The sequence below is a fragment of the Schistosoma haematobium genome, chromosome 1 (genome assembly GCF_000699445.3).
Source record: "Schistosoma haematobium chromosome 1, whole genome shotgun sequence".
Taxonomy (NCBI): domain Eukaryota; kingdom Metazoa; phylum Platyhelminthes; class Trematoda; order Strigeidida; family Schistosomatidae; genus Schistosoma; species Schistosoma haematobium.
Genome location: NC_067196.1, coordinates 22,847,601 through 22,919,689, shown reverse-complemented (window position 1 = coordinate 22,919,689; position 72,089 = coordinate 22,847,601). Strand labels below are relative to the sequence as shown.

Genomic DNA, 72,089 nt, shown 5'->3' with positions numbered 1-72,089 from the left:
CACAAAAAGTAAACGAAATTCTGATCCGCTGCACAAGCGCGTACTATCTAGACTCAGAAGCTTATTAAATAACGCGTTCAGAGTTCAGAACACAATCTCAGCTTCTACTGCATAAGATATTTCAGACATACGTAACTCATATACAAACAAACCAGACCGCATCACACAATAAAATAAAAAGATAACATGTATACAAGATCAGACCAAAAGTGTGAGAGACTGTAATTAATAGATAGGGAATAACTTGAGAATAGTAAATCGTATAATAATAACCAATGGGTCAATTGCAAGCATAGGATAAAATATAAATATATGTAATCTAGTTATTTAAGTTATACAATAAAAATATATATATAATAAGGGTCTATAAATAGTTCCCGGAAGTTACCCATAATTTATACATTAAACGAAAGCTTATGGTTCATTGAATAAAATAGGCACAAAACTATAACTTAGTACATTACAGAATTCAATTTAAACAAAACAATGTCGTAAAGAGAAAAGCCTCCGTTGTTTGTCATTACTTAATTATTTTGCTCATCATAATAACTAAACACTCCAGAAATAAAAAAATTACAAGTACTGTAATCAATGGTTAAGATAAGCTAGAAAGATTATCTATAGATTTTAAGATTATTCATCGCTTACTATTTTGTGTGCATAATCTGCGAATGATTAAATTTACAAAATTTATCAAATAATGACTAACTGACTACCGGATGACAAAAATCATAGTTAGAGATCACCCATTCAGATCTAGAGATTTTACTAGTCAGTTAGTGTATTACCTGTTTGAGGTCATGATCATTAGTTTCGAGACCTGATTTATTCAAATCACTGTATTCTAGCAAATTGACAAGAATAATCCGAAGTTCGATTATGTGTCAAAATAATGTAATTTCTAATGAAGATGAGAAGTTTGAAAAATAAATCCGAAGGTAGTGAGTCACACACAATGTCAAGATTATATTTTAAATTACGTCCAATTATAGGTGAGCTATAACAAATTGCAGGATCATATACATGACCAAAATCAGAGCCTACATTTTTCACTGACTGAATCATTGTGGATCCACACTAGATACAAGTATCGTTCATTTTGAAAATATTACCTCCCACGCAATCTGTCTCCTTCTTCCTCTTTTACATATGTGAGAACCAAGAGCTAGGAACGTGCTTTGATGAATGAATTAGACAGATGATTATCGGATATCACAAAACTAAGAATTTATGACTCCTGAATGTAAAAAGAAAACATTCTGCTATCAAATGACATAATCACTAGCTGCATACCGGTAATTTTGTTCTATAGATTTTTCTAACTAGGCTATTATTAACCAAATACAAAACACTTGATTCTCTTTTTTAATAGTCAAGTAAAATATGATATTCTTTAAATTTCTAGGTTCTAAAAAAGTGAGACCAGTTTTTTCAGTTTGCAGGTAAGCTACTTTTCAAATAATCACATGACTAAAAAACAAACCAATTTCTATAGACAAGTTCGTCACATGAATCCCTATCGATTCAGATGGATGGAACATGTATTACGTACGTCTATCCACTGCCTACTACTATACACTGTGATGCTTGGTGCAGGGGTAGGTTGTCTAAATCAAGACATGACATCAGTTCATGGAAACATTGAGTCATGTTAATTAGATTCAAACTACATTGTTTAGGTCTACACACTTATCGTAATCAGTAATTAGAGACATTGAATAACATGGCTCAAAACCATTCACAATGACATAAGTGCATTCACACTTTTTCCTCTCTTACAAATTCCTTAAAAACTTTTATTTCACTAATTCATATCTCTTTCTCAAATCATATCTTTAATGTCTACCTTTTACTGTAAACAATATTACTTTTGCTATGTTTACTACTATGATATTTGTCTTGATAGTTTAATTTCTCGATGTTAATGAGATGTGACAACATGAATTGATCTAAACACCTATGAGACTTCATACTACATATAACTAACTGAAACTTTAGTCCAAAAATTATTCATCAATTTTAAGTGTAATATACGTATATGCTTTATATGAGGTTTATCGATTTTTATCTTATATAAACACAAATTAAAGGGTTAAAATAATAATATTTTAGTAAACTATCTCATTTTCTATTGATTATTCATTAAAACAACAATATTAGACCATTATTATGTAAGAAGTTTGATTGACTCTATGAGTAGTTTCTTTCTAGAAACTAAGCCATCATTATTAATTAGTTAGTTAGTCGATATTTATATAATTTGTAACCACATGATATAAAATGATACTATAATAGTAATAGTGATTGTCTACTTTTATAAATAAAAAGAATAATAAAATACATTTGTATAATTCAGAAAAGCATATTCTATTAGAAATAACAACATGGAAAAATGAACATTTAAGTAAGAGGATTAAAAAAGACGATTGAGTAGTAAATAATCTCGATTTTTACCCGTTAAAACGAAGGTAGAAAACTTTATTTACTTGTTTTGTAGGGTATAAACACTAATGGTTTACTTCATGATATTCACGAAGTTCAATTAGGAAGTCGTGATTAGGAGAGTTTAAATGTGTATTAAGTGAAATAACTTTTACCAATGACGTCGGACAATCGTCACGCTAAATATCAAATTGATTGAATCTAGAATTGTATCATTGGATAATTGTACAATGGTTTTGATGGTTAAGCGCTCATTGAGAGGCCTAGATGTCTTGCACTCGATGTTTCAACAGGTCGTTGATGTGCACTACTAAAGCATCCCATCCTACAGTGAAACAACTGCCAAAGTGGTGCTTTAACTGAGATCATTATTTGACGCATGCAACCTAAAGAAACACTAATTAAATGATTAAATATATTATGTAAAAACTAAAACCTTCATTTATCAAGAGAATGTTTGATTTAGGTAATGTTTCATCGGATAATAGATAAGTGACGAAGACATGAACGAACATTCATATGTGCCGTATGTAGTCTTGGAAATCTCTAGAGTCGAAGCGATAGCATGAAGCTATAAATTCATGTTTGTTTAAGACAGATTATCCTATTCATATTTATATGATTACTGAAGACTTGTCTAGTGAGAATATAATATTGTGGGATATAGATATTTACTTTTCTATAAAAAGTAACATTATTTGTGTTATTGGTGATGTTTCAGTTATGTTGTTCAGTGTCCGAGTCTAAAATACAAGCTTCCTACAAGCAAACCATGATAGCTACTTGCGTGAGAAAACCGAGATGACTAAAACCGAATCAAGAATACATATACTCATCCGCAAACACACCATTTTCGGCTAGATAATACAAGCATATTACCAACCATTGGTGTCTTTCCTACGAAATGAAGCTTAATCTTGACCAATAGCATTCATTTATGTCTTGGCCTACATCAGATTGACCCAGCCTATCAGTTTCATAATCTTGGTATTAAATTAAGTAGTCATCCTCATTTTGAACAGTAACCATATATCCTGATTTATGTATGGGGTTCGAAAAACGAACGATTATATGTTCTGATTAGTTTGAAGAAGAAATTCGATATGAATGACATACAGAGATACTTTGGATTTTATTTATTATGGTTTAATCCTTTGAGCATCCGGCTCTAACTAGTAGAGCTAAATAAATTTTTAGTCGGAATAGTTCAATTTATTTTAAGTGTAACTGAATTGGCTGGTGTATACCATTTATTAAATGGACTTGCTATCAATCATCTGCCTACCAGTCGACAGAAATTGAACTCTTGAAAAATGTATTGTAGTGCAATATCTTCGAGATAATCCTTATGCTTCGTATATCACTCGTCTTGATAACCCTCAGTAGATAAATCCCAAAGGTCTATAAATTTAACAAGAAAATACAAAGCCAATGAACAAGGTTTATTCTTGCACAGCACTCACTATAAATATCGACAGATAAAGACGTTCTGGTTAGGAGCCACGGCTGAACAGGTTGAATGATATTACATAAAATAAGGAAAACTGGTTTATTTGCATTCTGTATTCTCTGTTTTCCTAAAACTTACCTGCTCAATATTGTTCTTCACTCCTCATTCTTCCCTTTCATATGCTCCTTTAGAAACACAATACTCATATTCAGATTCTCATTGTTTTCTTGATCTTGTGCTTCTCACGCTGTTGATGAGTGCTGGACAGAAGCATATTTGCATCACGCTCCAAGTTGATGATCAATAACTGAGAAAATCACTTATCACATCTAGAAAACTGGTTAGTGAGACATTCGGAATGATTCAACGAGAGTATCCTTTTTTTAGCAAAGTAGAGGTTTTGCTAACTACTGTCAATTAACTCAATCAAATCAACTGTTTACAACATCATAAAAGGAGCTGAGTTTATTCAAACCATTCACACCACTATTTTCTCTTCTCTCATTTGTTTAGTCTTCAAAAACGAATTTTATATGACTCGTGATACATGCTCTTTTTTAGAGTTATCAATAAAATCAATCGATAAATCCTACCTTAAAAACAAATAGCAATATAAAGATGTTGAAAAGAACTACTAACCTATAAAATGACCATAAGCAATAACACTGTATCTCATAACCAAAGTCAAGTGATAAATTAACTCGACTAATCAACTCGAAATATTTCTATAGTGAAAATATCATGAGAGTATCAAATTACAAATATAAATAGTATGAATCATTTCTTACTATCACTGGAATACAATAGTTATATGAAACGAAATCAACAGCCAATAAATAACAAAGCTGGAGAAGTTTGTCAACTGTATCCATCCACTAGATTATTGCAATTTGATCAGGTAGTTCGATCATAACGCACATAATAGCGTGAAGAACTTTTAAATTTAATATGAATAGAAAAATCAAACTCGTCTATATAAAAACCATCGTAATCAAGAATCGATCCAGTCAATCATTGTTATTGATAATCTACAAAGCGATACAAATTGGCTAGGTAATTTCCCTGTTTCAGAATATGTGTATTTGATTATAACGGACATGAATATACGTAATAAACGGAGATAAAAGCTGATAATTTTAAGAAACACTTAACTCAATCGTAGCTATTACCTTTACATGGTAATCCGAATTAGTTGTGGCGATGACTTAATTGAGCTACACTGTCTGGAATACTTGTTATTTGACGTTTTAACTTGACAGGATGATCGTTTGGATAGAAATAACACCAGAATCAGCGAAACCTAGATCCAAGGGTGATTATACTATTATTGCGGTGCATGCTACTTATGTTGACAGACATAAGTAGTATGTAACACTAATTAGAAGTGGAATATCTGGCAGCAGAAGATTGAATTGAAGAGAACAGGGATGTACAGTGAGCAATTGTAATAACAACAGAGTTGAAAGAATCATGGAGCACATAAAAGACAACTGAAGGAAGGCGTGCAAATAATGTATTTAATGTTTGGTTTTATTATTCTATGAACACATTGCGATTTTGAACTGAATCATAAGCTGGTTGTCAACACAATCTTCGTTCACTACACTATTGTATTTGGGGGGTATTGATAGTAAGGTATCCCTTACAGATAACCAATACCCACTCCACTTCCACTATGAATTCTTTCCATCTGTCTTCCACACGTACCATCAGTGTTCACGATTCTGGATCAAGAAATATCACTTTGTCCACTGAGACAGCTATCCAAACTACACTTGAGAGCCTTATGTTTGAGTCCTATTTTAAATCAAACAACAGGTTTCTTTAGCTGAGATTCTGAGTCGACGTTTGCTTCGCTCCATATATCCAAATGCAGGATATAACCTTCTTCGATTCACTAAATGTTCTTAACACTGAGCCAGCAATACAAATAGCATGGTGGTAAGATTGATTCACCGTAGGATACTGGGTAAGTCTTTTCCACAAGTATTAAATCTGCATTCGAGTTTCATGATGAAAGTCGACCATCTATCATCAAAGTCACATTGTGTTAGGAATTACCAAGGATGTATTACATAGTATAGGGACAAATAAAATTATCAGTTCTAGATTACAAGAAAACAATCAAAATCCTCTATTGTTCTATTGACTGAGAGATGGCTAAATGTAAGATGTTTAATCCCCACTTTTTCTGTTACCCAAAATATTTTATCGAATGATCCAACTATTGACACCAATAGTAAAATATCGACGCGTTCATTTTCTGGGTAACAAACTTAATAACAATTGTTTGGACAGTGTGTTACGATTTAATTAGTGACCACACTATCGATTACGGTAGTTGAAATATATTTTAAATTAACTCGTTTGGTGGCTTCTAAAACCATACAATGTATGTTAACACCAATTAAAATGATTATTTTTATTAATTAGGAACGTTGGTTATATCCCAACAATGAAATATTTACGTTATAATTCAGATTATCACAGGATTATAATGAGCATATGACTGATTGAGTATGAGTAACTCAGATTTAGCCGAAACAATTTTGAGGCAACTGATATACAAAGTAAAACTTGGACAGTAATATAAAATAATAAGATGCTTAATTTACAATATTTGACAATTTATATATTAGTTGGACATCCTAACAAAGGACAAATCAGTGTATTCGAGTCGAACATTGGACGAAGCCTGATAAGAAAACTAATCAAATGCGTAACCAAAAAAATACTGCGTGGAGTGAAGTTATAAGTTTACTACCACCATTTTGTTCAAATCATTTCTACAGTTGTCCTGTGAACAGCACAATTCACTATGTTATCTGTTCATATATAAGGTAAGCTACAACAAAAATTCACACAGTAGTGGTTTAAACATTAACTAGTTACCACAAGGACTGATGGTCCTGGACTCGAAACTCTGTGGGATATCCAGAGTTGGAAAGTCGCACAGTAAGATAAAACGATTATTCAGTACTTCATGGTTTTCAATGGATATCTAACTAAGATCACTTCATGATGTAAACCATGATGACCAATAGTCTCCATAGATCTTCTACACTAATAATAGTTATACAGCTTAGTGGTAATTTCAAGAAGTAAGTCCCAACGTTCTAATGAAAAAACGTGACCAGTAGAGTTGAAGCACGTCAGTTACCCATCGATGACAACGGAGAACAATTACACAATATTGTGAGTTGATTGCAGTTAGAAACCTAAAACATTGAATGCCGACTCACTGGTCTTAACGTTAAGTCCTTCACACGAGGATTAAATATCCTGGGTTCAACTCCCGAAGGCTTTGTGAGTGCGCATTGTTGAGAAGTTCGATACAAAGACGAAACCAGTGTACAGCATCTGTTGGTTTCCAACAGTTGTTTAACTAGGGTGTAGACTGTAAGTCAGTAGAAACTGTTGAACAAAAATCAATTACAGAAAGAAAACAACGGATAATATTTATAATTACTATCAAAGAACTAACTAGTAAACAAACAAACGAACAAAAAAACGCAACTAACCAAAGGAATAAAAAGGAACTATTCATGTACATATACATAGTTTGTAAATGGTCAGAAATAAGGTTACTTAAGTATTATTAGTGACAGTGGCCGTCATAAGTTTTGCTTTTTCACTGATAAACTTCAGAAACAAGAAAGTGACACAGAGAAAAAGGAAGAAATTGAAGTAATCTGACAACGGACAATAAAACAAATATACATACAGTTCGAACAAAGAAAGGTAGGAGAGTAACTATTAGAAAAAAATATCCCGGAGAAAAACGAATATCACCAACTAAATTAACAAATGAGAATGCGTTACAGACAAGATTTATTAACAAACAAGTGGTGTGAGAAATGTATTAAAGTGTACGTTTTTGTTTATCATTAAGTATGACGTCCGAAGGGATTATTAAGGTTGTTATAGTAGGATAACAAAGTAAATTATACATACATTTTCATTTGCACTGATGCGAATAAGTCTAGCAAGTGTATTATTGATCACATAATACTAATAATTCAGTACCGGTTCAAGACATAAGAACTGGTTATTTTGGTCAATATGAATGAGATCACATCACTTCATTTTGTGTGTTACTTACCGCTACTCTTTTTATTATACCTGCTACGACTATACTTGATTTAAAACAGCAGTTACTAGTAAGTTAGTTGATGTGGAGGAGGCTAGACATAGGAAAAAGGCATTCATAGTAGAGAGAGTATGCTTAAATGGATAACAAAGTTCCAATGATTTCTTAAGAAGATATAATAGAAACGAATAAAAACTGAAAAGAAAAAAATAAGAGACGTAGATTAATACGTTCAAAACACTAAAAACTGGTTTTCATATGTGCATGTTCGGCAGTAGCAGTAGTATTAGTGGTAAAGGAAAAATTGTAGGAGTTAGAAACTAACGACAAGTGTGTGTGGAGGTGGGAGGGAAATGCTAAGCCACAGAAACTGATTTTCAAAAATTATGAAATATAGCACAGCATATTGTGAATGAACAGGTACTTCAAAATGACGGTAAAATTAAAACCTATGTAACGTTTTGGATATTTATCTTGTTATTTGTTCAACTATTGACTCATATCATTATCATCATTTGGTAAGATGCAGTACAAAGCACAGAACTAAGGGTATGCAGTATAGTATCCCGTATATCAAATGTGATTGCGGCAGGAGTGGGTAGGTGTATGTACGGAGAAATGTAAACAAAAATTTTTATTATCATCAGTTAATAAGTATCGTGTTGTTTATCATACACGAAAGAAAAAAACGACCTAGGAGGAATCGAAAGGTTACATTTCTTTACAAGTAGTTTAGTTTACGACATGTGTGTTTATAGTGAAAATATGTCAACCAGGACAAAACTGATCGAAAGACAAGTAGAAACTATTTTATAGACAAAATACAGTTCCCAATTGTTGTATCGTCTCGCTGAATGCGTTAATTATAATAAAACAATGAAGAAGCATATGATACACCCACACACAAAACACATGAGGAGAGTAGTTGTTATTTGAGCAGTGGACGCATTCATTAATATGGACAAGAAAATATCTCAAAAAACAGAAACCTCATCAGGTATTGAGTAAATATTTGTAACCATAATCTTTTTATTCTCAGAAGATTTGTGCATATAATTGAAGTAGTGTTTAAACTCGTTGTAAGTAATATGTGCCTGTGCCGTCTATACACAAACAGTAAACGTAATAAGCAACCAAATAGTAAATACATGTGCTTGAGTTAATTTTAATTTATCAATGAAAATATTGTGTGCATTATTTGTGTAAAAGAAAATTAAGGAACAATAGTTATATATATATATAAGCATAAAAGTTTGAAATTGTATTGAAATATGATGAAATACCATTTGTTAGTAAGTTTGTTATTTATCGTTCTTTCCTCCAGACAGTTCTATGCTACGCACATACTATGATAAGCATTTATGGAAGCATGTATTATTATTGACAACGAACATAGTGATCATGGTATACGAGCAGGCAATCTGGCTTGATTGCCAGCAGTGTTTACACCTTGATATTGATATTTAGCCTTCTTTTCAGATGGTTTAAGTATCTAAAGTAAATAGATAGCCATAAGGCAAGCAAAAGAAAAACAGAGAATAGTAAACTAATCAGTCAGTCCCATCGAAACGATAATAATATACATTATGCTTTACACTAAAGGTGAAGCTTAATTAGACAGCCGTTAAAACCGGTGAGTACTGAACATTTATTTCCTGCTAGCCTAGTACTAGGACGAGACTACTTAGCAGTGTGCAACCACGACCTAATTAAGGATCAATCTCAGTAGTTACCTTCAGATCACAAAGTTAGCATCCGATTGTTTACCCTCTTTACTGCTGCTAATAATAATGAACTGACCACTGACTAATCCCGAGATGTATTTCCCGGAGTACTAGTGATGAGCTGTGACTAGTGTTCAGCCATATCAAGTGCGAAGTAGTTGCCTACTAATATCATGAATCAACTGGAGTTAGGAATGTTAATCAGTGGATACCGGTTCAGTGGTCCAAATGTAAAGCCTCATCAGAAAGAATCGAAGTTCCCAGTTTCGAACTCAAGCAAGGTTGTGTCTCTTGGTTTTTAATATATATATATATATATAATGAAAACTCGATTTCTAGAATATAAAAGAAAATAACTGTTAATCAGAATATTATTTGTAGCCTTAAGGTCAGAAATAACTACATAATAAATAATCAATTAACATTACTGTGGTAAGTTTCATATCACTTCATATTGAATAATACAATAACTAATATTTATCTCATGTTAACGAAGCTATCCTAGAAAGGCCAACTTTCTTCATATATCTAAAGTCAGTCGTACATGGAATGATAAAGTCACGGACTGGTTGATCAAGCTTTATGTGGGGAAGGCTCCCAGTGAACTCAAGAAAGTTCTGGAATAACCGAAGGCATTCCATCCAATCATCGTTTGGAAGGACATTCAAGAATTTCGACGTGTAGCCTCCAGACTGGATACATGCTACAAACCACTACTTGAGGGTTGGGTGACTGTAATGATGGTTTCGCCTTCACTAAAAACTATAGATACCCGAGTGTTTTGCACCATATTTGACACTGGTTGGAATAAGATTTCTTTCCACTCATCTTTTGTCTTCTAACTTGACACTCGTAGGGTCCAAGCGTTCGAGTGATTAGGTTGTACATGGCATATCAAGACTTCAAGTTAGAGATATAACACTTGATTATAATTAATTGTTACTTCAGAATTTTATAACGGGATATTTGGCGATTTACGGGTGATGCGATGATCATGTTTCAATAGGTGGATTTCACAGCCTCAGTGACTAACTTATACACACATAGGTTGGACAGGACAAAACGAGTCCCTATGATCACTGAAGAGATCTCATCAGTAATTAAACTATCGAGGCTAATATCGGTGAAGTGTTACAGATTTTCTTAACTACACCTGTATAATTGAGATAGCACATCATACAGTTACCAGAACCTACACTATACGAAATCCGACCAGGACATCTTATCTTAATTTTCTAATCGATAAAACTTAATGAAATATTATAATTTCTACAAATTATCTTTTATATGAAAATTTCGAAACCATTTTATTTTTTAAATGTTAATTAGGTAGTAAGTTCGATAACTTACTGGTCAGTGTATGAATATAAACTTTTGGTGACTAAATTCAGTATACAATTTATTCAACAACTTACAGATTTATAAACTCGACTTTGAGAGGTTAATTTCAGAAAATAATAACTTACGATATGATTTTGTGTCCAAACCAAAAAAGAGTGGTAGGGCTTTAACATTTGAACCTTCAATTAATTGGTTTAAAGTCAAGTTTTTTTTGTTTAACCACCTAAGTAGTCAACGTGAAGGGCACTACCACACTTACCAAAGCAATTTTTGCAGCAGCTCATACAAACTTTAATTGATAACACGTAGATAAAAAACCAAACGATGTTGCTATCCGAATATCTACTAATGCTACTATCTTTATAATATGGGGTTTAAGCTGAATTTGGACAAGATCAGTATTCTCTTGATAAGTAACATTAAAGTATAAGTACATAGAGATACATCTTATTCATTATGGATTGAGAAAGTCCACAGGATAAGTTAACATATATTATTATTATAAGTTTATATTATCATAATGTGAATAATCAATAAGGCACTATATATAACACGTGTCCACGAACGAAACATCCACTTGTAATACTAATTGCAGCAAACAAATATATTTATCATCATCTTGCCCATTTGAAAAAAAAACAACAAAATATTAAACAAACGATTATTGTTTTGCTAAACAGAGATCAATAGCACACATAAGCGCGTATGTATACACCAGAGGCACTGCACTACAATCAGATGACTGAATGCAAAATTAGTGTGATATATATAAAGTATGCACATATTAGTGCCACGTAAGGAATAAGATGAAAGATTTTCTACAAACCTTTAAGATTAGTAATCTATGTTGGAACAAAAATCCACACACAAATTGACTATGTCCTAGTTTCGTAATCAGGCAGAGGAATAAAGAAAAAACATACCTATTTACATATATAAGTATTGATTGAGTAAGGAGAAATGGATATATAAACGAAATGATGGTGAAAAATAAGAACATTTATACTGGTGGTTAACATGGTGATATTTTAGTTAAGAGTATACTATCTTCATACCTATATTTTCAGTATAATCGGCTAACAAATAAATGTACAAGTATAATAAGTCCATTACATGAAATTAAATTGATATTATGAATGATTGAGTCAGTCAATCAATCATAATCAACGCAGAATCTAGCACAGATGTGAAATGCTTCAACTCGACATACCACACTAGAAAGATGACATGAAACTAACAAGATAAATTACAAAATAGTCGGAATAATGGAATAGCAATGATAATAAGAAAAACTAAGTATTCAGAATATATAGTTCTCGGGAAGACAGGATAAAAAGGTGTGATATGAAGGAATACTGGAACTAAAGACGTAGAGGGAATGGATCTGGTTCATTATGATCGATTCTCAGATACGTTAACCAAAGTCTTCAACCATTGGTTACAATAACCACGCAGACACCAATTAAGTGGTTTGGTATCAACGAACATAGCTCAGACCAACAGTCGATGACTTCATGGATTAATGCCATGTTTTGACTTGCTTGCCCTTAGCTTCCAACTTACTCCTAAAGTAGCATATTTGCCTATCATCAAAAATATGTACACGGTACACCAGTTTGTTTTATATTGGCTTCAAAGTTATAAAAGGTACATGAGATATATGTAGGTTAACCCATTATATTCAAACACAGATGAAATTGCTTCTAGGCACTGGTCTAGTGTGATAAATCTATTGAGTGAGATTAAGAGTATATGTAGAATATTATTAAACAAAGTTGATAAATCGGTTAGTGAGACCGTACATCTCCAGATTTAATAGGTTATTATATGAGATACACCACCGATCGATGACAGAAAAGTGCTGCGCTGCTAAATTCAGAATGAAACGGGAAAATGCTACAGGAGGCAACATAACAAATAGCATTCCTTATCATTTGGTTTCTTTTCTGCGGATTATTACCAATTCTATGTGTCAAGGTATTAATAATACAATGACAGATTTTAAGGATTGGTTTACCATCCAATAAAAATCATATGCTTATATTCTTTTCAATTTTCCTAAAAAGGCTGAACTGAATAAAATAAACTCATTAGTCAGGCACGTTGGTGTGTATGAGGCATACTCTAAAAGTGAAGGCTAATGATACTACCCGGTTGCCCAGACCGCATTAAATGGAGTGGAGTTCATACCTAGGACTTAGTGGCCGAAAGTCGAATATCTTGATCACTAAGCCACCACTTCACAATCTGCCTTAGTTGTAAACTTAACAAGTAACTTAGATAGTAAGAAATATGAACATCTATTCTATATCTTATATTTAACGAGTGACAGAATCAGTACCTAGTATGTGAGTCTATTTCTTATGTAAGTATAATGTGGACTAACCAAGTTGACTGTATAGTATGTTCATTCAGTAGCATACCATCGGGATTACTTATGAAACTTCTAAGATTTGCCGGATATTCTAAAAGATGGGTTCTTCACAATTGTATTTACATTACTTGCCATCTGTATAAGGCTCATTTGAGTTACCTTTATGTAACATTATTTGAAACTATTTCTTTATTGTAAATGATTCAGAATATATATATTAGTCGAGGTTAGGTGACAAAACACTCATTTTTCCAGTTAAACAGAATTCAAAAACAAGACAAATTATTACTTTTACGATTATGAGATACTATCAGAGTAGTAGTATATGAACAAAAAGATAAAGATACTTACCTGAAATGAACATGTTAAATTCTCATCTACAGACATCATACCACCGGCATTATCAAATTCACCGCAATAATTTGGTGCAGAAAATAAGGTTACTAACTGACGACGACAGAAAAATTCAAAACCATCTTCAACTACTTGATGCGCTCGACAAATTAAATCCATATCATGTCGGTTGAGAAACTTAGTAACTACATCTGGACCGAATGTGAAACTCACACCACGATCATTTTCAGCCCAACCATTAACATCTTTATCAGGATCTGACCATAAAATATCGCATAAAAGTCCTAAAAAAAGTGCGTAGTACAAAAATTAGAATTAATTAGTTAATGAGTGAAATATGACAGATTAATACATTTCAACAAGATAAATCTTAAAACATTGCTACAGTATGTTAGGACTATCGAGTGATGTTGGAGTTATATGCAGGATACTAGGTATGGATAAGAAACTGGTTGATAAGGCTATGAATCTTTATCAACTGAGGTAGTTAAGAAATGTATCAGGTTTGCTTAACCACAGCCAACCTTAACGTCGGATGCCAGTAGGTGTAGGAGTACGTTGAGAGAGGTGACCAATCCAAGGCGTGGTACCAAACTCACTGTTGAACTGAAACTTTAAGTAAGTGTAGACTACTTCAGTAGGGTTCTCGCGATTATCGTAACAAATGTTAGAGATGTGTTGGTGGCATTGCTTAGAACCAGTCACAATAAAATAGACATACTTAAGCTGTCTTAAAATACGTACAATTTCGATTCCGTGAATTCATTTTCTCCTCTGAAATTGTATACTATTTTCTATTATCACTAATACAGTTACTATTTCTACTATTCAGGTGCACATCTTGATGATTTCATCTTTCTACACAAACGTGATGTGGCAACTTGAACCGATGCAAATATATTGCTCATGATTGACATAAAGACAAAAACATCATCGCTATTAGCACAAAGCGCTAAAATATCATTTTTAAGTAAACGTTAAAAACTTTATCGAAATATTTCGAACCACTAACTAAAGTCGAACTAAAGTACCAAAAATTCATTTAAGCGTTGTATTATAACTACCAAAAAAGGTATTGGATAATGCAGTTATAAAAAGTAGGAAAAAATCCAAATAGAATGATTTAATAAATCAATAAAGTGCTAAGGAAAATAATTGCTTCACTTATTTAATTCTGTCAATCATAAAAAAGCAGAACTTGGGCACGTACGTGGATCGCCTGAAGTTCTTACACGATATCACCAGAGAAATATGAATACGAAATTAGTAGAAATAGGAGTATTGGTGATAGTAGAAAACACTATGCATGATTCGAGAACAAAGGTTGAATTCTCTGAATAAAAAGCATAAAAATCTTGAAACTTGAGATCTAGGTATAAACAAAGGAGTGGATTTGTGTCATTCTGACAGATTCTGAACTATGTCGTAAAGCTTGTCCAACCATTGGTCACAAAAATCATATGGATTCAAACCAGGTAGCCTACACCTACCCTATATAGATCAGAAGAACAGTTAATGACTTTATGGACTGACGCCATGCTTCGTTTAGGCAGTTCATAGCTTTCTTACAACCTTTTAATGACAGCATTAAGGTAGGCCATAGTTGGGCATATGTAACCCGTATCCCAACTACCCTGGTCTGTTTCATAAAAACTTTCCAACAGTTGGGTGATTATGTGTACCCGGAGGTTTAACGGCTGAGCGAAGATGTAAATCAACCAAAACTAAAGATAACATAATATTATCTTTTTAGTTCCAGAGATTACATTTAGGTTATTTCATGAGTTTTATTTGTCTATCAGTAAGGATTATTTATGAAAACCAGTAATGAAAACAATAATTATTTAGACTGGCTTCAAAACATTTGTTCATTAGAAATCGAACTTTTTCAGTATACAGGTGTGATAAAGAAAAGTATGAGCAAATACTTGACAAAACAAACATCGAAAATAAGTTATATTTGCAAAACTCAACAGGTTAAGCTGAAACATCTAATTGATACTTTGATGTATGGTGATATGTTAAACAGATATGCATTGTTTTTAAATACACTTTGTATTATCAATATTGTAGAACTGTTAGCAGGATATAGATTGGATTAATGCAGGTTCCATGAAGAATAGTGTTGAATCACGCTAACTGGCCATTTCTTAGCCAATCAGCCGTAGCAGATAAATGGAAAACTCTAGAATCTTCTCGTGTAGAATAATAAATATACTAACGTTTTTGGTGCTGTGATTGTTACTCCCATTAAACTAGGGTTATTTGAAATATAATTTCTCCTCTGATCAAATTTATTCGGATTTGGCGACTAGTCAAGTGAAGTAGTGTCCGAAGGAAGCTAAGCAATAAGACTAGCTAGGTTGTATGAAAAGAGATATTAACAAGAATTATTGAAAACTTCAATTTACAAAAAAAGATAACTAGTCTGTTTCAAAAACAAAATAATGTTCATCTGCACCTGACTTATAGCACCGCTAACACTCATATAATCAAGTGGAAAAAATCAACAACAAATCAGTAATGGTTCTACCACTACTACTCTACATGCATAACACATAATAACAAACCTGTATCAGGAATATCTGACGGTCTCATGATACGTCGTATTTGATCCATATTTTGCAAATCTGGAGATAATCCTGACACCATGCAGTGTGATGTAAGGGAGACAAAGATGAAGAAATATATATATAACGTATTAACTAAACAGAATCAGTTAGATAAAAAACAAACTAACGAATTGAATAAACTATAAAAAGAATAGATAATATTTAAAAAGGTGAACTTATCGGGTTAATAAAACAATATCTCAAGTGTCTGAGAATTTCGATATAGAGGACAACCAGTCGTCTATGAATACCTTTGTAAATTTTCATAGACGCTGAGAAACACTTAAGTTATATTTGGTCAACGAATACTTATGGTAAAATTCTGAAAGGAAGTACTCTGAGTTCTTACTTAATCTAACTTAAAAATTATCACTACATCCAGCATAATTTTTAATTATCAATAGAGTTATGGAGATTGTCAAACTCTATCGATATCACAAACCGATCAAACTTAAGTAACCACTGAAAACCCGAAAGTACTGAGGGGTCGTTTCGTACTGATAGGGGAAATCTCAGCAGTACGCATGCACACCATAGTAGTCGAATTTCTTCGAGATAATTCTTATGCCTCGTATATCACTCGTCTTGATAACCCTCAGTAGATAACTCCTAAAGGTCTAAAAAATTTAACAAGACAACACAGAGCCATGAACACGTTTATTCTTGCACAGCACCCACTACTAACTGCCTTCTCGCGGCAGGGATGTGGTTTACGAAATTGAGAGGACGGAAAGCGAATGTCCGGCGCTTTAGCCAGGTCGATGGACACGGAGGGTTCACCTAGGGGAGTTGGAAATTCCTGATTCCAAACCAATGGTACACATGGGCTCCAGGATCCTGAGGAAACGTATGGCATACGAACCAATTATTGGTTACCGGCTACCATGGAACTGAATCACCTGACGTTGCTCCACTGCCTTGTGGATCAGACCTTTAAGTCGAAGGCTCCGGGTGTAGCTCCCTAAGAAAACCACCTGCTTCGGTCTGGGCACCCGGGCAGTATTGCAGCCCACATACAAACCAAGTGACTTGTGTGGCGCATATGTATTCGGTGCTCCTTTGTACCAATGTTTGTGTGTTCAAATAAATAATTCTTGCAAAGCACACATCACAAAGCTACAAACACACAAAACCAATACGAACAGAAATGTTAACGTGAATTAATGCGGACGAACGAATGAGTGCAACTTAAGGGCCACATATCTATCAGCAAGCGAATGAGACACGAGTGATTTGATCAGCTAACATTCAAGCTGGTAAGATGGATGAATATGTGTGTAGGCTGTAACATGTGATCAAGCATACATGACCGCGTAAACATAACGATAACAATAATAATAATAAAGCAAAGATATCAACGTACTGTCACTGACTGAATGATACTGTTTGCTAAATGAGTTAATTGAAAGCCTTAATAATACTCAATATATAAAATTTAACTATAAGTGAAATACCATACTACCCGACCCTAGTTAAATGGTCTAGAGGTTAAGCGGTTGAGAGAAGGACCGAAGGTCCTGGGTTCGGTTCTCGGTGGTAGTTTCGTGAATGCACACTGCAGAGGAGTCCCGTATTAGGGAAACGAGCAATCAGTGTTTCCAGCTTGTGAATGATTACCCAACTTACACTGGATGATGATATCAATGATTATTATTTTACGGCTTGCAAGGTCATCCACAAGATCTTGAAGTAGACCCCTAATTTTATAGCTGCTGTTTCGTTTATTTGGCAGTCCAGGTTTGCCAGACCAGTGAGTGTGTTTTCTGACAATGACCCTTGCTCTCATCTAATTCCCTTATTTACCTTATATTCAGTTATTTTGTTGCACAGTCGATAGAAATGGTTGACCAAATTCACAACATATATGCCGATTCAGTTTATTCCGTTGAACTTTTTCCCTATTCTCAGTCTTTTCGCCCAATTAGCTGGTTTGGTTCACGTATAGGATGATTGGGTATCACTGTCAGACTCGGACAATGTACGCCATAATATAAAATTTTAGATCCAATCTAAACAATTTACAAAAAAGAACCTACCACCATGGCAACAAAATATTTTTGAATCTACAATTGCAGCGATTGGTAAACAGTTAAAACAATCAGTGAACGTTTTCCATAATCGAACACTGAAACGCCGTTTACCTGGAAAGTTAGAAAAAACGTTTATGTTAGTCGAAATATGCAACATATTGTATCATAATCTTAAAATAGTGTTTACTGTGCTAATATATCATTTGAACCATGGATTCCACTAATTTGGAGTTTGGATAACAGGATAGTTGCATAATCAGCCATTATGCATAACAGCGTGGCACAAAGTCGAGTGGGACGAATTCTTAGAGGGCAAGCTTTTTCAAGAATTAGATTGAAAAAAGGATTAAACTACGCTTATATATATGATTTGAGGATGTTTGCATCGAGAATCTTCAAATGAATCATTAATAGTAACTGGTGATCCGTACTTAATTTTCTCCAGCCTAATTAATTGTCATTAATGATTGTCTTTACGATCAACTGTTTGCTACCTCTGACAACACAATGAAATTGAGCCTAATGATCGTGTATAACCTACATTTTTGGACTTAAGATCCTCAGACAAAAATAATAGCGATGGCTTATTTTACAACAGCTTTCGATCTCCCGCTCTCTCCTCCTACGACTACTTAAGTTTAAGCAACCAAGTAGTACCATTGGTGCTGAGGTGTTCCAATGTATTCTTCCGAAAAGTTTACAGGGAGCCATAAGACGCTAGGAAACATTTTATCCAATCAGAGTTGAATAGGAGCCTCTCAGAAACATCTAGGAGGCGAAGAGTCATGTGCCATATTTCTGATTGGATATTTACCTGTCGCTACTATATTTAGGATGGTTCCAGTGGCTTCCACAAGCCCAAGGTCGGCTGTAATACGACATACCCTCTTTTTTCTGTACATAAACTAACCTTGGAGTAAAGCGTCCTTTACACACTTCGCACCTTTTTTCTTGCGTTCAAGTTGCCTTGCAGATTTAGTTACTATTACACTTTTATTACAGAAGGACTTAAGCATTAATGGTCTAACAAATGGACACTACGAACAAAATTTAATGTAATGACCATAATGAAGAGAACTATAACTGAATAGTAGCGGTTCTATTTCTATGTACGTTTTCCATCTATTGTTAAAATAAGTAACGATAAAATCTGTGTAACTTTAAACCATCTGGAGCATATACAAGATATTATAAAGTTATAAGTTCAAAGCAATGACAGGAGAATTATAGAAAAGCTGTCTATCCGACCAGTTCACTGTTGATGGCACACAATTGTCATAGCTATCTCTAAACATTCTACTAGTTACTTTAGAAACGAATTTCTTTCGCACATACTAAATTACTGGATCACAATATGTAAAAGAATCGGAAGATATTTCGAGTTCTGAAATTGATTGATTATAAATTCCTAACTGTTTAAGCTAATGCAGATGAACGGTCAATACAAAAAAGCATATAAAAAGGTTTTAGGTGCCGGGAATTACCATTCGTTTATGCAAAAAAGCCGATCTAGATACATCAAACCTTTGGTTATGTACATGAGCGATCTGTAAACTATATACCGGAATGTATATCGGATTCCAAAAAAACGTATATCCTCAGTGTTCTATTGATTAGTGATGCATTTCTGACTGCTTTCACACTCTAGTAGAGGGATCACTAAAATCCTTATGAGACGCTTCCTTTTCTCAACTTAACGGTGAACAACGAATAGTATTTGAGACTTGAGTAAACAGAAGATCTGCAGTTTTTGTGCTTGTCTACTAAGTTGCGACAGTCTTCAGTTGACAGTATACCAGTTAACGAAAACTAACGAAGTATAACTACTATCTATGATCACTTAGTTGAAATCCCAATTTTTAATCTATTAGTTGATAACGTCGTGAATAAAAGCCATCATATTAGACAAACCTTATTTATAGATGGTGAGTAATGTTTGATGTCTTAGTCGACCTAAATTCGGCAATAAAAATCACAGCATTTACTAACATCAAGTTAAAAAGTTTACCTGAATAATAACGTTGTACGAAATTATAAACGCGAGACTGACTTGTGAAAGATTAGCGGAAATCAGACTATGAATGATTGTAAGATGTTACAGTTTATGTTAAGCAAAAATATCTACCCAACCTAATAACAAGTGACAGATAGTAAAGACAACGTAACGACTAGAAAAATGAAAATACTGTGCGAGTACTCATTTTCGAATGTAATGAAATATATATGAACATTCTACATCAAGTAACCATTAAGAATAATATACAAATGAAAAATGTCACTAGTCTGAAACATGACCGTAAACAGTATAACTTGACAGAAACCCCTTTAAACTCTATTGCTATCAACTTAGCGGTACTGCCAAGTTTTTCAGGGCTAAACGGAATAATGTTTTGAAGAAATTTGTTTGAAATGCCAGTAAAATCCAACTATCGATAGTCAATGAGAATAAACATTTCATGTACTATGAAAAAACTTTGGTCCTTAAACCCATAAATTGCTGCAGTTACAACATATATAAACGCTATGAAATGAGATATAACATAAATAATGCATTAAACGTCAAGGAATACAAAGTACTTATTGATCATTGTCACTTACATTCATCATAAAATCCATATATCCGATTAATAGCAGCACATTCATGATTCCCACGAAGAAGGAAAAAGTTTTCTGGATGCTTAATTTTATACGCAAGTAGAAGGCAAATAGTTTCTAAGCTCTGCTTGCCTCTGTCCACATAATCTCCAAGAAACAGGTAGTTAGATTCTGGAGGAAAACCACCGTATTCGAAAAGACGTAATAAGTCTGTGTATTGGCCGTGAATATCACCTGCAGAAATGCGCATAGACATTAATTTACAACAAACAGGTAAAACAAAAGATGTATGAATTTGTGCGTAATGAAACAAGCCAGAAATATTGTTTGCATACATGTTTACAACTGCATTTGAGAAAATTGTATCCCTGTTCCGCTTACTACGAATTAAAGTTGCAATAGTATTAATAGCTTTTCATATCTTAAAATCAACCACTTGATTGGCGTCGCACAAAGTTACGAGAGCGAGACGGAATTTACCGGATGGGGATGCAGCTTCCGAACTTTATATTGCTCTGACAACCCAGGACTACCATTACCGAATATTAATGCATAAAATCTACCATGATCTGCTGCTTCACTAAGATCATAGCTCGTACCTTGACTTAGTGGTCAAGCTTGTACAGATATTAGAAATCTGAGTTAGTGAAAATATTTTTGAAAAATATGAGACAATGATCCAATCTCAACCCAGGAGACTAGAATGATGGGTAGACTACTTTGAAGGACAGTTTAGCTGCTGTATAGCTACCCTTGAATCGGATATCCGCATAGGCCCTCCAACTCCTAAAGTAAAAAAGGCATAGCTAGTCTAAAGCGAGGAATAGCAATAAGCAATGATGGACTAGCCTCAGAGATCTTTAAGAATAGTGGTCCAGTTCTGGCTACTAGATTTACTGATATCGTAGATAGTCTGGGAACTGGACGTAATCCTACTTGGCTGACCTCGGTCGCTGGTCGTCCCAGTCCCAGATGATATAGTTGTTTGGTGAGGATGCGGAGAAAACGTGGTTTTCTAATTGCCGACAGCAACAATGGAAATATGTTTGGTATGCATTTCTCTCGCTCTAAAGGTAAAACGTTGCTTTATGACTAGTCTGCGTTAACGCTTGAATTATTTATTTATTATTATTTATTTGAACACATAAATATTGGCACAAGAGGGCACCAAATATATATGCGCCACACAAAACAATGAGAATTCGAAGAGAAAAAAACAATAACGAACAGACTAGTGTATGGTAGTGTAATAATAATAATAATAATAATAATAATAATAATAATAATAATAATAATGGGGGAAACGGAAAGGTACAATCGCAAGAAGTCTTTCAGTTAAGGAAGAAACAACCACTTTTTTATGAAGAAAGCAAAAGAAGGTTACAGCACGATCGCCACTGGCTTCTATTCTGAGCCACATCTGATAACGCCTCTAGCCACTGTGTTGCACCATCTCTAGGACCCCAGCCAGGGAGTCGTGAAGGACGAACAGAAGCCAGCTCTTTGCAGCTTTCCTTCATACCACTATACCATGTCATACACTGATCCCTCCTACGCTTTTTCCAACCAGTCCCAGAGTCGGCAAATAATGCAAGACGTGGAATTCTCTGGGACGACATTCATAGAACATGTCCAAGCCACCAAAGTCTGTTTCAAGATGGCGGCACCAATTGCACTATCATCTCTGTGCCCGAACACACGATGCCGAACCTCTGCATTACTAACATGGTGTTGCCACTGAATGTCAGCAATCCTTCGGAGACAGCGATGATAAAACACAGTCGTCTAATATCCTCAACTCGGAGAGGCCAGGTTTTACAAGCATAAAGCAGAACTGCTCTCACCGACGCTTTGTAGATCCGACCTTTTACAACCAGACTAACATCACGAAAGCGCCAAAGATGGCCCAGATGGGCATAAGCCGTTCTGGCTTTCACTATACGTGCATTGATCTCATCACCCACGCCACCACCAGCACTTATGCAGCTACCCAGAGACACGAACTTCTCGACTACTTCTATCTGCTCACCATCCAGGGTGAGTACAGGATTAGAATCCTGCCAGTCTTGTAGAAGTACTTTGCACTTCGAAGGTGCGAAGCACATACTTATTGACACTGATTGCCAACTGATTAAGTGCAAATTGTATGGCTTGGGCATTATCACACGGTAAGACAATATCATCCGCATACTCAAGGTCGAGAAGTCTTTCACCAGGCAACAGATCCACACCGCCATTACTTACACCCATCAGAGCTGTTTCCAGAATGTCATCGATGGCAAAGTTGAGGAGGAATGGCGAGATTGGGCAACCCTGGTCTAACCCAACTGCTTGAATGGAACAATGGAGAAAGGTGGTTGTATACCCTCACTCTACCCGAGGTGTTTATGTATAGGGCCTTTAAGATGTTAATAAACTTCTCAGGCACACCCTTCCTCAATAGACAATCCCAGAGAACAGTCCTATCCAACGAATCGAAGGCAGCCCTGATGTCAAGAAACACTACGATTGTTGGCCTGTGATAAGTATGACGGTGTTCTATCATTTGGTGGAGGGTGAAGATATGATCAATACATCCTCGACCTGAACGAAAACCATCCTGCTCCTCGCGAGTCAATCTTTCTAGGGTTTTGAACAACCTACGAAGTATGACGGAAGCCAATAGCTTGAACGCAATCGGCAGTAGACTTATCCCCCGATAGTTGTTACAGGAACGACGTGAACACTTTTTAAAGATAGGGACAACTATCGACTCATTCCATGACGTTGGTACTCTCTCTAGCTCCCAGACCTTTGTAAACAACGTCGTCAGTTCATTAGCTAAAAAGTCACCACCATCTTTAAAAAGGACCGGAGGTAAGTCATCTGGGCCCGGTGATTTGCAGCGTTTCAAGAGTTGGAGTTCCTTGCGGACTTCCGCTCATTAGCACGCTTCGACCACCAGGCTTCTCGGTCCTTACGCAAGCTTTGCCCGATTTCATTACGTAACAACCTTCGTTTATGGTCAAACTCACGGTCACCCGGAGTAGACCGACGGGCTTCAATGAGTTGTAAGGAACCAGAAGAAACCCAGTGCTTAAAAGCGGGACGTTTCGCAAACCCACAACTGACTGTTCCCGCCATTTTCATGGCGTCATGCAATTGTAACCAATGCTCATCTATACTTTTCGGTGGAATGGTAGCTAGCCTAGAGGCTAGCTCGGTTCGATACTTACTTGCAACAGAAGTTGCAACCAGCTTGCTAATATCAATCCGTTGATGGCGGTCACTTCGTTGGCCACCGAGAAGGTAAGATTGGCGCAGACCAAGGCATGATCAGAGTCCAGATAGGTACTCCGAAAGGAGCGGCAGTCTTGTACCCAACCACGCCAGCGGTAGCTGATCGCAATGTGATCAATCTGAGTCCAGGCTTGAGATGCAGATGGAGGACGTCAGGTGGTACATTGGCTATGACTGTACCGAAAGTCAGTGCTAGCCAGAAACAGGTTGTGGTCTGTGCACAGTTGCAGTAGACGGTCCCCGTTATCTGTCGTGCGACCAACAAGTCTCCATCGGCCACCTAAACAACTCTCTTCTGTGCCTAGACGCCCGACCAGAGCACTCAAGTCTCCGGCTAGTCCTACAATATCTGTCGAAAGCACTTTCTGGAGAACAGTTAACTGGTGGTAGAATTTATCCTTGATTGCGTCCGGGCTGCAATCTGTTGGGGCATAGGTGGAGATGACGAAAAGACATTGTTTCTCACGCCGATTTCTTCTTACTTTGATGGAGCTTTCTAATCTAACAACACATAACCGACTGTTAATGGGGATCCAATCGATTAGTGCTGCTTCAGCTCAAGCGCTTAGTGCGACACCAACGCCAGCAAGACCAGACGAAGTTTCCACAGGGTCCCCGGATAAACGCGCGTAAAACGAGCTTTTTGAAGCGACAGATGGAGAGCGAATTCGTAGTACTTCATCAGAGTCTTGAATACGGGTCTCGGATAGACAACAAACATCGATATTAAGACTTTCCAAAGACATAGCCAGCCCTATCTGTTGTCCGACCTGCATAAATGTGCGAACGTTGAAGGCAGTCAGTTTGAATGGTGTACGTTGTTTCAGAAAAGCTGCTTCAGTATTCGTATTTGGTGGTAGCATACAATTTTCAACCAGGCAGTGACTCGAGGACGTTTAGATAGAACCGAGTTTCCACCATAGTCGAGCTGCTGTATAAGTCGAAAAATAAGGATACATAAAGTGGGAATAAAAGGGATTGAATAAATGACGTAGTAAATAATAATAATAATAATAATAATAATAATAATATGAATTGTTTGACTGTAAATCGAAGCGGAAATAGAGTTTTCAGTGAATACCATCATTTTCATTATCATTATATTTGTGTGTGGACTGTGATACTGCCCGGGTGCCCAAACCGAACCAAGTGGTTTTCTTAGGGGGCCTCACCCGGAGCCTTTGACCTAAAGGTCTGACCCACAAGGCAGTGGAGCATCGTGAGTAGATGCAACTCCATGGTAGCCGGTGACCAACGATTGGTTCATACGCCATTTGTTCCCTCAGGATACTGGAGCCCATGTGCACTATTGGTTTGCGATCCAGTTAAAGCACCGGACATTCGCTTTTCATCCTCTCATTTTCGTAAACAACACCCCTGCCACGAGAAGGCAGTGAGTAGGAATTCCCTGGCAGAGGCTGCATACGCGTGGCCGTGTGAGAGCATTTCGAGAGGAATTAATGAGCCATAACAACCTAATGGACTGGTGTCTGACGAAATATTGAGACCAACTTAGGAAGTCCGGTTGGCTTGTACTAACTTACATCACGTTTGACATAGGCGAGATTTGTCTGACAACCAAAGGGCTAGTTGTCATGAAGCAGTCCGCTCCATTCAATTGTATGGCCGTGAAATACGGTTTTTAAAAATGGAGTATATTCGTAAATTACTAGTATTCCATCACGGGTGTTTTCGAGCCTTTGCTCGTATGTTTTGAGACCATCAAGTTAGCAATTCTGAGGTCAGACGCAGAGTATTGAATAAATACGAGAAACTGTTTGGCAAGGTCGTGAATCCTTGTTGACTGAGATGGTTGGGACATGTGTTTCGTTTTTTCCTCCACTACCTACCCCACACACGCTATGATAGCTGGTAGAATAGGTTAGAACCAAGACATTATTCCAAGACATAAGTCCATGAAGACAGAAACTACTACCACTTCTACTCTGGGATTCATCTAACGGTGCCAATGAGGCATGGGAACTTGAGTTGATTTACACAGGTGCCAGGTTCCATGTAGCGTATGACTGGCTAACTGGCAGTCAGATGAAGTTTGGACTAACGGGAAAATGAAAGTGCGCCATTGGAAAAAATATTGTCTAGTTTAGGAAATACAGACCTACGGGGAAACAATGTAAAACTGATTGTGAAGAACTATCTGTTAACAATAAATGCCACTACATATCTTCATATTACGCTCACAAACGTGGAGACACGTAGACGGAGATGGATCTGGCTGAAATGTTATTCCTACTAAAAACATAATCAAAACCTCCGAACCTGCTATATCAATGGGACTTGTAAAATATGGACAAATCTAGGTTATCGAAATTCGCGGAGTTGAGTTCTTCCAACCAAGCCGATATGGTGTTCAGAACAAAGCATAACGATTTATTAGTTCACTATTAACATAATAATTAGGTAATTCGTTACATTCATTAAACCAATGATAGTAAGCTTTGAACAATACATAAAACAGGGCGAAGAGTAAAATAAAACAGTTCAGAACTCTTGAGTAAAATACATTGATATGGGGGTTTAACTAAGACCTTGGAATATGCACTTGTTAAATCAGTTATGGACTAAAATTGACATAATGTAATGGAAATGAGCGATCAAAGAATGCCGAAACACCAAGCACTTACAATCGATGCTTGACCTGAATTAAGTTATGGAATCAACCATGAGAATCATAAGGGGAGATAAGAGATACTCAAAATAATGACGGTTGTAATGAGTCATAGATCATAATTTATTGCGAAGTAGCTGGTTTGGATAGAGTGGTTTCATAACTGCTAAGACTCCCTACCGAAAAACTTACCGCAAATTTTCAAAGGAGCTTGTAATTCCAACAGAATAGGTTGTGATAAGAAAATTTGTCGTGAAGTAACACATAGATATCGGACTTCTTCTTCCTTCATATTTACAGTAGTCCCGGGTCTGGATGATCGGACTGAACGTGAAATGAGGATGCTCAAGAGAACTTACCCTCCAGAAGCCTACTAATAAGCTCATCTACGTCTACTTCTGATGTCATAAATAGAGAAATACTACAAGAAGGAAACTTTTAAAATCCCTGGAGTCCCGCAAACTAAGGTCACAACATAATCGACACGATTAAAAGAAACAGTAACGGAAAAAGTATTGTAAACTAGAACACGTCAAACCAAAACGATATTTTTCGCTTTGAAAATACTCATAATAAATTTCATAGCACTAATATAAACTGGATAATGGAAGAACGGGAAACCATCCCACCTTCAATCAAACATCATTACCCCATCATTATTCTAAAAATTTAGAAGGCACATGTATATAGTTCATACTAACTTTGGTCTGAGTCAGTTGCGTCCAAATAACCAGACATTAACAGGTTAATAGCATAAACATAAGAAACTAGTATAACTGATAAAACCCACCCACGGATACCAATATTCTTCTTCAGACTTTTGTTAGTGTCCATGAACTGATACTGCTTAAGAAAACAGTCACACGACTAGAAGAATTCAGTACTTGGCAAGAATTAGGAATATCTTTGAGATGACGATTCTACTAGTTGAACTAACATAGTCATAATCTTCAGAAGACGGTTATCCTAGTTTTTGGCGGGTGATTTATGGATTTTGGATACTACCAAAGTCTTAGGACGAAAAGTCCTAATCAAGCACATAGCCAATCATGCCGTTTCCTAGTACTCAAAGCTATTCAGCAACGAATCCTCTATCTGTAGTCAATGTTGTTATGCATCACTATCACAACGTGTGCACTCGTGAAAACATAGCTTCAAGAACTTTAAATAAAAGTGACAGTCGATATGCTTTCGCGATAGATTCGAAGATTATCAGACGCCTGAACGATGCTCCAGAATACATTCTCTATTGGTTGACAGTACTGATAACGATGGAAAGTGTATATCTGGCCACCGTTAACGATTATAAACGTATAGAAATCCATGAGGTTATTAGTTTCCCTACATTTATGACGTAATTGTCATTACGGAAGTTTTCAACAATATCTTCAAAAAAATCTTGACTCAGCTGGCTTCAAGTCCTTATAACTGTGGAAGATATTTCAGGAATTTTCAAATTAGAAACTATAGTTTCTCAAAATTCAATTTACTAGTGAGACTTAGTAATGTGGCTCGGATCTCTCACTGTTTTATCAATAATATATTCGGAATCCTTATTTTTTCTTCGTGCATACCTTGCCAATTTCTTTGTTGCAGGTTTGTGAGAATACTAGCAACTCTATCTGAATTTTTTGATTCCACAAACGTAAAAACTAAAATCTTACTATGAAATATCGAATTGTCTGAATGAGTCAACTTGCACGGTTTCTTCAGACAGAATACAGACGCCTAGGTTAGTTATCTACTAGAAGACCAAGAAAGAAATGGTGTGGTAAATTTTAAATGAGGTGGTGATATCAGTTGTCATAAACTGCGTAGGCCATAATGGTACTGACCATGTCGTGTCTAGCAAGGGTAGTGTTGAAGATGGCGCAGGTGTTCAGTGTTTGACAACGCTTCTACCAGTAACACCTTCTAATATAATTCGTAACCACCCAGAGAAATCAAAAGACAGGGTCGAGGAGATCGGAAGAGTGTATTTGGCGATAACCAAAATATCGGAATTCTCTGATCTAATCTGGCTAGCGATTGAGGTTGATGTTGAGCACGGCGTTACCACACGTTATCTGGTGCGGATGCCTGACCGAGCGCCTTCAGCTAGATGAGTCCACTAAAACATATGGTCGGCATCCAATGTCGAAAACTTACAGGGCTATTTATTTTGGGGATTTATTCACCGCTACAGGTCACTCCCCTCTAGTGGGTTAGTGATGACCCTAAGACGTGGCCAGCCAGAAGTTTAAACCCAACGAGTTTGTCGTTGGTAAACACTCTTCTGATAGCTTGCTAGGATTAGCAGCGTCTGGTCGTCTTTCCTTACTATATAGGACCGAGGTACAACATAATAAAAAAAGAAAATGTACAATGAAAATTTAAGCTCCTCATAAACGTCATCGTTCTTTTCCAGCCTTCCTGGAAAAGAAAAAAGAAAATGTAAGTGCATGTCGAAATACACTCGTATGTGCGTAAAAACACAATGTCGGCGAAAAAATTGGAATGTAAACTAATTTACACGTAATATCGTTAAAAAGATTTATGATGTTTTTTTTTTTTTGGAATAAAAATATATAAGCATATTAAAAATGTTTTTTTTAAAAACACATTATATATCGTAAAAAGAAAGATCGAGATAATATTAAATGTCTAGTAGTGCCTTACGTGCAATAGGCGTTTAAATGTTCTGGAAATCTAACTATTCTTCCAGAACGCGTCGTTTTAAGTTTATTTTCAGATACATTCGGAGTAACATCGCGTGTGTTGGTTGTCGATTGAGGAATTATGAGTGGAGTCGTGTCGTTCGATTGTACCGAAGGAAAATCGACGTGAATAGGATTTCCTTCTAAATACGCTGCTTTTAAGCGATCGATGCTGATGTTATCGTTGGTTCCGTTCTTATCGATTTGATAGTACTTCGGTTCGCGTTGAAGAATTTTGAAAGGTCCTTCGTATGCTGATTCGAATGGTCGTCGATGCGAGTCTCGACGAACGAAAACGTGTGTACTATATTGTGAGTCAGATTGAACGAAAACATCGGTTGATTAGGATCGAGTGGAAGCAGGTTTAACTGAACGCATTGCGTTTGTAAGCCTGTTCGTGTAGGAGGTTAGATCCATGTTCATTGAAGAGGACGAAGGATCCACGAATTCTCCTGGAAGTCGAAGTGTCGTTCCATAAACGAGTTGAGCCGCAGTGTATCCAATGTCAGCTTTCACTGTATTGCGGATACCTAGTAAGTCGAGTAGAAGAGCGTCGGTCCACTGTGAAACGTTTGCAGCGGATAGTGAAGCTTTTAGTTGTCAGTGAGAGCGTTCTACCAACCCGTTTGCTTGTGGATGGTAGGCGGTCGTTCGGAAGCGAGTGATGGTTGAAGGGCAGCCGAAGTTTGCTACCCATCGTTCGACGAAGGTGCGAGCCACTGTTTCAGCAGTGATGTCCTTGATAGGTACTGCTTCTGGCCATCGAGTGAAACGGTCTACGCAGGTTAAGAGGTAAGAGTATCCATTTGAATCTGGTAAAGGTCCTACCAAATCCAGATGAACATGGTCGAGACGAGCATCTGGAGTTTTAAGTGAGCCCAAGGGACATTTATTATGTCCGATGACCTTAGACTTTTGGCAGCTTACACAGGAGCGTGCCCACTCCTTCACGTCTTTATTCATGCCAGGCCAGCAAAACCGTTCTGCTATAAGCTTGATGGTTGCACGAACACCTGGATGAGAAAGTTTGTGCAATGTGTTGAAGACATTGCGTCGATAATGTTTCGGCACGATTGGGCGATCCCTACCTGTAGATGTGTCACACAGTAAGGTTTCCTTACCTGTTCCCATCTGTTTGATACGTAACTTGAGGGTTGTGGATGATAACTCGTGCTGAAGATCAATGTCTTCTTTTTGAAGCTCGGCGAGTTTAAGAAGGTCGATTCCTTGGAACCTGTTCAAGGAAGTTATCCGAGATAAGGCGTCTGCAACTACATTGTTTGCTCCAGAAATATGTTGAATGTCTGAAGTAAACTGCGCAATATAGTCAAGTTGTCGAGACTCACGGGGAGAGTACTTGTCTGAAGGAGAGCTTAGAGAGTATGTGAGTGGTTTATGGTCGGTGAAAAGAGTGAATTCACGACCTTCGATGTAGTGTTGAAAATGTCGTACAGCACAATACATAACTAGGAGTTCCCTACCGAATGTGCTGTACCTCTATTCGGTGTCTAGCAACCTTCTAGAGAAAAATGCCAATGGTTGCCGTTAAACGTTCGTAATTGTTTGACGTTGGTCGGTTCTAGGTAATCCAAAATGGCCGCCACTTTGGTTCTAAGCGGTCGAATGCCTTGAGCATCTATAGTGTGTCCTAGGAAGTTTAATGAGTCGGTTCCGAATTGGCATTTCTGAACGTTTACAGTAATGCCATGTTTTTGTAGTCGTTCGAAAACAAGATCCAGATTCTTGAGATGTGTTTCCCTGTCCGGACTTGCGATTAGGCAGTCGTCAACATACGCATGTACGAAGTTGAGACCTCAAAAAACGTCGTCTATGAATCTTTGGAATGTTTGAGCCGCGTTTCTTAAACCGAAAGGCATTCGCAAAAATTCGTAGAGTTCGAAGGGATTAATGATAGCAGTTTTCGCTATATTGTCTGTAGCCATAGGGATTTGGTTATACGCTTTAACCAAGTCGATTCTCGAAAAGACAGTTGTACCTTTCAAGGTAGCTGTTAAATCGTGAATGTGAGGCAACGGGTAACGATCGGGAATGGTTCTCGCATTCAATCGCCGATAGTCACCAGTTGGACGCCAATCGTTGCTGTGCAACGGAGATGCATATGGGCTATTTTACGGTCGTATGATTCCTAAGTCTATCATATGGTGGAACTCGTTTTTCGCTAACCTTAGCTTTTCAGGAGCTAGTCGTCGTGCTTTAGAGAATACAGGTGGTCCTGTAGTCGTGATGTGATGTGTAACGTTGCTGGTTACACACGGTAGTTTCAGTTGCGTTTGCTGAATCCCAGGATACTTATCGAGAAGCGGTTGATAAAATGGGTCTATCGTGTGCTTAATTGTGACTGGGGATAATCTGCAACCAGAGAAGGAAGTTACACAAACGGATAAATTAGTGTTTCCGTCTACTAGCCTCCGTTTGCGCGTTTCGATGATCAGATTATGATGTTGTAGAAGGTCCATACCAATGATTGGCACAGATACATCTGCAACAACGAAGATCCAGTGGATGGGTTTGCGTAAACCCATGTTAAGGTAAACGTACCTTTTGCCATACTAGCGATCGGTTTTCCGTTTGCCGCCTGTAAGTTTAGAGCCGATTCGTGAAGCCGGTCGTTGGTATTCGCTGGGAGAACGCTAACTTCTGCTCCAGTGTCGACGAGGTAGCGAACTCTCGTTGTCACATCTGTGACGTACAACAGACGGCTATGTTCGCCGGCTACGGTTGCCGTCAACGCGTGCCGGCTTGGAAGTTTCCCGAGCTGTTTTTTGAATCAGTCGGTTTCGTGTTGGGAAAATTGCAGGGTTTTCTGCAATTTCTGGAAAGCATTCCATACTGGTTATGATACCAGCACCAGTCGGGGTTATCTGTCTCTCGTGGTCTAGAGACAGATCGCTTACGAGAAATGCTTCTACGTGAGGTATGCGAGCGATTACGGTCGTTACGAAGATTATGATAACGCGTGAGTGTATGAAATAACTCGGTTATGTCATTCTGAGTTGTGTGAGGCTTTTCTTTGACTGAAAATACCTAGGTAGTAGATTTTGTAATTTCTAAGATACGATCAGTAGATGCAGCTAGTTCGTCTAAGGCGTTGTTCTGAAACGAAACCAGAACCGCTTGCACCTGTTGGGGAAGTTTAGACAAGAAGAGTTGTTTGAATAGACCTTCTTCGAAAGTTCTTGGGCCTATAACCTCTCTCATCCTTTGCAACATGTCTGTCGCAGAACCGTGCTGCAGGTCTATGTTATTAAGGAGTTGGTCTAACCTTTGTCGATCGGTTAGGTCTCCTCGTTTAAGAATCGAACGTTTTAATGTTTCGTAAGGTTCAGAAACATCACTAGTAAACATACTAGGTGTTACGTACCTGTTGGATTCCCGCTGTAGTGCCTTGACTACTGCGAGGAATTGTCCACGTGTGTCGTTCACGCCGTGGAATATATATATATATATACGGAATGACTGAGTTCATCCTACTAAGAACTGGTTTTTAGTGGACTTAAATGAGGTGTGACAATACGCAAAACAACTATGAGTGCAAATAAAGCAGAAATGGCAGTATGTGAATAAGGAAATGGTGGAAATAACACTCGAAACCAAACTATATATTGAATGAAAAAACAATAACAATAATTATGTAAAGAATGTTACTTGGAAGTTCCTTCTTGGATAACTAACACAAATAGAGTTAATTATTAAGCATCCTCCTACACTGTTGATACTGACGATGTGAAGAGAAATGTAAATCAAATAGTATTATTGGGAACTAATTCAAACCAAAAGTACCACGTATTGTAGAGCTGCCTGAAAAGGTATTCAACACTATTATACACATCGTTGAGAGGTTGTGGCCAATAGAGCAGAAAAGAGACCGATGTAGGCAGTACTTAAATGATTACATAAGGTAACATACGTATCAATTAGAAGTCAAGTCTATTTACAACCAATACAAATAAACCAAGATATTAAGTATAATTTCTGTTATATATGCAAAATATCACAAAGAGAGGAGATAAGGTATTTTGTTGTAGATATAAAAACTATTAAATCGACTTGTCACTAAAGCTTCTATGGTAGACTCGAAGGAACGTCATTTGAGAAAACAATACTTCGGCGTTAATAGTCTAGGTTATAATGTGAGGTAGAAAAAAATGGTTTTCAGAATGGATTTATATTCCAAACAGAAGCCAGAATTTGGAACAGAACAACACTATTTATACAATAATACCCAATAACCTTGGAAAACAACAATTTTAACAAACTAGAAATGACAACAGACTAGTCGATAGCGGAAAAATTCATTAAGGAAATATAAAAAGCCCACAGAGGTTATCCTTTAAAAGAAAAATGAACATGTAATAATCAGAAACTACATTAACTGAGGTCTGCTTAGAACAAGTATACCGATCTACCATTCTAATTACTCATGTTTTAATAATTATCGTAGAAATAAGTAATGATAATTTTACAGAAACATTGATAATTAGTTTGTATACACGTCTGCTAAATGTATTATCAAAAAGGTTCAAAATTTCACAGAATTTACTCACTACTTTTATCCTTATATAAGCTAGTAACTACATGGACTACGTAGCTCAAAGGATAAAGCTTTCGGAGTTAAAAGCGGAACCCATCAGGTTTGAACCTTAAGTGAACATCAACACTAATAAAAGTGTATATTCAAGTGGGTAGTCCCAAATAGGACGAAATGTGGGTTTCGAATTTCACTGACAACCAATATTCAATCAAATTATTATTCCTATTTGAAAATTTCCACAACAAACTGTCACCAGATGAGTGATTCTATAACATATCAATAACGACATACAATATTGAATAGAGAATGAAGATATTTGTTATAGCATAAAGTTAATTGATATGGTTTATATAGTTAATATGAGAATTATTTCAAGAAATTTATCATTGTAAAAATAAACTCATTAGTATATTTAAACAAAGAATTCTATAATCATTGGAACTGTTAAGTTAGAAGTTTGTCACATGATAAATTAAGCATTTTGTTGTTGTTGTTGTTGTTGTTGTTGTTGTTGTTGATAAAGTTTAATTAATTACCACAGAAATATTAGAGTATACTGTTCGCTTTATTGCTCTATTTAAGTAAACGCTATGTTTTTTTTCTCGTTCAGAGTTCAGTGAACATATTCAATATATCTTATAGATACATTTATGAAGGTGTTATCTGTTTATTAAATACTTCACATTCAAATTATCTGTAATTACTTATTCAGACATAATTTTGTTAATTAACTCATTCATAAATTTTTGAAAAGGATTGAGTCTTTATTAAACTTTATCACTTGTAACTACTTTTAGAGGACCCTTCTTGTACTTAAATAATATATACATATATATCCAATACAATGTGAATACATATATATTGTATATTATCTTTAATTAATGAGGCAAATTCTTATCACATGAATTCTTGTAGTCCGTCCAGTTTTTATGAAAAGTTAAAATTAAGATAATCACAGTTTTTTGTGTGTATAATTACTTAGTATTATTAGCTTTATTCAATATTATATTTTTGGTACAATATAAAATTCTAAGCACAAAGTATTTCAGCGACTTTCCGTTTCTTATTTCTTGATCGATATTGACAATAAGTATTTAGTGATCGCCAGTTAGATATTAGTCTACATCTGGATAATATTCAGTCTTTTTAATGCACATTGTAGTTGTCAAGATATCTCCGATTGTATGTGTCTCTAACTTGTACAGTGGAAGGTCGTAAACTTCTCACAAACGCACTTGAATACGTTATGTAGTTAATTGACATAATGATCTGTTTAAAAAAACAAGGAAACAGATAACTTGTTGAAATATCTAGATGACAGGAACAGGTAGCCCAGATATTCAAGCAGGCCGCCTGGGAAATAATAAACTATGAAATATTTCAGAGAAGTTTTCATTTTAACAGGTTTAAAGTATATTTAAATTATGAATTTGAGATTAGTGTGTTGATTAAAGTATTTCAATGAATTGTGATGTACAGAAAAATACGGTGAGATAACAGCTATTACAACTTTCCATGGAGTTTCTATTTTAGTTTGTTAGTCTACTCAAGAAATATGATAAGATCTTTTATCAGATTCTGGGAATTAGATTCCAGAGATTATAAAATTGTTACCTGCTAACAGTGTTTTACTTTTTGTACTTCATCAACTACACTATCTAAGTAACAACATATTACATCATTATTAAAAATCAAACATGTACAAAATAACTACGCCCTATATATTTTTAATACTGTATTTTACAAAAAAACATACGATTTACACTACAATTTGGATAAGTGAATATAATGAAACAGATCAGGAGTTTGTGAATTCGAAAAATTCATCATCTTCATTCATAAATAAAACAAATACATTTCACAGTTTAGAAAACTGTTTTCATTTTTTGCAAAAATTCCGTTATCGAATATTATATTAATGTATTTATATGAAATAAATAATCTGGTGACGCGTTATTCTCTTGGTATGCATGCATAGATAGATGACGAGTGGACTTTGTCTGGTGTGCTAAACATAAGTGAATGAAATAAATTCTTACAAGAAACCATAGAAAAACTATTTTTCATTATTTGAATCACAAATTGAATTTGGCTATACCACCACTGGAAACTTGAAAGCACTGGATGCTGGTGTTGTTCTAGTATGGGACTTCTCAACAGTGAAGATAAATAACACAGCCACTGAAAATCAAACTAAAAACTTTCGGTTGGTTGGGAGACATTTATCTACCACAGGCAATCGAAGATAGTCACTCGATATAGTGACATGATTGGGTTTAGATATTAATACTGTTTGATTCCGGCTCTGTGATCTACGGGTTAAGCCTTCTCTCTCAAAACCGAAAGTTGTAGGATGGCGGGGAAGATTTGTAGCTAAGGTGGATGATTTTGATGAAGTCTTGTTCTCTAGCTCAGAGAATAAGAATCCATAAAAACGGAAAATCGTAAATGAACACTTGAGGATTCCCACACTAGGACGAAACGGCCATCTAGGGTTTTCGAGTTTCTAATGGTGATCTATCTTAGATCAGTTAGTGGTTTAAACTATGAAAATTCTACAATCTCCACAGATTACACTGCACTAATAAAAGACATTTTTATTGTAAAATGTTCGCTTTATTATTTTGAAAGTGATAAAGAAAACAAATAGTTTGACAACAGAATATCTTTATGATAGTATTGATTCTAAGAAGGGGGTTTCACAGTTTGATTTTCAGTTTGAAATCTGGTAGATTCTACATTCAATGCCATAGTGACAATGAACAACTATATTATCAATAGTTTCGATAAAGCAAGATATTCCTATTAGAGATGATGAAATGATTTTCACAAATTCTATCGAATGACTATAACTTATCATATAGAATCATTAGTATCACATGGTAACGATCATTAATCAAAAGTAAATAATTCCATACTAGGACGGAAAAACCATCCAATGCTTCCAGGTTGTTAATGGTGGTCTAACAATGACCGGTTCATGATTCCAATGAAAAGTAAAGAATACTTGACCTCATCTACCAACAGTATAATATGTACGAATTTAATTAAACTACTTCGCATCATTAAAAAAATGTGTGATGAAGTGATGTGAAGATGAATATAATAACTCTGGTCATTCAATGTGTTCCTAATTATAGAACACACCCTGAGTTTGTAATCACCAAGAACATGAATGGGGACAATCGAATAGTTTTGAGCACAAAATTAAAGAACATCCCACTAAAATCTGAAAACCATACTTAATTTGCAAAATACCAATCAATTGTCTCAAACTTGACTGTTCCTTTTGCAAATATCAGCCCATCATTTCAGATTTCATTGTTCGTGCATTTTCATACCAATTGCTTTCCATTTCCATCCTTTCCTTCTTAATTTTCTACTGAAATACATTCTATTCCTGACTTTCGTTATATATTATTTATATGGATATAAGTAGCGCACACCACAAGTTCAGTATTCAAATTTAGAAGAGATATTTAAGATGAATTTTACTTAAACAATTCAATTACAACAGTGTGTTTATTCATGAATTAATGTAACTTTTAAATACTGAAACCACTCACAACAAAGATCGTAAAGGATTATTATCATCTTTGAATAATTTGATACAAACTCACACATATATATACACACAAACACATTTAATGTCACAGAATAAGACCTACCTTAATTCATAAAACCTTACTGTTGATTGCCTAATTAAAAAATAACCAGTGATTAATTTTCCTTGGTTAAATGAACACTAAATTTCCAACTTTTTTTCAGCATAATGTATCAAAAGTGGTCATTTTTCAAAGCTATAACATAATTTTCTCATTTAAATAATGACAGCTGTAATGATGTTCGTAGAAGTAATACCATATGAATGGTCAAAATTGTGACAAGAATGTATCAAAATATTACAATGAAATTTATCATTATTATTAAGCTCGCGCGCGAGACTGATAGGTCCTGAGTTCGAATCTCGCAGGGGCGGGATTGTGGATGCTCACTGCTGAGGAATCTCATACTACGACGAAACGGTCGTCCAGTGCTTCCAGGTTTTCTATGGTGGTCTAGCTTCAATTGACTCATAATTTCGACTATTGCTATTTCAATAAAGCCAAATATATTCACCTCTTTTAGACTACAATAGGCACCATAATAATTGTGTACAGTATTCAAAAACTTGTAATTATGTAATAATATTATAAATTTTTTTCCAAATCAAATCATAAAACTATACTCTTATTTAACAATCTGATTTCCTGTTTTTGTTGTTGTGTACACAATTAAAGTCACCATGAAATGTCTCAATGAGGTTTAAATAAAAAGTGATTTTCCACATTGAAAAACTACCGTATACTTCAAACGTAGATATAAAACTTACCAAATATACCAATATGTACAACTAGTTATTTCGAGGTATTTTTGAAGAGTTAATATTCAGCGATAATTTTTTCGAACAGAAAAAACAATAAATCATAAAATTGTGAAAGAGAATACCTGAAGATGCTTCATAGTCATATAATGAACGAGAACACAAGTGGGGACAATCGAATGTATTTGGATACAAGATTACAGAACGTCTTAATAAGAACTGAGAACCATACAGTAAATACTTCATTTGTAAAATGTTTATTAATCGTCTCAGACTTCATTGTTCTTTCGTTTCCACATTAATCATTCTTTGTTCTCGTTCTTTTTTCTTCGAACTTCTCAACCTTCTGCCTCCAGGCATTTCACTTTCAATTGATGATACATACTACCTATATCTGTCGAAATCAGTAGCACACACCATAGTCAGACAGCAGTGATTTTATGAAACGATATGATGAAAATATTTTATTTAGAACAATTTATAGAATAACTGGTTATATGGAATTGGATTCGTCATTACACCACTATGTTGAAAGCTAATACTATTTATTTCGAACTTCAAAAAAATTTATAAATTAGTGTAATGACCATCCGGTGTAATGATGACGATTGCTTTACTCTCAACATGCCTGAACTGTACCTGCGATGATTTCCAACAACAAATTCATGAGTTCATCTACAATTTAGTCACCATTGGAGGTAGTTTTCTTATGGGATTACACTCCCAGCTTTTAACTTAAAGGTCTAATCTACAAGTTAGTGAAGCAACATTAGGAGATGCAGTCCCATGGTAGTCGGTGTCCAATAATTGATTCCTTAGAATCCTGGAGCCTATGCACACCATTGCTTTGGAATCAGGGCTTTCCAACTCTCCTACGTGACTCCTCCGTATCCAAAAAGCTACATTGGAACACTATAATCTTAAAATAAACATTTTATTTTCAGTAAATTATGCAAAATTAGTAAATCAAATGACTGCACCACATCACAAGTTAAATAGAATGGTTGCAAAGTGTCAGCGTAAATTTAAATTGTTGTTTTGAAAATGGACTGAAAATTGAAAGAACTTACAGTTTATGACAGTTGTTTGAAGGGTTATTATTGTTGCTAAGGTTAAAATGAATATTTCATTTTTTTTGTCAGTAACTTATAAGTGATACTGTAATAGTTTGATTGAGTGTTTACATGGATTAACTCTAATTAAATAATAGTAAATCAAGTTACAGAGTCTCATTTTATAAAAAATAAAAGAGAGTAATTGCTTAACAAAAATGAGTGTCATAATCAAAAGCATCAGCTAACAGTGTAACAAAAGAGTTTTCTTTAAACATTTTAAGAAGAGATAAAGAGTGAAGTATTTCATTTTTCTATTCATTAGTTATTCACTTCTCACAAATCACTATGAAAAGAATTTTCGTTACAAGTACTTACGGTCATGTACTTTTCGTTCTATCAATGAATTAAATGTTGGATGTTTCTGCATCTTGGTACTGGTGTTCATACTGAAACTCCAACTCAATACCTACGCTGCTACAATTAGCAGGATTTTATTTAACAGGCTATTGGACTGACAAGTAACATGTTTGTTGTCAACTACTTTTAATTAGTTATGAACAATTCTTGTGTAAAAAAGATGACACATCCCAGCCGAGTTCCATTGCTATCCTCTGTCCATATTAAAATTAAATGTAGACAATACAAAGATATCCGTTCAGAAAGCCGACTAACCATCAAAGATCATTCTACTGAGTCCTGAATATCAATAAAAAATAAATCATAAATTCACAAAATTACTAATCATTTTTTATATTTAGGTCATTCGAGCCCATAGTGTTATGTTAAATAATAATTCATACTATGATGTCAATTATAAATGAAATGGCTTCACTTTTGTATAAAGCCAAACTGTTTATCGTAATAATAAAATGAACTGAACAGTAATAATTCGTAAACTTACATGTGTGAATCAATCGTGCATAAAAATGTTGAATACATATTAATACGTTGATCTAATTTAGTATAATTACATATAATTTGAGTTGTACAGTCAGAGTAAATGCGTGATTAAATGGAAAATTTTATTTATCTTCCCTTCAGTTTACCTTACGGAAAATGAATTGAGTTTTGTGAACCCATCACCTTAAATTGCATATGTTGGTTTAAATGTTTATTCAAATGCACGTCCACTGGAGGGATAGAAAGGCCAGTATCAACTCACTTCCCTGAATATATATTCATGGGAACCTACATCTCTGAAGATAAAACAGTCTTCATAATTCGATAGAATACTAAGGCAATACCTATCTATTACTCATCATCAACCCTAAGAATTCTCTATGTTTTCTCGCAGTATAATATGTTTATTACACGCGTCTCAATGTAATGTTTTTACATTTCTTCAAACAATTAACAGGAACATAAGTATGCCTACAACTATATTGTTTTCGTTTCTTACTAGGAGTCACTGTCACCATACTATATTGTTGGAATTTTACGAAGGCTTTTGAATATATGTTGGGATTCGCATGCATAATTACTTCTTTAAAATAAGTCTAGAATATTTACTAGTTAAGTTAATGAGTCAATCAACGTTAGATCATAAAAAACCTGGAATCACTGTACGACTGCTTTGTTCCAGTACAGGACTCCTCAGCAGTGCGCACCCACGATCCCGTTTGCGGGATTCGAACCCAGGACCTTCGGTCTCGCACGCGAGCGCCCAATCTCTGGAATAGAAAAACTTATTGAACTAGCTGCAATGTTTTAAAAAAGAAATTGAAATTCGTACACCGCTCATGGTAGAATGATATAAAATTTAGGTTTTAGTACAGTTATAATAATTAATAAAAGTGATGTTAACAGCAATTTTAATGTGAATTATGAATTATTATCTCATAAAATTCAATAAAAACGGTAGTTCTTGTCATAAAGAGAGGTATATTACATAACTATTAATATAAACAATCTCATGTTAAACCATAATACTTTATAAGTGTTTATCTAAGATTGCATACAATGAAAATGATAATGTTGAGCGATTGAATCGTTATTTACCAGCCTGTATTTTAAAGTGGTGGTCGTGATAAAATTGATCTTTGTATAATCTTAGATTAACTGTTACGTCTAATTACAAATCATTTGGAAGTGGAAATAGAGCCCATTATATTTTGCACGCTTATTATAAGATTTGATAGTCATGAGTCCCATTAATCAAAAGAAAACATAGACTTATTCAAAATAGAAAAGTTCTGTAATTTTATTCTATATCTTCAAAGTATACTTAATTGTTTTAAGATATCATCTTGTCAAGTCAATCCACAATTTATTAAATTATAAAGTTTTACTCTAAGATAAATATGTTTTGTTAATTTCAGTAAATAACTAACAGCAGTATTGATCAAATAATAGGAATGTACATGAATTTTACTAATTCTATTCCAGTAAATTAACTCTCCTTCATTATTCAACACTTAATAAGTTGAGACACAATGAAAAAGATTTGTAACTCAGGTAGATGATTTTGATGGAGTTTTGTTTTTTGGTAAAACTGTTTATCTGCTACGTTTTTTTTAGTGTCATTTTACTAAAATTTCTTTGATTCAACTGATCTTAGCCTTAGGAGTAACTTCTAAGTCTCAACTTTGACAATACATACATCGTAATCCTTATATTTTTCGAAACTTTTGTTTTAAATATAGAAAAAAAGAATTACTGATTAGATAATATTTATCAGTATAGGGTGGTGGAGATTAATAAGTTCCTCATTGAGACCTTGGACCGATTGATGTTACGCCACCATTGAAAACCTGGAAGCACTGGACGGTCGTTTCATCCTATTGTGGGACTCCTCAACGGATAATATTTGCTAATTAAAAGAAATCATTAATTATTCTAGTAAAAGAAATGACTTATTTTCTTGTCATCATTATTAGAAAACACTCGTTAAATACATTCACGGTTTTCTATTTTGATTGTATATTTGACAAATTGTTTACATTGAAAACATCTATGGAAAATCTTGACTTTTTTATTTGTTTTATCCAATTGTCAATTATACGTTATACTGGTGAGATCATTATTTATTGAACGAACCAATCAGATTTAAGATAACAGGTCTTGGATTTTCGTGAAAAATTCACTCACCCATTCGGCCAAATAACGTCTTGGCATTTTAGCTGGTGTAAATTCGTGAGGAAAACTATACATCTATTGAATAATCCTAACCGTCAACTGTGAATCATAATCCTTATTCTTTATAATCCTCATTTAGCCCTAGTAAGTAGATAAACACTCTCAAGGTCACTTTGGCGTCGCTCAAAGGTCGTCCATAAATGATAGTCTCACTGTTATATTTAAGAAATTTATTAGGGAAAATATCTGATTGGTTAGTTTATTCTATTCAAGAAACTATTTAAGTTGTCATTTAATCATAATGATTTAGAAGATCATAAGTGAAATTAATACAATTCAATAGTATAATATAAACTAATCAAAGTATAAAACCTTCCACAATTTGTTCACGATAAATAATTCAACCTAAGCTTATTGTTGTAACAATGATGATAACGATAATGGTGTGTAAATCTATTCATCATGTAATATTGTATTTTGGTAAGTGTATAGTTTGATTTGGTTAGTGTTGTAACCCTTTCTTTTTCTAAATACAAACATATTTTATTAGGGGAAACATGGTAAGAGTATAATTTATGGATGAACCATTGAGATTTAAGATAGCAAGTTTGAGATGTTGGCACAAAATCAATTTCACCATATTGCTAAATAGCATTTTGGTATTAGAATTGGTGATTTAATTCGTGTTAGAAACCTTAACTGTGGTTCTTAACTTCAACTTCTAAATCTCATACCTTATCGTAATTATCTACACTAATGTATAAACCTCTTTCGATCTTAATAATAAGGGAAATTCTCTCAAGTTCTTTTTAATACCTATCTAAAATCATCTGTAAATTATAAACTCATTAAAAAAAATTATATAAAAGAGTAGAGTAGTTCAACTCTAAGAAGTGATACGGGCAAAATCTCATTATGTTTTTTAACTAGATTTATTCAGTAATGTAAATAATCTACGAAGTTAATAATACTCACTATATTTTGGAAATTGTGGTAAGGCTATTCGAAAACACTAAACATGATTCAAGTAATATGGATAGATAGTTTTATGTTATATTCTAAACATTACAAACCATCGATTATTTCTGAATATTTACTGAGATTGATCATAACTTTATATTAAAATTATTCACTCTCCATACTGTCCGAAATAACTCATCTCTACATAACTCATTATGCAATGATAAATCTTCCTTGAAGATTATATACTGAACCCAAAAGCGTTGGCGAAATCGGTAACTGTGATATAGATAAATCTTATTGGAATACTATTCTTACTATTTCACTTGTCTTAACTGTAATTGTACTGATAATATTATTATTATTTTAATGTTTGGTATTCATCTATTTGCTAGACTAGTGTAACATGGCAACTCTAATCAACATATTTTTAGGCTAAGCTTTAAGATAATTATATGTAAATGAATGATCTTAGAATTGAAAAATTAGTCTAAAAATAGGAGCTGTGATATCAGAACTTCATTATTATTCCTATCCAACACTATGAAACTCTGATAATAAAATTAAAGTATGATAACCCAGTTCTCGGTTATTATTATTATTATGCTAATATTTTTACATTACTCTATATCAAGCTAAAATAAGTTTTATCATTATAGGGTTGTGGAAATGACTAGGTTTTTGATTGAGATCATGAACCGATTGGTATTAGACCACCAGGTTTTCAATGGTGATCTAACATCAATCGGTTCATGACCTCAATAAAATAAGTCCCAATATTTCAGATAGTTTTTGTAAACTAATTAAAAATTTGTTTTGATTTCATTTCGTTAATGTATTTACTTCTTCAAAAATAATTATAATACTTAATTAGAAAAAACAGTAGGTTGATTTTACTATAGAAGATAAATTTCTCATTATCTATACCAATAATCTTTATTTCATTAAATATTGAAATTTATTGTATTTACACTGTCCTGTTTCAGTTATAAAGTAAATTTAAGTCCTAGACAATGTTTACTTATTTACTGATGCCTTTTACCCTTCATGGAGGAGCATAGACCGCTCACCAGCATTTTCCATCTAACTCTGTGGTGGATAATCCATTCCAGTTGCTATTCATCCTTTTCATGTCTGCTAATCAGAATAAGCAACAATACTGAAAAATCGCTAGCCAGACGATCGTTACCCACAGCAAAATGATAGATAATTCCTGAAAACCTTTCATCATAAATAATAATACATACATGATGTTTGAAACATCATGGGTCACATAGAAAATTTTATTAAATTAATAATTTTTAATTTTACTAATGGGATTGTTATATCCGAGTTGAGATTAAGTTACAGGTAACTTCCGAGGACTATTCATGGACTAATATTCTTATTGTATAACTACTCAACAATTACATTACGTATATTTATATTCCTCTTATTGTAAGCTTTATTTTGACCTATAATTTATTATTGTACGATTTACGGTTCTTAAGTTATGTTCAGTTTATTAACTACTGCCTCCCTCATTCACAGCCACTTTTTGGGCTTATTTGTGTACAATATTATTTCCTATTTTATGGTACGTTGCGGTTTGTCTGATTGATATATAAACCAAGTATGTCTGAAATAAATGATCTGCTCTGATTCTGGTCTGATCTGCTCTGATTCGGAAGCTGGTATCTTGTTCTGGACTCAAGTGGAAGGGCTCGTAGGACATAGGACCAATAAGGACACTAAACTGCCCACACCGGTTGAAACGTCATTGGTTGGCCTAGTGCGAAGATTCGTATAAGTCGTATTCGGATTGGTAGATAAGTCGTGTGATCGAAAAGTCAGACATCCAAGGTCATAACAGGGATCAAATAAAATAATTACTGTTTATTATCCTAAACTGGTTAGTTGACTACTAACTATGGTTAGATATCATTCAATAATCCAGTAACCGAATGTGATAATACCATATACTATAAAGTCTGATTAAACACGGTTTATTTTATCTTTAAAATGAGTAAAATAATAGTTCTTACAGTCTGAATTAATAATAAACAATGTAAATTAAAATGTTACGAAATACTTCAGGAAACGATTTCATTCGAATTTCGTGTCTATTTGTGATAGTAGTTCTGGATACTTTTGTTTTCTTTTATCTTAAAGCACTGAAATGTCAAACATTCAGGATTAGTAGGTTTAATAGAATGATTTCGTGGATTGATTAAAATTAGAGAAAATAACTTACAATTTTAATTGAGCCATCTTGATGGTAGATTTAATGGTTATTTTTTAGTCCCTGTTTACATTGTTGGTATTCATTAGTTCATCGCTCGAAACCGAGATGAATCAACTTTAATGCTTCTATGATTCAATGGAACAAATGTGGAGAAATTCTGGTAGTTCACTTCTTTTCAAAGTGTGCGTTGAGAACTTTATCAAGAAAAACAATAAACGTTTAACGATTAAATAATGCAGTTCAAAGAATATAACACTTTCAAGACAGTTTTTTGTTTTAAGTCGTTTCTTGGCGTACATTATGTACAAAAATAGTACTAAAACTTTGATATAACTAAAAATTGAATTACAAATAGTAGTAGAATTCATAAAACGCATTTTATGCTATCTAAAACTCGTCAGTTGGGAGTACCTACATCGTAGTGTTGTAATCAACGCTAGGACTTGAAATAGAACTCGAACAGGTAGAAACGCATGTGCCAGATTTCACTGACATACGCAAATCGAATATCACTCAGGTTGAGCCTTTTTTTAAAAAACGTGATCAGTAACTATCCTTAGAATCAACAACAGAGAAGTCTAAACTCTTATGTAAGAATATTTCAGAAGAATACACACATTAAATGTCAACATTAGTACATTGATAGTTAGTTAATTATCAGCGGTAATTAGGTATCTCTTATTGGTTTTCTCTCTATCCCTTAACTAGTTATCGATAGTCAGGTAATAATTACTCCTATATATATTCCCTAAGAATGATTACAGAATCCACACCAAGTTACAGACAAGATTAAATTAATACAAAATGAATCCAAAACTTTTAAAAATTATATGATCAAAGATAATAATATTTAAACTACAGCACTATTATCGAAGTATACACTGTAATGGTCACCAATCTTGTAAACATGGAGTTGTCATTCATGAACAGTGCAAGAAAAATGTAGGCTAAGAAACTGACTCAACTACAACATCATAAGCATTTTAGAATGATATATATTTTGTGAAGGATGTCTTAGTTATAAACGAGTATTCTTTTTTACTAATTCCTAAAGGTTCCATCTATTTTCTTAGAAAGAAAATAATTCGTTTGCGAAGTCTAGCTCTTTTTATGTGATGAAAATGATCAGGCTCTTTTTTTGTTTTAATTATGTTATTATTCATCGGTAGTGTCTCATTAGAAGAGTAGTTCATTATTCATTTACTTTTTACCTTAATAATTAATATATGAAAAATTTAGACATGCCACTTTTTTTTTAATGTCTATCACTGTCTAATATTTGTATATACATATATACAATGTTATTTGAAAATATACAAACTATTGCATATATAGAAAAAATGTGCATAGGTTTAACAAAACCAAGCTCTTCATCATCATTGTTATTATTGTTGGGCCTAGTATAACTCCTTATGGTAAGATTCATAGAACTAAGTATTACATCATATTGTCACGACTTCATGAGTGCTTGTACAATTACCAAGTGATACATTTCTATTTAGTAATCAAACTAGATTATTCAATAGTTATCTAAATTGTTAAAATGATTTCAAGTAACTAAGAGCATTTTAACTACATGTTTTTACTATTCAAAACTAATCTATTATGTCCATTATAAAGATAACAATAATTTCCGTTAGATTTCATTTGATAACTATATTGATACCATATAAAAACCGATTACTGTATAGCTTGTAATGTATTGTGAAAAATCTACTAATTAATTCATTGACTAAATAAAATGTTTTCTCTAGAAATAATATATCATTGTTAAGGATACACATTTATTGGAGTTCTAGTGAGAAGCAGTGACCAGTGGAGTTCAACCGGGTCAGTTGTGAGATATCAGCTCACTGAAGACAATGGTGGACGGTGGCGCGATTTCGTGGGTTAGTTGAAGTTAGACATTACCACCACTGGATGCCGGCTCAGTGGTGTAGTTGGTTAAGCGCCTGGCGCGAGACTGATAGGTCCTGGGTTCGAATGTCGCGAGGCGGGATCGTGGATGCGCATTGCTGAGGAGTCGCACAATAGGACAGAACGGCTGTCCAGTGCTTTCAGGTTTTCCAAAGTGGTCTAACTTCAATTGAATCACGATCTCAACTGATGAAATTACTAGAATCTCCACAAAACCCCTTATGATACAAATTTATTTGTAGGCATTTTTATAAAAGACTAAGGAGTAACAAAAAAAGTAGTAACGAAACGTAGTTGAAGGTGACTTCAGTAAAACAAAAATAGTTGAAAAAAAATAATTAAATCAATAGAATGATAAGATAAAACTGCCTACTGACACTTTTGTGTAATTTTGATATTAATTCTTTTGAAACAATTGTCATATAAATATAAATATATGCGCACTGCTGAAGAGTCTCATAATAGGACGAAATGAACATCCAATGCTTTCAGGTTTTTCATGGTGGTCTAGGTTCAATTAATTAATAATTTTAACTATTAAGTTACTATAATATCTACAAAAACCCCTTTCTGATATAAATATGCACTTTTTATTTATGTACAGAGTTAAAATCTTTGTAGTTATTGAATCAATCAACAACAAAAAAACATTTTTGAGTAATACGTTCTATTGTTCAGCTTATGTAATGTATTTCAGAATTATTGTTTTTCTATTCAGTACATTTGAATTAACAATTTAATAGAAATATAATGAATTTCATATATTTGATGGTTAAAAGAGATTAACGCTTAATTAATTTCGAATCTCGCAAGGCGGGATCGTGGATGCGCACAGCTGAAGAGGTTCTACAGTTAAAAGTTCATAATTATTGTGATATTTTACAAAGGCCAAAATAAGGTATGTATTAATGAATTTGACAATGTTATATTGTTGAAAATGGTGAACATTTGTATCTGTTACAACAAAAGTACTTCAAAATTGTGTTATTTGCAAATTAGTAAGATCATTTAATAAAGGTCAGAATGATTTGGAATAAAGCGTCCAGTTACAATCAGTATAATATTAATATAGCAAAAATGAAAATGTAAAACATCGTATGAATAAAATACATAGTAGGAGAATTTCATCTTGTCAATCGAGATGATAATGATAATAGTAGTAATAATTATAACATTGTGTGAATATAATATGCAATAAGACGGGTGTTATCAAGGTAACTACGGTAATCATTAAAAAAATTCATGTGAATTGGGAATGATGGATGTGAAGATTAAGATAGATGTAATCAAAAAAACGGAAAGGGGGTAAGAGGTTTATAATATTCAGTTCATGTATACGGCCAAGGTAAACATAGAGGATGGATATACCTTTTCTGGATACCTTGCTTTGGTTTTCTGGAGTTGACCCAGATAGCTTCGTCTATGTAGAGTAGCCGTAACCTAGCTCCTTGGGGTAGATTTTTTGGAACTTTAAGTATATATGTTGTAACAGATACAAACGTCCACCATTTTCAACAATATAACATTGTCAAATTCATTAATACATACCTTATTTTGGCCTTTATGAAATATTACAATAATTATGAACTTATAACTGGAGAGCCTGATGATGAAGTTATTGAAAACAATTATTCACTCAAATATTATTCATTTTTTAATATTCTATGGGTACTTTTGAACTCCTAATCAAGTGACAAATTAAATCTTAACTAATAACCAAAGAGTTGTTATTATTTAATTTTCAAGTTACTTGGTTGTCTCTGGTTTATGATAGCTTGAAGACAATTGAAAACTGTAGAATCACTGTATAACCGTTTTGTCTCAATTTATGTTTTCTTACTAATGTATACCAATGAGAGAACTGGAGTTATGGGTAGACGTCACGGCAGATAAAACCATATAATTATAAATCTAAGTGTTTATTCTAAAAGCTATGGACAAGTAAAACTCATAAAATACTAGTAGTATTTAGTGGAATAACCTGTTCTAAATTCTGCTTTAGAATATGGAAACTACTTGGTATATATGTTCACAAGACTCATGTTTTATATAACTCCAAAAACCTACGCTAAACGTTTACACCACATAGTCCATATATTATTGTTTTATATATCGAACTCCAACCAATTCACTATATCTTGTTATCATCTTCCAATACGATTGAAGGCCAACTACCTTACATCCAACACCGTTGTTCAGGGCTCCTCACAAGCATTATCGTTTTGAATTATTCACCAATGAGTACCTTACTAATGAAACCATTAGCATGAGAATGAAACGATAGCCGATTTTATCCTTCACATCTCTTATACGATATTCTTACACTTAACCATTTGTAAAACTGTTTTTTAGAATATTTTATGATCAAATGCTTAAGTTTTTTACTTCCCGTTTTAAGAAATACAGATTAATATTCATTGGCCAAATTTACAATCATAAATGTAACTAAATCAGCTGTTATTAAAGTCAAGAAGAAATAGATTATAAAATAATGAATTCATTAGATCTTTAAACTCATGTCATTTTGTTGCAGATATAAGAGACCCAAAATGAAATAATATTATTTTTCCAAGCACCTAACAGCTTAACATTATATGAACAGTATTGAATTACTGAGATCATTGACCATATACCAGCTTGGTAGATAGAATTAAATGAGAACTAAGGAACGAGAATTGTGTGACAATGGTCACTACTCAATAATCGATTGATAAAAAATATTTCTGTCGTAAAGGGGTCAGTTGAGACCCAAATAGCTCTATGATAATGCCCCGAACTGTGCAGCTGATTGACGCAGGATGGAATGTGCCATAGAGTAACAGTTCCTTCAAGACTAAAGATACACCTTACCGATTGATGCTGATTCGTAAAAAATCTAGTTCTGGGGTCCCCGATCAACTACTTATAACTACTTATTAAATAGAAATTGAAATATTATACCATTAAATATGATTTTTACTTAAGAAATGCCGTAGTATGTCGAAAAGATATCAAGAAAATAATCATTTGAAATTTGAGTTATTATAACAAGTATACGAACCTAAAATTAAGCAGTTGGAAGTGAGGATAAATTTAAAATGTAACTATGATTTTGGTACATTTTTTCCCAAAGTTTTCTAATTTTTAAGTAAATAATAACTAGTGATGTCTTAATGTAAGATACTGTTCAGTCAGCGTTTCCAGTTACATAAGTAACCAATTCTGAATTTATATTTTTTAACATGAGTTAATTTTAATTCTATATGAGATTGCTAATTATGAACTAAATATCAAACCAGTAATAATCATCTCTTGTAAACAAGCATTACCCTGACAACAGTTTGTTGGAAAAGATCGAATACTGAAATAATAATGATTTCTTACGATAAATATTGAAACCTATTTCATATAATTACATTTAATAATTATGATTATAACTAAATAAAACCATAATAATTCAATAAAAATGATCCATTATCATTTATAAAACTAGTGGGAATCCTTATTTTGCCCACAAGAAAAATGTTCATAATATTTGTTTCCAAGTATTATCTCTTTTCTCTCTGGGAAATCTCCCCCCCCCTGAATTAGTTTAAGTGATTTTTTTGTTGTTGTTGATTAAAACAGTTGAAACTAATTTGCAAGAGAGGAAAAAACGGATTTTAACAGATGAACACTTGTGTAATGAATAAGTAATCTCATATCTTAATCTATTGTAATAGTTACATTTGCTTTCTTATAAAATCCATTCCATACTGTTTATAATAACATTAAAACATTTATCTGAAATAGATTTCATTTCAATGAATTTTCAAATAAAATGGAACTGTATTTGAGTGTTTCATTTAAAGTGTAAATAATTGCTCAAGTAATATTTTATCATATTTTATCACGAGAAAAAATCACTTAGAAACATCTTTGTCGTAGAGAAAAAGAAAACACTAGATACAATTTACATAACTCTATTTACTGATACAACTAATTAAGTAGTCAGTGTTGTAAACGATATAACCCTTAAATGCCCTGATACGACCGAGGGTGGAAAGAGTTAGCTCTCGCTCTCGAAATGCTCTCACATGGCCACGAGCATACAACCACTATCAGGGAAGTCGTACTCACTGCCTTTCCGCGGTGGAGGTGTTGTTTACGAAATTGAGAGGACGAAAAGCGAATGTCCGGCTCTTTAACCGGGTTGATGGACAAGGAGAGTCCACCTAGGGGAGTTGGAAAACCCTGATTCCAAACCAATGGTGCACATAGGCTCCAGTATCGTGAGTGAACAAATGATGTATGAACCAATTGTTGGCCAACAACTACCATGGGACAACATCTCCTCACGTTCCTCGACTGCATTGTGGATTAGATCTTTAGGTCGAAAGCTCCGGGTGTGGCCCCCTAAGGAAACCACCTGCTTCGGTCTGGGCACCCGAGCAGTATCACAGCCCTCACATAAATCAAATGAGACTTGTGTGGTGCATATGTACCCGGTTTCCCGTCGTACCAGTATTTATGTGTTCAAATAAATCTAATCTATCAACTTAAGTGATTCAAACAGTAATACACTTTCGTATCGTTTCTTCTCTGAAAGTAAATAAATCGTTTGATTGCCAATACATTTCACTTTCAAGGCATGGGTCAAGAGCAAGTTAAAAATACATATTGTACTTAATGACTGCCTTATCAACTCGTTATTGTTTCTTGAACTTCTCCATATTACAAGTTAGATATTCAGGCCTAACCAAGATATGTTCTTTTCAGCGTTCTTTCTCACTAATTTTGTTGAATCTATCATTAATATGTAGGTTTCTGAATTCAAAAACTTAATAACCTGTAAAAATGTGGCTTTCATGTCATATCACGTAAACTGTAGTTAACTTTTAACACTCCTTATCTCCGTATACTTTTATGTATTACGGAACAAATAGTGTTTTTTATTTTATTAACTAACACCAAATAACATTCACCCTCTTCTTACACGTACTGTCCAACTAATTTAATTTATCTATCGATGGCTCCGCTAAGCGAAAACACTGCGGAAAATTAGCACCCCGATTACCCTAGTATAGATTCTACGTAACATTCGATGCTCAACTACTGGATCACAGATTTAATCACTGCTCTGTGTATATCCGTTACGACAGCCGTGTGGTATCACATTCCACCTTCCTCCCCAACTCTATAGACTTCCAGGAAACCTCTAAATTAGGCTGCTGTCAGTATATCTGCGATACCTATTAAATATCGGTACATCTAGTTCAATATATTTCCCAGTTATTGGCCTACATAAATTTAGGCCACACTTCATGTTTCCTAATGGAACTGCCTTTCTGGCGTTTTCCATTTTGCGTCACAGTGACTTGTATGGCGCATATGTATTCACTGCCCCTCTGTATCAATATTCGTGTTGAAATAAATAAAATATAATTATCAGTCTAAGAAATGATTTGAAAATAACTACAAAATATATAAACTTGATACTAAGTAGATATAAGTGACAGATTTTCAATTATCATTATGCATCCATGTTAAAATGTTAGTTAATTTCTATGAGATTTAAAAATAATCGATAAAATAGCCTTTTTATTGAAAGAAATATCTCATAATTATTTATTATCATAAAGTATGATGGACTTTAGCTTCAAGGAATTGATTTCTTTAAGTGGTTTTAGATTTTCACTAAGAAAAACAAAGTTCATTACCTGAGATTCAGGTAGTTTACTTTATATTTTAATGTACTTACTAAAAACAAATCTTGACAAATGCTTAATTCAATATATTCAATAGTTGGTCACATTAAGACTTTAACCTAATGGTGTTTGTTTCAAATCCCAATGCCTTATCCACTAAGCTTTGAAAATTCAGATAGTTACTAGCTTGTATAATCAGTATGAATTATACAAAAACTTGAATATATTTCAGATATACTTATGCACCAAAGTATACTCAGTGAATTCTCTCTATTCTCCACAAATCGAATGATTGGAAAGAAACATTTAAGATTAAGACCAATGTATTACTTCAAATGCTACACATGGAAATAAAATATAATTACACTGGTGTTTGTAAACATTGAAATAACCAGGACATGATGTATATTTGACTAAGACTACAGGTGAAACCAGTACTATGTGAATGATATTTGAAAAAAATCTAAGAAGTGTATAGCGTTAGAAATAGCTAAAAAAATAATTAATACACATATGGTTGTCTACATTAGAACGAAGGAGTTGAACCTACTCTTTGTATACAAACAAGTTGAGTCATTCAAGTTTATATGACAGTCACTTCTATTGTCTTAAAGATTAAAACATTTGATTAGTTTTTTCATTTATCATTTCGTTTTTCCTTTCTCTTATTCTAATTTAATTCATCATTCTAATCATTATTTTCTCAGTTTAATTCAACATAAAATCTTATTCAAGTGTTTATCACATACTAGAAATTTCAACTTCTATTTTAAGTAATAATTGACAGTGGGATAAAGGACTGAAGTTTCCTTCTAATCAAAACACATTAACTGATGTGTTTTCAATTAAATGTTCATGATATTTATGCTAAAATTCTAATTTAGTTCTCAACAATTAATAATACAATATAATTTTATAGATTAGTCTATTGTTTGGTGATCCATTTCATTTTATTTTATTTAAACACATAAACATTGGTACAAGGAGAGACCAAATATATAAACACGCAACACTAATCATTTGATTTGTGTGAGGGTTATGATACTGTCCGGGTATTCAAACTGCAGCAAGTGGTCTTTTTAAAGGGTCACTCCCCGAATCTTTGATTTAAAAGTCTATTCCACAGTGCAGTAGAGCAACATTAGAAGATATGGTTCCATGGAACTTGGTGACCAAAAATTGGTTCATACGCCATTCGCCTCCTCAAAACCCTGGGATCCATTAGTTTAGAATCAGGTTTTTTTAAATCCCCTAGGTGAATCCTCCGTATCTACTAACCCGGTTAAGACGTCGAACATTCGCTTTTCGTCCTCTCGATTCTGTAAACAATAACCCCGCCGCGAGAAGGTAGTGAGTGGGACTTCCCTGACTGGTTGTATGCATGTGGCCAGGTGAGAGAATTTCGAGAGGGAGAGTTGACTCTCCTCACCCTCGATCGTACCAGAGCACTTGATGATCCAACAGGCAGTTTGATATCTATTCAAATAATAATAGAAATAAAACAAAGCATAAGTTACTGAACGTAATGACTAATGAGATTTTTCGTAAATGAAAAATAAAGAAAAATTCGGATTAGAAGTAATAATTGAGTCCAGGAAGGTTAAAACCAATTTGATAACAATGAAATAAAATGCATAATTGGTTTGAAAGTATTTACTGTTCATTATAAGCAAAGATGGATAGTGGCTAGAAGTGGAATCCAGGGCGCGCGTCTCGTCCTATTTGGGACTCGTCAGCTGGATGTACCTGCATCTTAGACAGATCAATTGCAGTCTTAAACCTCAATGAGAAGGTACAAACAAAACAATACCAAGTGTATTTACTGCTGAGTTTTATTATTTAAATTGTAATGATTTTTTAAAGTTTAGTCGACTGGTTAGACATAGATAATAAATTAAAGAAAAACTGAACTGCCTATTATTATTTTTTCTTCTCGCTTCAGTAACAAGCCAGTAAGTGTTAGAGGATATTGATGTACTTATATCACACAAAAGTAAATCAACTGGCAAATTTATGCAAAACAGATTATCTAAGAATAATCTAAGTATTTCTTATTTCACAAATGTTGATTTATGCAAAATGTTACCGTAATAGAAAGAAAACGCTGAAAATAACCTCCATAGCATTTGTTTCTTCCCCTTATCATGTATTCTAATCTTCATTCTGGTCTCTTGTTAACCACAATTTATATTCTTCAGTCTTCCTTGTCTGAGTTTTTTTATTTGATGCCAGTTGAAGATAGATCTTTCATTAATTGATTTACTGTTATAAATTGCCAGAACATTGATAGCAAGGTCGTGTTTGACTAAACTCAAGGCCACGGCGTGGTTCATTGTATGACTGTCAATCATTGATTGTCTGCTTGGAAAGGTTGCCGGAATCTTTACAGATAAACAACAGGTCCCATCTTGTTAGGAATATTTTTATTGATTCTCAGGTATCGAACTCTTGTTTATTCATGATTCTTTTTGTTGCTTAGCACGTTAGTTTGTACTAGAGAAACCCTTGACTGTACAGCACACCGTGAACCGTTTAAGATATTTTGTACTTTTGATATAATTTATTCTCTTTATTAAGTTAGAACCGTTTAAATTTGAACACAAAATTCATGTATTGATATAATTTTATACGAGTCGCTCAAAAACGCTTCCTATGCTATGCAGAAGAACACAGTCTGATCTAAGCTAATAAACTTTTGTTCGTTCATTCTACGTTCAAACCGGATATTTGTATTTCCGTCGTCGCAGTCACCAATGAACCATCGATCATAATATCACAATCGATTTAGTAATTAAGTATTTACCCTATAGACATTCCATAGTAGTACAATAAGAAAGGTAAAACTAAAGAGTTGGAAGACATTCTCGATATGATTGATAGCCTATCAACTAGTGTCTTCAATTTTCATTGTATAAATTCATATCAATATTCTTCCTACATTATAAAGAAAAAAATATTATTTAAGAGTATTTTTTCCTCTTTCTATGGCGAAACATTTATGAATATCACATAACATCTATTATAAAGTAGATTAAGTATCATGGGAATAATGTCAGTCATAGTGGACGTTAATCAGTCTACAAAAATATCATTCAAATATTTATACATTTTTATTTAAAGGGAATTAATCAATCTTTATGACTATTTGTCTTTTTTAAGTGAATAAGTGATTTTCATGGTAAGCTGTCATTCATCAGTCAGAGTACCACTGAAATCCAAAGACCTTTAGAGTGATATTTCTTACCTAAAACAGTCTCATAATTTGATGAGAAAACATGCTAAGTTCTTTCAGTTATTTTAATGGGGCCCTTGGTTTATATGTCAGTTAGATCGAACGATGTTGACGGGCTCACCACTATAATGGCCTAGTATCGGACTCCAATTGGATTGTATGTTCACTGTCATAGAAATTTAAATGTCGTGCTGCACAGGCTTCGTTGAATGCGTCGGATTAGAGATTGAGCTGGGTACATCGATGAAGAAACTTTTGTACTCTGATCCTGGGTCACTAAAATATTAATCCATAAACAAAACTACTTCTAAGTTACAACTACTAGTATTTTCCTACTTCTATTACAAACAATGTAAACTTTTCTATATAACCAGATATATTTAAGAAACGTTTAATATTTATATTGTTATCTATCTATACTGTTATTTAAGTATTAGAATGAAATTTTCCCAAGTACACATTTACTTTGATCGTATGAATATCCTTTGCGTTTTCAATTTCATATCAATTTCTTGATGGAATAAAGTCAAATATTAGTAGTTACAGATGTATACTGGACATTGAAAACCATTGAATTGAATTATCTAACTTTAAATGTTTCTAAGATTATTTTGTTTCCATAAAATGATCATCAGAGGATTCCAAGTAAAAATATATTTTAATTAGGGAAAACAATGTTCAATTCTATTCAATAAATAACATTCTATTGTTTGCATGATTTCACTTATATTTATTATGTTCATTAAGTCATGTAGAAAAGAAAAAAACATTGATTTCCGCTTTAATGGTAGTATTGAATCATTTTCAGAAAAGATATTTATGAATGAATATCAGGTTACATACTTTGTCCTATATCCAGATATATCCAAATGACTAGTCCCAAATAGGATAAAACACACTTTTCCGATTCCACTGATAGTCACAGTCTATCTGTTCTCTAAACTGTGAAGCAATCTGTTCTAAATGCATATATGCCAATTAAGAATAATTAAGATTCACCTGTGACTAACAGCAATGTGATAATTCAAATTTTTCTTATTAAAAAAATAACTGTTTTGTTTTGCAAATTTTGTGTATAAATGAAAGCTTGCAAACTAGAACGAATTTATAGAATATATGGATTGTAAGTGGAAGTGGAATCCGGGACACGTTATATAGGGGAGTTGTAGTCTAGCGCCGTTGAGTAGATTATTTAGAACTTGATACAAAACAGTGGAAGCTTAATCTATTTTGATATGATATTCACCATCTATCACGTGAGAAAACATAGAGCTATCAGAAGATCTAGGGACTCCTTTTTTCAGCCATGCCGATATATGTTCACGAGCATGCAACGATAAAGCCCTTTGAGTACGGTCTATGTAACTAGCTTCACAGGAGCAGTTCAACTGATATACACACAAAAAGGAGCCCATAATCAGTGTCCTGTCCTTGATTTGTCGTTTAATTACTGATTTGGTTGGGAAGATTACACGTAACTTGTTGACGTGAAATACCCTTTCAACAGATCTTTTGCGTCGATTTGTTAGAATGTCACCCGCTTGTCCCCTTTAAAATCACGGCTTCCCATCGTGTTCGGTTTAAGAGAGTTACTCACCAAAATTAATGGAAGATGGTCACTCGATGTCGTGGATTGATTGAGGTTAGAAATTAATACCGTTGGATGCCGGATCAGTGGTCTAGAGGTTGAGCATTTGAGCACGAGATCAAAGATCCTGGTTTCAGTTCTATAGTGTGGGATCGTGTATGTGCAGTGCTGAGGAGTCCCATGCAAGGACGAAACGGCCATCCAGTGCTTCCAGGTTTTCAATGGTCGTCTGACATTGATCGGTTCATGGTCCTAATTAAAACTCAACAATCTCCACAACCCTATACTAATTGTTTAGTGATTTGAATATATCTATACTTAAATATAACAAATTATTCAGTGTTATTCTATTTTCTTATGAATGTTTGTTAACCATTGACCTTGGATGTAATGAATGCGATTGTTTCATAATTTCAGTAATTTATTCTTATTAAGTAAGATATCTTTGATTAATTTTGTTATTTGTTTTAGTAACCAAATAGAATTATGAACGTAAATTTTATTTTTTGTGTTAGATCATCCGATCAGATCTACGTAATCTCAGAACGGTAGTTATTCTAACCATAACTTTCAGCAACTTACTGGGTATTCACTTAAGTGAGATATCCATTTCGACGTTCCCATCACTTCTCAGATTAGTAAATAAAGTACATTTATAGATTAGCAATACTATGGGTCGATTAGACTTGGACATATGAGTGTAAGGATTCCAACTCAGTAGTCGAAATGTAACGCATTCACTGAGAGGAATAGATGTCCTCGTTTTGATTACTGATAAGGTCATGACTGTGCATTAATGAAGAATTAGAGACCATTCAGTGCTCCCTGATGTTTAGTAGTTGTAAAACGTAACCCATTGTTTAAAGTAAATAGACTTCAAATATATTTTGCTATTAAACGCATTTCTTCGGCCTTCCTTATAATGGAAAATAGATTCAGTATCAGTAATCAAGTATTTGTAAGTTTCCAAGAGTGTACTATTTAAATCAAAGTATTAGAACTTATGAGAATATCTGTGGTGAGGTGCTCTGAAAATAATTCAAATGGAATGATAACTTTAGAACGGTACATAGATTTGTTGAAACTGTCAAATAATTTTAAATGATGAATACAAAATTATAATGATTGAGATGTACACTATAAAATTAAGACATTTGCTTTCAGATTAAGTTTATGAGAGTCAAAGTAGATAAATAATATTACTATAGAGGGTTTCTGGAGCTTGGTAAATTTCATATTATGCATTACGGACCTATCTCAGTTTGACAACTACTGAGAAACAAGACGGGTTGGACAGCTGCTTTGTACATGTATGGAACTACTGATTCGTGTATACCCATGACTCTATGGGGAATCGAACTCAAAATGAGCAGGATTCATAACAAGTGGTTAACTTATAAACTAGCGAGTCAGCATCCGGAGGTTAACATATCTAATTTTAAGTGACATAGAAAACTGAGATCATCGAAGTATTCTTATAAGTTTCATGCATTTTTATAAATCATTGGAAGGACATAAATTTTCATGGTGACGGATTCAAGTGCCAGAGTGAACAACAACTCTGGGATGTAAGTACTTTGAGCTGACCAGTTCTAAATAGAACAGAAAGCGAGTCCTGGATCCCACTGTTAACCACCATTCATCTTTGCTTACAGTTCTTTATTTATCACATTCGTAATTACAGAATATATTCGTAAAATATGAGAACCATACATTTATTGCTTCATTTGCAATTCTTTAATCAATTGTGCTTTACACTTCATATGATTCTTCTAGTTCACAATTCCTTTCTATTTCCTTTTCTGTTTGTTTTCAATTCGATCTTCTTAGTCTTTTACTGCCAAGCATTCAACTTTTGATTGGTGTTACATACTACTTACATCTGCCGACATAAGTAATATACCTCGAAGTACGAATTATTAGGATTCAAAAAACAGATTGATATATGCGGAATAAATTGCATTAAATTTCATATATGAATGTTAATTTATTAAATTTTAATCAACACTTTCATTATTTCTTTACATTCATTCATTTTGTTTGTGTAAACCTGTTAATAATGGAAATTAATGAGATATCGGTTTATATATATATATATATATATATATATATATATATATATATATATATATATATATAGAGAGAGAGAGAGAGAGAGAGATAATAAAACTACAATCAAAATAACAATATTTTTAGTATTAAAATGGAGGAAATTTAATGGGTTAATCTGTTTAAGCTAAAACAATTTCATTCATATGTGATTCATTCGATTCTAATATTGTTCTATTCAAACTGATTATTTCTGCATAGAGACCAGGTTCCTTATTGTTTAAGTGCCTTATTAACAATAGGAGTATGTTATTTTTATTGTAACGTTTACTCGTCACGATAAGCTATATCAGTGAACTTACTTACTTACGCCTGTTACTCCCAATGGAGCATAGGCCGCTGACCAGCAATCTCTGACCCACTCTGCCCTGGACCTTCCTTTCTAGTTCTATCCAATTCTTGTTCATTTTTCTCATGCCTGTTTACGTTTCTCGGCGTAATGTGTTCTTCGGTCTTCCACTACTCTTTTGGCCTTGAGGATTCTATGTGCGAGCTTGCCTTGTGATGCAGTTGAGTGCTTTCCTCAATGTATGTCCTATCCACTTCCAGTGCTTCTTCCTGATTTCTTCCTCCGCTGGGATCTGATTTGTTCTCTCCCACAGTTGGTTGTTGTTGATAGTACCTGGCCAACGGATCCGTAGTATTTTGATCAGATCACTGTTAATAAACACTTGTATCTACTGAATGATGGCTTTCTTCACGTTTCCGCCTATATCAGTGAAGCAATAACAAATTATAATTTGAAAAATACTATTCTATTTTCACTACTCATTTTTTTTAATACTAAGAATTTTTCTTATGCATCAACAAATAACTAAGTATTATTATTTCGGTAGGTTTCTTTGTTTTTCCACCTCCAAGTTTATTTTTATTGCTGATATGTACATATAATTCAGCAATTACTATTTTCACAATATATTTTCTATTCAGAATCATATATTCATATTAAATAATATAAATACAGTAATTAGTATATTTTCTAGTTGAAATAATATTTATTCATTTGTACAATTTCGGTTAATTAAGTTTCCTATGGAAAGGATTTATTTGTTAAATTAATAAATCAAGAGGTATTCCATTGAAGAGGGTTTTATAAAGATCGGTTCAACAACTGATTTATATTCATCAATAGATTAATCTCAAAAGATATTCGATTTATTTAATTTTAGTTGTATGTATCCATGAAATCAACTCAGTAGTTTTAATGATTAAGAGTTTATCATAAGAAATAAGAGTAGAATTAAATCTCCACCATGATTATTGGTGTTCACTTTTGAAAAATTGCATACCAAGATAAAAAACTACCGTTCATTGCCCTCTTGCTTTTATCGGTAACATAAATAAGATCAATCTATCATGAATACAATCAAAAAATATCTATTCTAATAATAATAATAACATTTAACAGAAAACAAACGTACACAACTTTGAATTCCGCTTTTGATCTAGTTTCTATTTACAATGTAGACATTTGATTATTTGATTTTGAAATTTATTTAAATGAATACATTCTGGTAATTGAATATTGAATATCCAGATGAATTTCATTTGTTTTACATTATAATAAAAATACAAGTGAAAGCACCGGATCCTTTGTGGTGGATCAACCTACATGATATTCATATTACGAATAGTATATTTTACTATGTATCAGGTTAAATTAATAATTCAACTATTAAATATTAAATATTTGGAAAATATTATATGAGAAAGATTGTATAATTTTAACAGTTTATGGTATTGAAATTATGTTGTTTAAATTTCTGATAGATTTGAATATTAATTCACTGTAAGTCAAAGAATAAAATTGTTTATAATACACTAAGTTTATTTTAGTCAACTTGTACAACGTACTAATGTAATTATAAGTGTAGGGTTGTGATTATTAAGGTTATGGAAGATGGTCGCGCAATTTCGTGGGTTGGTTGAAGTTAGACATTAACACCGTCGCATGCTGGCTCAGTGGTCTAGAGGTTAAGCGTTTGCGCGCGAGACGGAACTCCCTGGGTTAAAATTCCGCGAGCAGGATCATGGAAGCGTACTTCTGAAGAGTTCCACAATAAGACAAAACAGACGTCCAATGCTTCAAGGTTTTCACTGGTGGTCTAACATCAATCAGTTCATGATCTCAACAATTGAAATTACTACAATCTCCACAAAACCCCTTCTGATACGTAAGATACATTTAATTCTACATGTTTCCTGTTTGAACTTTTCAAATATAAACAAACATTTCATTTGATTTCATAAGAAGTTTTCAAATATATTTCATTCTTTTCAGCTATTGGCTTAATAACATTTCTAACAATTAACAGTGAAGAATACAATCAAGGATTATTATATAACTCCAGGTAAATAATCAGTTATTACATTATCTAATGTAATTAAGAGTAATTTTTGGTTACATTTTAAAATACGTAATTGATATTTATGTATACCTTAAACAACTTGTCGCGAAACAGTAATGGGTCAGAACTGGTTTGATAATTGCAATTTATGTAAAGATATATATATATATATATATATTTGCTACGAAATTTGGCTTTCATAATTTCATGCCAAATGACGGAAATATTTATGTTGACAATCGACCAGCTTTTAGTAAAAGAAATCAGTATTATAAAGCTATTTCATGTTATAGACTTGTGCGTACGAGGTATTGATTGACGTTTACCAAATCGTCTTGCAAGATGACTAAGCACATTTCATAGAAGGCATCGGATTAAACAAATGATGATAATTAATTTGAGTTAACAATAACATTCAGCGGATGACTCCTAAATAATTTTAAGGGTAAGGTTTATGCCATGAAGACTGGAGAGATTGAATTCGATCTTTATCTAGTTATGAGTGTGCACTGCTGAAAAGTTTCAAATAAGAATGAAAAAGCTGTTCAGTGCTTTCTGGTTTCCAATGATTGCCGAGTGAAGGCCAGTTCGTGATTTCAATGGAAACTTTTTTATATCTTTGAATAAATAAATATTAAACTGTACATCTGGACATAGATACAAATAAAAACATATTTGAAGGGGTTTTTCTGGATATTATAATGATTTCAGTAGTTGAGATCATGAGTCGATTGAAGCTAAACCACCATAGAAAACCCAGAAGCACTAATGAGGAATCCCATACTAGGACTAAACGGCCGTCCAGTGCCTCAAGGTTTTCCATGGTGATCTAGCTTTAATTGACTCATGATCTCAACTATTGAAAAATCATATTTGTTGAATGAATATTATTTATCCCGTTTTTTGGACAAAATCGAGGTGAACGTTTTCATTCTACTAAAATAAATCGGATAGAAACATATATGAAAACAACTGCAAAAGAAGACAAAACCTTGTCGAAACTACGATCTCAAATAATCGGAAAATATAAATTATGTTTGAAATGTACACACTATAGTGTGTATTATGTTAAAAGTTTACAAAAATGTTGTTATAACTGACAGTTGCAAATAATTAAAGTCGAAACTGAATGACTAACACAAGTTTAAAACATAATAAACAAACGATCTTCAAGTACTTCAACATCGTTTATTTTCGTTATACTTTGGAAATTAGGGAAATAACCAATGATAATATGAAATCTTCTCATTATGATCTTTTAAATATTGAGAACGAGTAACACAGTAAAATTTACCGACAAAAAAATTTTGTGTTCATTTCATGATTTAGATTAAATGCATATAATAAGCGTTGGTTTCCCGTGAAAGAATTTCATTATGAGGAACCTCTAGAGATTAAAAAAAGGTATGATAATGTATTTTATCATTGATAATAATGTGGTTTATATTGGTTATCCATAATCATACATTTGGTAAATGAACATAGATCAGTTATGAGAAAAGATGACGTATCATGAATTTTAAATAAACATATTTTATGATGAGGTAATAGGCAAACATTCTTTACTTGTACAACATAAGAACTCAGTAGCTAGATGGATAAGTCGATGGCGCCAATTCTAGAACAGTGATTTATCAACCGGACCAATGACGCGTAAACCTGTACGATTAGTCTAGAGTCCTTATCGGTCCTTCTTCTTGACTAGCCCTGCCTGTTGAGCCCAGAATACCAGTCCCATCCTCTGCAATATGAATCGTATATTTCAAACATAATCGGTTTATATACAAACCAAAAAGAGCATATCGCGCCTCAAAATGGAAAACAACACTTGTACAAGACCTAGCCAAAAGTGGCTGTGAATGTTGGAGACTGTAATTAATAGACTGAGCAGAACTCAAGAACGGTAAATCATATATTAACAGTTTATAGGTCAAAATAAAGCTTGTAATAAGAGTATAGATATACATAATCTAGCTACTGAATAGAATACGCGTATAATGCTTTTCCATAAATAGATCTCAGTTTCCATTCATAATTCTCGCTGGGATACTTCAGTTGTGACTATAGATATTTTAAATGCACACGTGATTTTGTTTTGTTGGATTGTGTGTTCAAGAGGGGGGTTAAGTGAGCACAAAGTTTGTTTACTTACAGCCACAAAACACTGATTTGAGCCTTCTTATCAAACATATTTAGCTGTCCAACATTAAACAAAATGAGCTGCAATTAAACTAACAAACACTCTGTACCTTGAACGACCGACTTAAATCATCATTGTGTATTAAGTGTCGCATTAGTTATTATTAAGTGATGAATTAATCTAGACTTTTCAGTCCTACAGTAAGTATTCATAGTTCGGATAACTGTACGGTGGCATCACTGACTGTGAGATTGGGTGACATGGTTTGAATTCCATGAGATGCATTAGTTCAGTGAGTTAATAATCGAAAAACTTATTCTCAATAGATAACTATTTTGTAAACAATTGATTTATAATGTTATTTTATTACCGAATAACGAACTGTTTTATATGAACACTTAACGGAGTACGCGATCTTCTCGTTTTGTATAGAATACTTATACTCAGTCATAAAGTGCTGAAAAATATCACCTGTATGCGTTTACACTGTTTTTCAATGTAGTACACTCACCTAAAAAACAGACTGGTGTTTGTAAGTATTAGTGATGAGACGAAGTAGCTGTCCAGTTCTCTAAATTATACCATTCTGTGATGAAAAAACACTTATGTGAGTAGTTTTATATGCATATTTCCACATGTGAAGCTGGGTTATTCAGATGGGAATTCCATAAGAGCATTAACATTACAGTTACATTTTGTTAACCAATGTCAAGTATTAAAAATTCTAGGCAAAGGGTTTCCTACCGACTGCTTCCAACCACCTGATAACTCAAAATGAATAAACTTGTAAAAATACATAAAAATGTACAGGTAATTAACCAAAAACATAGTAATCAATGCAGAGATATTATTTTGAACCCGTGCTGTTAGAGTCTCATATAAGAATGAAGCAGCGACCTAGTATTTCTTAAGCTTCATTCTACTGAATAATTTCAAAAGAGTTTGATTGAAAGGTTTATGTAGAGCCTGGTTTAATTTAACGATTGCATTCACTACGATATCATTAGGAATAGTACCCAGAACTTCCAGTCTAACTGTGAAAGTCTGATTAATAACATCATTGAATTGGTAGGATTCCAAATTCAATCAATATGAAAATGAGTAAACATAATCAACTTAATAAAATTTTTATATCATTTTAATATTCCTTCTGTATTTCAGGCCCCTAATGTTTCATAAACGATGGTTTCCAGTGAAAGAATTCCATTATGACGGACCACTTGAAGTGAAGAAACGGTAAGATAAATCTTTTTTTATGTTATGTTAATGAAATAATGTTTCAACAAAAATTTCATTCATATCAGAAGGGTTTTGTGGAGATTGTAGTAACTTCAATGGTTGAGATCATAAGTCAGTTGAAACTAGACCACCATGGAAAACCATTGTGGGACTCCTCAGCAGTACGCATCACGACCTCGCCTCGTGAGATTCGAACCCAAGATCTATCGGTCTCGCACGCAAGCAGTGACCAGTGGAGTTCAATCAGGTCTGTTGTGAAATATCAGCTCACTGAAGACAATCGTGAATGTGTCGCTCAATTTTGTGGATTGGTTGAAGTTAGACATTACCACCACTGGATGCCGGCTCAGTGGTCTAATGGTTAAGCGCTCACGCGCGAGAATGATAGGTCCTGAGTTCGAATGTCGCGAGGCGAGGTCGTGGATGCGCACTGCTGAGGAGCCCTACAATAGGACAAAACGGCCGTCCAATGCTTCCAGGTTTTCCATGGTGGTCTAGCTTCAATTGACTCATGATCTCAGCCAGTGAAAAGGTGTCATTGTTTATTAAACATTTAAGAATCAATCTTCTCAGATAATACAATACATATTTTGATTTCATTTGGAGCAGATGGAAAAATTAAATGACTGGGTTATTTTGTTAATAGGCTCATTTAAAAATTGTATAGTTTATTTTATTAAATAATTAATTAATGAAAATAATTAAATTAAATTTGAAACATTGATCTAAATATAGTGAACGCTTTGAGGCACTGGATTTTAATTCCTGGTTGATTATAAGTACGTACTAGTAAGTAGTGGTACACTATAATGAAACATTTGTTCGATTTTTCCATTTCTCCATTACTTGTCTAACTGTATTCAGTTAATGATGTAAACCACCTTTTAATATCTAACTCTTCTTACAGACTTATTATATTGACAAACGTTTCAGTTTTACGTTTTTCAACTCATAGTACAGATATTCATTGAACACTATTTTCATAATCGCTTATTATGATTAACAATTTTTATTTACTATATATTAGGTAACATCTGTTAGATCCGTTGAATAAAGCTCCTGTCAATTACTGAGCAATTTCTTGAATCTATTATTTCTATTCAAGTGAAATACTAATGATAAACTATTTGAATAGCTTAGTAGCTATCTGAACTCAGTAACGTGGGGGGATAGCGCTTTAGTGTTTAATGTAAACTATACCTAGACTTAATATCAGTGTTGATATCGACACTGAGTTGTACGTATGTCCAAGTAACCAATCATGAACCAAATGAAACGTGCGTCCTAGATTCCACTCCTACTAATTATCCAACTTTAATTGAAAACATCCAACTGAATAGCAAAATAAAAGATAAACTGCTCAGAATCCACATAAGCCTATAGGGACTGATCAATTACTTACTTTAATATTGACACCACGGAAATATAAACCATTATAAATAAAATAAGTTTGGTTCTCTTTTTCACGATTATTACAAGTGATTGTATAATTAATCTAAATGTATTTGCATGTAACGTTAGAAAATACGAAACAAACATATCTGCAAAACATTTTACTGGCTTCCAACTAGTTCACATGGCAACATAATTTAACCATTGGATTTATGATGATCACTCTATGATCAATCAGTATTTTTTATTACCAAATTGTATATCATTTTCTCTGTCTTTTTTGTAATACAATTTCACTTCAGAGTTAATTTCAATAATACAATAATAATGGTACTTTTATGGTATAAAATGTGGTTTATTGTAATTTCAAGATATTTCATCTCTTCTTCTTGTTTCTAAGAGATTTTTCTGTGCTGTTTGAAAATTGATTTTATTGATTATGAATCATTTGAAACGTGTCAAAGAATAAATGATTTCATTTTATTCTGAAAAGTTTTGTTTTTTGTATCTTTTTTAACTTTCATCCTTTTTTTATCGGTTTCAATAATCTATAAATAAATTGATAGAGTAATGAACAAATTATATCGACAAATAAAATATTTTTATTGAGATCAGGAATCGATCAGTGTTAGACCACAGGTGGAAACTTGGAAGCACTGGATGGCTGTTTCATTCTAGTATGGGACTTCTCAGCAGTGTGCATCTACGATCCTACACATAAGACTCGAACCCAGGACCTCCGGCCTGACGCGCAAACGCTTAACTTTTAGATCACTAAACCAGCATCCAACGGTGTTATTATCTAACTTCAACCAATCCATGATATTGCGTGATCAATTCTTCCAGTTTTTCAGTGATGGTTTAACATTGATCAACTCATGATCTCTAACAAAACTTAACAATCTTCAAAACCCTATACTTACTTAGAAAAATTGTTTAGAATTTAAAACATAGCTGAAAGACTGAATCTTTATTAACTGACTTTAAATCATTTATAAGTTGTTGCTAACAATGAAATAAGAGCTAAATAAATTAACGTTCACATTTATGTCATTTTAACCTGGAGAATATTCATTTAAAACAGATCTACAGTTATTTTCTCTGATAAATTGAGATGATACAATAGAAAGATTATTATTATTAGCTTTAATCAATATTATATTTTTGGTACAACATAGAATTCTCAGCGCAAAGTATTTCAACAAGTTTCCTTTTCATATTTTTTTATCGATCCTGACGATAAATATTGAGTGATTGCCAGTTATATGTTAGCAGGCCGGGAATCGATATCTGAATAATGTTCGTTCTTTTCAAAGCATATTCCAAGCCATCATGATGCCGCTGAGCGTACCTTTTCGTAACCTGTACAGCAAAATGTCATAAACGCGCGTGAATAGATTGTACGCTCAAAAGACTTAATGAGAAGACAGATAACTTGTTGAAATATCTAGATGGCAGGAACAGATAGCCCGGATATTCAAGAAGACCGCCGACAGATGAAATGCATTGGAATTATATGATACATTAGTTCAACATACTTTGAACGGGATCACATTACATAAACTATGAGTTAAAAAGAAGCGAAATAATGAGAAAAAAGCGATATTAATCACAACATTCTGGATATTTAATGAATATTACACGAGTAGGTTTTCAATATGTACAAATTATTTTTAAAGAGCTTCAACAAACCTACACGATTCATCTTAGATAACTTTCAAATAAATCAAAGTAGTCAAGTCAAAAATCAATATTATAATCTGTTTTAACTGTTTGGCTGTTGTAGAAGATGATTATTTATAATTTGCATTTATTGGATCTTGTATGTATATTCCATAATAAACTATAATCCCATTTAATCTTCTCTAATAACACTGATCCAATATGCAGAATGGTATAACTGATATTGTTTTTTTCTTTTCAATAATCCAAGTTTTTCTCTTCTTTTTCAATTCGTCTAGTTGGTCTCTAGTTCTTATATATAAATAACTTAACAATTTAATGCTCAATTAGATAGTTTAAAATTTATTACTTTAATATATCCCACCATTCTGATGAACTACATCTTCACATTGAACTATCTATATCGTTAGTTTATTTTATCTTTGGAATTTTCTTTTTCTTTTTCCCCCAAAAAAATAAATTTAGATCTAAATTTCAAGATAAACGTTGGTCTCCTGTCAAAGAATTTCATTATGATGAACCAATAGAAGTTAAAAAGTGGTAAGATGTATTTTTTTTATCTGCCGTCATTTACGAGTTTACTGTTTTTTATTATAAAAAAACATCTCAATAACAATATTCTAATATTTATGAAAGAAACATACACACTTAGTAGCTAAATAATAATTCTTACATAATCGAATAGCATTTATTATGTAGCTTACTGAAATATCTTTATTAAACTGTATTTTTGATTAGAAATTGTATACAACTTATAAATAAATATTAGAAGGGGTTTTTCTGGATATTATAGTGTTTTCAATAGTTGAGTTCATAAGTCCATTGAAACTAGACCACCACGGAAAGTCTGAAACCACTGGACCTCCGTTTCGACCTACTTTGGGACTACACTTGAGTTCGAATCTCGTGTGGCGGGGTTGTGAATGCTCACTGCCGAGGAGTCCCATACTAGGAGGAAACGGCCGTCCAGCACTTCCAGGTTTTGTATGGTGGTCTAATTTCAATTCACTCATGATCTCAACTATTGAAATTATAAACAAATGTTTATCTATAGACTATGAAATTTAAGCAAAATTATAAAACTATGTGTATATAATTTTTAAAGTTATGTCAAAAAGACATTAATATGTAATATACCAACTGAATGTGTATTTTGTAAATATACACAAAAATCTTAAGAAACAAGTTAATAATTTAAAGTATCTACTGATTGATTCAATTTGATTATTATCAGAATAGGGTTTTGTGGAGATTTTAGCAATTTTATAGTTGGATTCATGAGTCAGTTGAAGCTAGACCATCATGAAATTCATGAAAGCACTGGATGGTCGTTTCTTCCTAGTATAAGACTCCTCAGCAGTGCGCATCCACGATAGATGCAGGCTCAGTGGTCTAGAGGTTAAGCGTTCGCTCACAAGACTGACAGGTCCTGCGTTTGAATTGCACGGGGCGTGACCGTGTATGCTGACTGCTGCGGAGTTCCATACTAGAACGAAACTGCCGTCTTGTGCTTCCAGGTTTTCTATGGTGGTCTAGCTTCAAATGACTCATGATCTTAACCACTGAAATAATTTATTGTATATAAATAGTTTTATTATATCATAAAATATACTATTTTATAATAACTATTATCCTATTCTTTGTGATTGTCATTTGTTTCTAGAAAACGATATTACCTATCTGAAACATCTTGGTTATCTTCATGAACATTAGCATTAAATAATATTTTCAGTAACTGAATGATAACATTACAAAAATGTATACATATTTCAATATTGATTTGAATTTCTAAATAAATATTTACAATTACTATTTGATTGTACTTTTCTATCTACTAACTAAAGAGTTAATATATAGATGATTTAATAATTAATTCATAAATTCACTTGGTATCATTCGCTTGTATCTTTCTATTGTTGTTAAGGCTGCAAATGATTAGTCCCTTGTTGATATATATGCATTCTATGCAGCTGACGAGTCCTAAATAGGACGAAACCCGCGTCTTGGATTCCACTGCTAGCCACCATCCATCTTTGATAATAATGAATTCTGTGTTCTTATAGTTATGAATAAAAATAATAATTTTCAATATAAACAGAAATTAGTTGAAACAAATAATGAAAACTATAGAGAGATCCACAGCCATTTGATCCTTGTCAAGAATTCCACTGTAACGATAAACTACAATTTTACAAACGATTAAAATATCTTTACATCTTATGGTGAGTTGAATTGAAATCTAGTGATCAACATTTTTGTAAAGTTTTATTTAGCTCACAATAGAACAAAATGAGTGAATTTCACTACTTACAGTGTATTATCAGCATTTCAATGATTTGTGTATATTGGTGTATCCATAATTATGCAGTTAGATATGTAGTGAATGATTCATTACTGTAGTAACGTGTTAAAATAAACATTGATAAATTATTTAAAATTGACTTAAGTTAGTTAACCTGATAACATTCATACATTTTTTATGTAAATCTAAACTGAGCAATGATTAATAAAATTGGTTACAGATATCCATTGTTAAGATACAAAAACAATGTCTCATATAAAACAATTTGGCTCAAGTTACTTGACAGATGAGAAGAACATTCTGTTTCTTTTCAAAAATACGAATATTATTATAATAAATTCTTAAAATAGTTTCTTCTAAGCAAACATGAGAATTCATTTGTTCTTTATAACTAGTCGTGTATTACATATTTTTAGAATGGGGGATTGTAGAGATTGAGGAGTACCATAGTAGGACTTAACGGTCGTTCAGTGTTTTCAGGTTTTCAACGGTGGCCTAGCTTGAATCGACTCATGAATCCAACTATATATATATATATATATATATATATATATATATATATATATATATATATATATATATATATATATATATATATACACATCAATCCATTACAATCACTGTCACT

At 33.6% G+C, this 72,089-nt stretch overlaps 2 protein-coding genes across 3 annotated transcripts; one reads left to right on the top strand and one right to left on the bottom strand.

Annotated features, from left to right (window-relative positions):
* Positions 1-2,292: 2,292 nt before the first annotated feature.
* GSP1_1 (GTP-binding nuclear protein gsp1/Ran) lies at positions 2,293-28,023 on the bottom strand. Of its 2 annotated transcripts, XM_051213305.1 has the most exons (8): positions 27,280-28,023; positions 27,113-27,244; positions 21,016-21,246; positions 18,424-18,528; positions 16,346-16,417; positions 13,773-14,059; positions 7,135-9,474; positions 2,293-4,920 (listed from the first exon to the last, which is right to left on the bottom strand). In XM_051213305.1, the coding sequence occupies exons 1-7, from the start codon at positions 27,326-27,328 to the stop codon at positions 9,382-9,384; spliced, it is 969 nt and encodes a 322-aa protein (XP_051073442.1). In that variant the 5' UTR covers positions 27,329-28,023; the 3' UTR covers positions 2,293-4,920; positions 7,135-9,381. The 2 variants fall into 2 exon arrangements, with proteins under 2 accessions (XP_051073442.1, XP_051073443.1); XM_051213306.1 differs by lacking the exons at positions 21,016-21,246; positions 27,113-27,244; positions 27,280-28,023 and having other exon boundaries at positions 5,062-11,929; positions 16,346-19,778.
* Positions 28,024-42,939: 14,916 nt separating this feature from the next.
* Positions 42,940-70,971, top strand: MS3_00005264 (uncharacterized protein). Its single transcript, XM_051213294.1, has 6 exons — positions 42,940-43,141; positions 62,639-62,708; positions 64,035-64,109; positions 66,007-66,081; positions 69,625-69,699; positions 70,823-70,971. Coding segments are annotated over exons 1-6 (351 nt in total). The 5' UTR covers positions 42,940-43,086; the 3' UTR covers positions 70,824-70,971.
* The last annotated feature ends 1,118 nt before the right edge of the window (positions 70,972-72,089 follow it).

Excerpts from the sequence above, each read along its gene's own strand:
- GSP1_1 (XM_051213305.1), bottom strand. The coding sequence starts at position 27,328 with ATGACATCAGAAGTAGACGTAGATGAGCTTATTAGTAGGCTTCTGGAG. Across the intron at positions 27,245-27,279 it reads TATTAGTAGGCTTCTGGAGG|TCCGATCATCCAGACCCGGG; the intron begins GTAAGTTCTCTT and ends TTTCACGTTCAG. Across the intron at positions 16,418-18,423 it reads AATATTTTGTTGCCATGGTG|GATTATCTCCAGATTTGCAA; the intron begins GTAGGTTCTTTT and ends GCATGGTGTCAG.
- MS3_00005264 (XM_051213294.1), top strand. The coding sequence starts at position 43,087 with ATGATGATAACGATAATGGTGTGTAAATCTATTCATCATGTAATATTG. Across the intron at positions 62,709-64,034 it reads GGATTATTATATAACTCCAG|ATTAAATGCATATAATAAGC; the intron begins GTAAATAATCAG and ends TTCATGATTTAG. Across the intron at positions 66,082-69,624 it reads CCACTTGAAGTGAAGAAACG|ATCTAAATTTCAAGATAAAC; the intron begins GTAAGATAAATC and ends AAATAAATTTAG.